Raw genomic sequence first — 72,089 nt, forward strand, 5'->3', positions numbered from 1 at the left:
AAGATGGAAATATCTACACCGCTATCTGTATAAATATGGAAATATCTACACCACCATCTCTATAAACATAAAAATATCTTCACTGCCATCTCCATAAAGATGGAAGTATCTACTCCGCCATGTGTATAAACACGGAAATATCTACACCACCATCTGTGTAAACATGGAAATATCTACAACGCCATCTGCATTTACAAGGAAATATCTACACCGACATCTGTTTAAACATGGAATTATATACACAGACATCTGTTTATACATGGAAATATCTACACCACTATCTGTATGAACATGCTAATAACTACACCGCTATCTCTATAAATGTGGAAATATTTGCACCGCTATCCCTATAAACATGGTAATATCAACACCGCGATCTGTATAAACATGGAAATATCTACACCATGATCGGTATAAACATGGAAACATCTACACCGTGATCTGTATAAACATGGAAATATCTACACCGCCATCTCTATAAACATGGAAATATCTACACCCCTATCTGTATAAACATGGAAATATCCACATCGCTATCCCTATAAACGTGGAAAAATCAACACCGCTATCTCTATGAACATGGAAATATCTACACCGCCATCTCTATAAACATGGAAATATCTACACCACGATCAGTATAAACATGGAAATATCTACACCGCTATCTGTGTAAACATGGAAATATCTCCACTGCTATCTCTATAAACATCGAAATATGTACACTGCCATCTGTATAAACATGGAAATACTTACAACATTATCTGTATAAAGATGGAAATATCTACACCGCCATCTGTATAAACAAGGAAATATCTACACAGCCATGTGTATATACATGGAAATATCTACACGGCTATCTATATGAACATGGAAATAACTACACCGCTTTCAGTATAAACATGGAAATATTTACACCGCCATCTACATATCCATAGAAATATCTGCGCCGCCATCTGTACAAACATGGAAATATCTACATGGTCATCTGTGTATAGATGGAAATATCAACACCGCCATCTGTACAAACATGGAAATATCTGCAACGCTATCTGTATAAACATGGAAATATTTACACCGTGGTCTGTATAAACATGGAAATATCTACATCGCTATCTGTATAAACATGGAAATATCTACACCGCTATCTCTATAAACATGGAAATATCTACCCCGTGATCTGTATAACATGGAAATATTTACACGGCTATCTGTATAAACATGGAAATATCTACACCGTTATCTGTACAAACATGAAAATATCTACAACGCTATCTCTATAAACATGGAAATATCTACACCGCCATCTGTATAAACATGAAAATATCTACACTGCTATCTATATAAACTTGGAAATATCTACAATGCCATTTGTAAAAACATGGAAATACCTATACAGTCATCTGTATAAACATGGAAATATCTACACCACCATCTGTATAAACATGGAAATATCTTCAATGCCATCTGTATACACATGGAAATACCTACACTGCAATCTGTGTACAGATGGAAACATCAACACGGCCATCTGTACATACATGGAAATATCTACACTGCTATCTCTGTAAACATGGAAATATCTGCACTGCCATCTGTAAAAACATGGAAATACCTATACAGTCATCTGTATAAACATGGAAATATCTACAATGCCATCTGTATACACATGGAAACATCTACACAGCGATCTGTATAAACATGTAAATATCTACACTGCTATCTCTATAAACATGGAAATATCTACACCGCCATCTCTATAAACATGAAAATATCTACACTGCCATCTCCATAAACATGGAACTAACTACACCGCCATCTGTATAAACATGGAAATATCTACACCGCCATCATTGTGAATAAGGAAATATCTACAATGCCATCTGTATAAAGATATAAATATCTGCACCACGAGCTGTATAAACATGGAAATATTTACATCGCTATCTGTATAAACGTGGAAATACCAACACCGCTATCGGTAAAAACATGGAAATATCTACAATGCCATCAATATAAACATGGAAATATCTACACCGCTATCTCTATAAACATGGAAATGCGTACACTGCTATATCTATAAACATGGAAATACCTACACCGCTAGCTCTATAAACATGGAAATATCTACACCGCTGTCAGTATAAACATGGAAATATCTACACTGAAATCTGTGTAAACATGTAAATATATACACCGATATCTGTATAAACGTGGAAATATCTACACCGCTATCTGTATAAACATGGAAATATCTACAACACGATCTGTATAAACATGGAAATATCTACAACGTGATCTGTATAAACATGGAAATATCTACACCGCTATCTGTATAAACATGGTAATATCTACACCACCATCTATATAAACATGGAAATATCTACACCGACATCTGTATAAACATGGAAATATCTACAATGCCATCTGTAGAAAGATGGAAATATCTACACCGCAATCTGTGTAAACATGGAAATATCTACACCGATATCTGTGAAAACATGGAAATATCTACACCGCTATCTGTATAAACATGGAAATATCTACACCGTGATCTGTATAAACATGTAAATATCTACACTGCGATCTGTATAAACATGGAAATATCTAGACCGCAATCTCTATAAACCTGGAAATATCTACATTGCCATCTGTATAAACATGGAAATATCTACAGAGCCATGTGTGTATACATGGAAATATCTACACCGCCATCTACATATCCATAGAAATATCTGTGCCGCCATCTGTATAAACATGGAAATATCTACACGGTCATCTGTGTAGAGATGGAAATATCAAAACCGCCATCTGTACAAACATGGAAATATCTGCACCGCTATCTGTATAAACATGGAAATATCTACAGAGAACTCTGTATAAACATGGAAATATCGGCACAGCCATCTGTATAAACATGGAAATATCTACACCGATATCTGTATAAACATGGAAATATCTACACCGCTATCTGTATCAACATGGAAATAACTACACCGCAATCTGTATAAACACGGAAATATCTACAATGCTATCTCTGTAAACATGGAAATATCTACACAGCTATCTATGTAAACTTGGAAAAATCTACAACGCTATCTGTGTAAATTTGGCAATACCTACACCGAAATCTGTGCAAAGATTGAAATACCTACACCGCTATCTCTGTAAACATGGAAATATCTACACCGATATCTGTATAAACATGGAAATATCTACACTGCCATCTGTATAAACATGGAAATATCTACAGCGCCATCTGTAAAAACATGGAAATATCTACACCGCCATCTGTACACACATAGAAATATCTACACAGCCATCTGTATAAACATGGAAATATCTACACTGCTATCTCTATAAACATGGAAATATCTACACCGCTATCTGTATAAACATGGAAATATCTACATCGCTATCTGTATTAACAGGGAATTATCTCCACTGCTATCTGTTGAAACATGGAAATATCTACACCGCTATCTGTATAAACATGGAAATAGCTACACCGCTATCTGTATAAACATGGAAATATCTACACTGCTATCTGTGTAAACATGGAATTATCTACACAGCTATCTGTGTAAACTTGGAAATATCTACACAGCTATCTGTGTAAAAATGGAAATAGCTACACAGCAATCTGTTCAAAGATGGAAATATCTACACTGCTATCTCTGTAAACATGGAAATATCTACACCGCCATCTCTATAAACATGAAAATATCTACACTGCCATCTCCATAAACATGGAACTAACTACACCGCCATCTGTATAAACATGGAAATATCTACACCGCCATCATTGTGAATAAGGAAATATCTACAATGCCATCTGTATAAAGATATAAATATCTGCACCACGAGCTGTATAAACATGGAAATATTTACATCGCTATCTGTATAAACGTGGAAATACCAACACCGCTATCGGTAAAAACATGGAAATATCTACAATGCCATCAATATAAACATGGAAATATCTACACCGCTATCTCTATAAACATGGAAATGCGTACACTGCTATATCTATAAACATGGAAATACCTACACCGCTAGCTCTATAAACATGGAAATATCTACACCGCTGTCAGTATAAACATGGAAATATCTACACTGAAATCTGTGTAAACATGTAAATATATACACCGATATCTGTATAAACGTGGAAATATCTACACCGCTATCTGTATAAACATGGAAATATCTACAACACGATCTGTATAAACATGGAAATATCTACAACGTGATCTGTATAAACATGGAAATATCTACACCGCTATCTGTATAAACATGGTAATATCTACACCACCATCTATATAAACATGGAAATATCTACACCGACATCTGTATAAACATGGAAATATCTACAATGCCATCTGTAGAAAGATGGAAATATCTACACCGCAATCTGTGTAAACATGGAAATATCTACACCGATATCTGTGAAAACATGGAAATATCTACACCGCTATCTGTATAAACATGGAAATATCTACACCGTGATCTGTATAAACATGTAAATATCTACACTGCGATCTGTATAAACATGGAAATATCTAGACCGCAATCTCTATAAACCTGGAAATATCTACATTGCCATCTGTATAAACATGGAAATATCTACAGAGCCATGTGTGTATACATGGAAATATCTACACCGCCATCTACATATCCATAGAAATATCTGTGCCGCCATCTGTATAAACATGGAAATATCTACACGGTCATCTGTGTAGAGATGGAAATATCAAAACCGCCATCTGTACAAACATGGAAATATCTGCACCGCTATCTGTATAAACATGGAAATATCTACAGAGAACTCTGTATAAACATGGAAATATCGGCACAGCCATCTGTATAAACATGGAAATATCTACACCGATATCTGTATAAACATGGAAATATCTACACCGCTATCTGTATCAACATGGAAATAACTACACCGCAATCTGTATAAACACGGAAATATCTACAATGCTATCTCTGTAAACATGGAAATATCTACACAGCTATCTATGTAAACTTGGAAAAATCTACAACGCTATCTGTGTAAATTTGGCAATACCTACACCGAAATCTGTGCAAAGATTGAAATACCTACACCGCTATCTCTGTAAACATGGAAATATCTACACCGATATCTGTATAAACATGGAAATATCTACACTGCCATCTGTATAAACATGGAAATATCTACAGCGCCATCTGTAAAAACATGGAAATATCTACACCGCCATCTGTACACACATAGAAATATCTACACAGCCATCTGTATAAACATGGAAATATCTACACTGCTATCTCTATAAACATGGAAATATCTACACCGCTATCTGTATAAACATGGAAATATCTACATTGCTATCAGTATTAACAGGGAATTATCTCCACTGCTATCTGTAGAAACATGGAAATATCTACACCGCTATCTGTATAAACATGGAAATAGCTACACCGCTATCTGTATAAACATGGAAATATCTACACTGCTATCTGTGTAAACATGGAATTATCTACACAGCTATCTGTGTAAACTTGGAAATATCTACACAGCTATCTGTGTAAAAATGGAAATAGCTACACAGCAATCTGTTCAAAGATGGAAATATCTACACTGCTATCTCTGTAAACATGGAAATATCTACACCGCTATCTGTATAAAAATGGAAATATCTATACCGCAGTCTCTATAAAGATGGAAATATCTCCACCGCTATCTGTATAAACATGAAAATATCTACACCCCTTTCTGTATAAACATGGACATACCTACACCGCAATCTGTGTAAACATGGAAATATCTACAATGCTATGTGCGTAAACATGGAAATATCTACACAGCTATCTGTGTAAACTTGGAAATATCTACACAGCTATCTGTGTAAACATGGAAAAATCTACACGGCAATCTGTGCAAAGATGGAAATAACTACACCACTATCTATGTAAACATGCAAATATCTACACCGCTACCTGTATAACCATGGAAATATCTACACCGCTGTCTGTATAAACAAGGAAATATCTACACCGCCATCAGTGGAAACATGGAAATATCTACACCGCAATCTGTATAAACATGGAAATACCTACACCGCTATCTGTATAAATATGGAAATATCTACACCGCTATCTCTATAAACATGGAAATACCTACACCACTTTCTCTATAAACATGGAAATATCTACACTGCAATCTCTATATACATGGAAATATCTACACCGCCATCTCTATAAACATGAAAATATCTACACCGCCATCTTCAGAAACATGGATGTATCTACACCGCCATCTGTATAATCTTGGAAATATCTACACCACTATCTGTATTAACATGGAAATATCTTCACTTCTATCTGTATAAACATGGAAATATCTACACCGCCATCTGTATAAAGATGGAAATATCTACACTGCAATCTGTATAAATATGGAAATACCTACACCGCTATCTCTATAGACATTGAAATATCTACACTGCTATCTGTATAAACATGGAAATATCTCCACTCCCATCTGTATACAGATGGAAATATCTACACCACGAGCTGCATAAACATGGAAATATCCACACCGCTATCTGTATAAACATGGAAGTTGCAACATCGCCGTCTGTATAAACATGGAAATATCTACACAAACATGTGTATATACACGGAAATATCTACACCGCTATCTATATAAACATGGAAATAACTACACCGCTATCTGTATACACATGGAAATATCTACACCGCCATCTACATATCCATAGAAATATCTGTGCCGCCATTGTATAAACATGGAAATATCTACACGGTCATCTGTGTATAGATGGAAATATCAACACCGCCACCTGTACAAACATGGCAATATCTGCACCGCTATCTGTATAAACATGGAAATATCTACTCCGCTATCTCTATAAACATGGAAATATCTACACTGCCATGTGTACAAACATGGAAATATCTACACAGCCATCTGTAGAAATATGGAAATATCTACACCGCTGTCTCTATAAACATGAAAATACTTACACACCATCTCTATAAACATGGAGATATTTACACCGCTACCTCTATAAACATAGAAATAACTACACCGCCATCTCTATAAACATGGAAATATCTACACCGCCATCTGAATAAACATCGAAATATCTACACAGACACTTGTATAAACATGGAAATATCTAAACTGCCATCTGTATAAACTTGGAAATATCTACACTGACATCTGTAGAAAAATGGAAATGTCTACAATGCGATCTGTATAAACATGGGAATTTCTACACCGTTACCTGTATAAACATGGAAATATCTACACCGCTATCGGTATCAACATGGAAATAACTACACCGCAATCTGTATGAACACGGAAATATCTACAATGCTATCTCTGTAAACATGGAAATATCTACACAGCTATCTGTGTAAACTTGGAAATATATACAACGCTATCTGTGTAAATTTGGCAATACCTACACCGAAATCTGTGCAAAGATTGAAATACCTACACCGCTATCTCTGTAAACATGGAAATATCTACACCGATATCTGTATAAACATGGAAATATCTACACTGCCATCTGTATAAACATGGAAATATCTACAGCACCATCTGTAAAAACATGGAAATATCTACACCGCCATCTGTACACACATGGAAATATCTACACAGCCATCTGTATAAACATGGAAATATCTACACTGCTATCTCTATAAACATGGAAATACCTACACCGCTATGTGTATAAACATGGAAATATCTACATCGCTATCTGTATAAACAGGGAAATATCTCCACGGCTATCTGTATAAACATGGAAATATCTACACCGCTATCTGTATAAACATGGAAATAGCTACACCGCTATCCGTATAAACATGGAAATATCTACACTGCTATCTGTGTAAACATGGAAATATCTACACTGCTATCTGTGTAAAAATGGAAATATCTACACAGCAATCTGTGCAAAGATGGAAATATCTACACTGCTATCTCTGTAAACATGGAAATATCTACACCGCTATCTGTATAAACATGGAAATATCTATACCGCAGTCTCTATAAAGATGGAAATATCTCCACCGCTATCTGTATAAACATGAAAATATCTGCACCCCTTTCTGTATAAACATGGACATATCTACACCGCAATCTGTATAAACATGGAAATATCTACAACGCTATGTGTGTAAACATGGAAATATCTACACAGCAATCTGTAAAAACTTGGAAATATCTACACAGCTATCTGTGTAAACATGGAAATATCTACATGGCAATCTGCGCAAAGATGGAAATAACTACACCACTCTCTATGTAAACTTGCAAATATCTACACCGCAACCTGCATAAACATGGAAATATCTACACCGCTGTCTGTATAAACAAGGAAATATCTACACCGCCATCTGTGGAAACATGGAAATATCTACAACGCTTTGTGTGTAAACATGGAAATATCTACACAGCTATCTGTAAAAACTTGGAAATATCTACACAGCTATCTGTGTAAACATGAAAATATCTACACGGCAATCTGCGCAAAGATGGAAATAACTACACCACTATCTATGTAAACATTCAAATATCTACACCGCTACCTGTATAAACATGGAAATATCTACACCGCTGTCTGTATAAACAAGGAAATATCTACACCGCCATCTGTGGAAACATGGAAATATCTACACCGCAATCTTTATAAACATGGAAATACCTCCACCGCTATCTGTATAAATATGGAAATATCTACACTGCTATCTCTATAAACTTGGAAATAACTACACCACTTTCTCTATAAACATGGAAATATCTACACTGCAATCTCTATATACATGGAAATATCTACACCGCCATCCCTATAAAGATGAAAATATCTACACCGCCATCTTCAGAAACATGGATGTGTCTACACCGCCATCTGTATAAACTTGGACATATCTACACCACTATCTGTATAAATATGGAAATATCTTCGCTTCTATCTGTATAAACATGGAAATATCTACACCGCCATCTGAATAAAGATGGAAATATCTACACCGCAATCTGTATAAATATGGAAATACCTACACCGCTATCTCTATAGACATAGAAATATCTACACTGCTATCTGTATAAACATGGAAATATCTCCACTCCCATCTGTATAAAGATGGAAATATCTACACCGCGAGCTGCATAAACATGGAAATAACTACACCGCTATCTGTATAAACATGGAAGTTGCAACACCGCTATCTGTATAAACATGGAAATATCTACACCGCCATCTGTATAAACATGGAAATATCTACACAAACATGTGTATATACACGGTAATATCTACACCGCTATCTATATAAACATGGAAATAACTACACCGCTATCAGTATAAACATGGAAATATCTACACCGCCATCTACATATCCATAGAAATATCTGTGCCGCCATCTATATAAACATGGAAATATCTACACGGTCATCTGTGTATAGATGGAAATATCAACACCGCCATCTGTACAAACATGGAAATATCTGCACCGCTATCTGTATAAACATGGAAATATCTACACCGCGGTCTGTATAAACATGGAAATATCTACACCGCTATCTGTATAAACATGTAAATATCTACACCGCTATCTCTATAAACATGGAAATATCTACACTATGATCTGTATAAACATGGAAATATTTACACCGCTATCTGTATGAACATGGAAATATCTACACAGTTATCTGTATAAATATGTAAATATCTACACCGCTATCTCTATAAACATGGAAATATCTACACCGCCATCTGAATAAACATGGAAATATCTACACTGCTATCTCTATAAAGATGGAAATATATACAATGCCATCTGTAAAAACATGGAAATACCTATATAGTCATCTGTATAAACATGGAAATATCTACACCACCTTCTGTATAAACATGGAAATATCTACAATGCCGTCTGTATACACATGGAAATACGTACAAGGCAATCTCTGTATAGATGGAAATATCACCACTGCAATCTCTACAAACATCCAAATATCTACAACGCTATCTCTGTAAACATGGAAATACCTACACTGCGGTCTGTATAAACATGTAAATATCTACACCGGTATCTGTATAAACATGGAAATATCTACAGCGCCATCTGTAAAAACATGGAAATATCTACACCGCCATCTGTACACACATAGAAATATCTACACAGTCGTCTATATAAACATGGAAATATCTACACTGCTATCTCTATAAACATGGAAATATCTACACCGCTATCTGTATAAACATGGAAATATGTACATCGCTATCTGTATTAACAGGGAATTATCTCCACTGCTAGCTGTCTAAACATGGAAATATCTACACCGCTATCTGTATAAACATGGAAATAGCTACACCGCTATCTGCATAAACATGGAAATATCTACACTGCTATCTGTGTAAACATGGAATTATCTACACAGCTATCTGTGTAAACTTGGAAATATCTACACAGCTATCTGTGTAAAAATGGAAATAGCTACACAGCAATCTGTTCAAAGATGGAAATATCTACACTGCTATCTCTGTAAACATGGAAATATCTACACCGCTATCTGTATAAAAATGGAAATATCTATACCGCAGTCTCTATAAAGATGGAAATATCTCCACCGCTATCTGTATAAACATGAAAATATCTACACCCCTTTCTGTATAAACATGGACATACCTACACCGCAATCTGTGTAAACATGGAAATATCTACACAGCTATCTGTGTAAACTTGGAAATATCTACACAGCTATCTGTGTAAACATGGAAAAATCTACACGACAATCTGTGCAAAGATGGAAATAACTACACCACTATCTATGTAAACATGCAAATATCTACACCGCTACCTGTATAAACATGGAAATATCTACACCGCTGTCTGTATAAACAAGGAAATATCAACACCGCCATCAGTGGAAACATGGAAATATCTACACCGCAATCTGTATAAACATGGAAATACCTACACCGCTATCTGTATAAATATGGAAATATCTACACCGCTATCTCTATAAACATGGAAATACCTACACCACTTTCTCTATAAACATGGAAATATCTACACTGCAATCTCTATATACATGGAAATATCTACACCACCATCTCTATAAACATGAAAATATCTACACCGCCATCTTCAGAAACATGGATGTATCTACACCGCCATCTGTATAAACTTGGAAATATCTACACCACTATCTGTATAAACATGGAAATATCTTCACTTCTATCTGTAAAAACATGGAAATATCTACACCGCCATCTGTACAAAGATGGAAATATCTACACCACAATCTGTATAAATATGGAAATACCTACACCGCTATCTCTATAGACATTGAAATATCTACACTGCTATCTGTATAAACATGGAAATATCTCCAATCCCATCTGTATACAGATGGAAATATCTACACCGCGAGCTGCATAAACATGGAAATATCTACACCGCTATCTGGATAAACATGGAAGTTGCAACATCGCCGTCTGTATAAACATGGAAATATCTACACAAACATGTGTATATACACGGAAATATCTACACCGCTATCTATATAAACATGGAAATAACTACACCGCTATCTGTATAAACATGGAAATATCTACACCGCCATCTACATATCCATAGAAATATCTGTGCCGCCATTGTATAAACATGGAAATATCTACACCGCGATCTGTATAAACATGGAAATATCTACACCGCTATCTGTACAAACATGGAAATATCTACACCGCGATCTATATAAACATGGAAATATCTACAACGCCATCTGTACAAACATGGAAATATCTACACCGCGATCTGTATAAACATGGAAATATCTACAACGCGATCTGTATAAACATGGAAATATCTACACCGCGATCTGTATAAACATGGAAATATCTACACCGTGATCTGTATAAACATGGACATATCTACACCGCGATCTCTATAAACATGGAAATATCTTCACCGCGATCTGTATAAACATGGAAATATCTACACCGCTATCTGTATAAACATGGTAATATCTACACCACCATCTATATAAACATGGAAATATCTACACCGCCATCTGTATAAACATGGAAATATCTACAATGCCATCTGTAGAAAGATGGAAATATCTACACCGCAATCTGTGTAAACATGGAACTATCTACACCGATATCTGTAAAAACATGGAAATATCTACACCGCTATCTGTATAAACATGGAAATATCTACACCGCGATCTGTATAAACATGGAAATATCTACAGTGCCATCTCTATAAACATTGAAATATCTACACTGCCATCTGTAAAAACATGGAAAGATCTACACAGTCATCTGAATAAACATGGAAATATCTACACCACCATCTGTATAAACATGGAAATACCTTCAATACCATCTGTATACACATGGAAATATCTACACAGACATCTGTATAAATATGGAAATATCTACACCGCCATCTGTATAAACATGGAAATATCTACACTGCCATCTGTAGAAAGATGGAAATATCTACACCGCTATCTCTATAAATATGGAAATATCTACACCGCCATCTCTATAAACATGAAAATACCTACACTGCCATCTCCATAAACATGGAACTAACTACTCCGCCATCTCTATAAACATGAAAATACCCACACTGCCATCTCCATAAACATGGAACTAACTGCACCGCCATCTGTATAAACATGGAAACATCTACACCGCCATCTGTGTGAATAAGGAAATATCTACAATGCCATCTGTATAAAGATATAAATATCTGCACCGCGATCTGTATAAACATGGAAATATCTACATCGCTATCTGAGTAAACGTGGAAATACCAACACCGCTATCGGTATAAACATGGAAATATCTACAACGCCATCTACATCAACATGGAAATAGCTACACCGCAATGTCTATAAACATGGAAATACCTACACCGCTATCTCTTTAAACATGGAAATTTCTACACCGCTATCTGTATAAACATGGAAATATCTACACCGCTATCTGTACAAACATGGAAATATCTTCACCACGATCTGTATAAACATGGAAATATCTACACCGCTATCTGTATAAACATGGTAATATCTACACCACAATCTATATAAACATGGAAATATCTACACCGCCATCTGTATAAACATGGAAATATCTAAAATGCCATCTGTAGAAAGATGGAAATATCTACACCGCAATCTGTGTAAACATCGAAATATCTACACCGATATCTGTAAAAACATGGAAATATCTACACCGCTATCTGAATAAACATGTAAATATCTACACCGCGATCTGTATAAACATGGAAATATCTACAGTGCCATCTCTATAAACTTTGAAATATCTACACTGCCATCTGTAAAAACATGGAAATATCTACACCGTCATCTGAATAAACATGGAAATATCTACACCACCATCTGTATAAACATGGAAATACCTTCAATACCATCAGTATACACATGGAAATATCTACACAGACATCTGTATAAATATGGAAATATCTACACCGCCATCTGTATAAACATGGAAATATCTACACTGCCATCTGTAGAAAGATGGAAATATCTACACCGCTATCTCTATAAATATGGAAATATCTAGACCGCCATCTCTATAAACATGAAAATATCTACACTGCCATCTCCATAAAGATGGAAGTATCTACACCGCCATGTGTATAAACACGGAAATATCTACACCACCATCTGTGTAAACATGGAAATATCTACACCGCTATCTGTATAAACATGGAAATATCTACACCACCATCTGCATGTCCATGGAAATATCTATGCCGCCCTCTGTATAAACATGGAAATATCTACACGCCATCTGTGTATAGATGGAAATATCAACACCGCCATCTGTACAAACATGGAAATATCTACACCGCTATCTCTATAAACATGGAAATATCTGCACTGCCATCCTTAAAAACATGGAAATACCTATACAGTCATCTGTATAAACATGGAAATATCTACAATGCCATCTGTATACACATGGAAATATCTACACAGCCATCTGTATAAACATGTAAATATCTACACTGCTATCTCTATAAACATGGAAATATCTACACCGCCATCTCTATAAACATGAAAATATCTACACTGCCATCTCCATAAACATGGAACTAACTACTCCGCCATCTGTATAAACATGGAAACATGTACACCGCCATCTGTGTGAATAAGGAAATATCTACAATGCCATCTGTATAAAGATATAAATATCTGCACCACGATCTGTATAAACATGGAAATATCTACATCGCTATCTGAGTAAACGTGGAAATAACAACACCGTTATCGGTATAAACATGGAAATATCTACAACGCCATCTACATAAACATGGAAATATCTACAACGCAATGTCTATAAACATGGAAATACCTACACCGCTATCTCTTTAAACGTGGAAATATCTACAACGCTATCTGTATGAACATGGAAATATCTACACCACTATCTGTACAAACATGGAAATATCTACACCGCGATCTGTATAAACATGGAAATATCTTCACCACGATCTGTATAAACATGGAAATATCTACACCGCTATCTGTACAAACAAGGAAATATCTACACCGCAATATGTATAAACATGGAAATATCTACACCGCCATCTCTATAAACATGAAAATATCTACACTGCCATCTCCATAAAGATGGAAGTAACTACTCCACCATGTGTATAAACACGGAAATATCTACACCACCATCTGTATAAACATGGAAATACCTTCAATACCATCGGCATACACATGGAAATACCTACACAGACATCTGTATAAATATGGAAATATCTACAACATCTGTATAAACATGGAAATACCTACAATGCCATCTGTAGAAAGATGGAAATATCTACACTGCTATCTCTATAAATATGGAAATATCTACACCGCCATCTCTATAAACATGAAAATATCTACACTGCCATCTCCATAAAGATGGAAGTAACTACTCCACCATGTGTATAAACACGGAAATATCTACACCACCATCTGTGTAAACATGGAAATATCTACACTGCTATCTGTATAAACATGGAAATACCTACACCACCATCTGCATGTCCATGGAAATATCTATGCCGCCATCTGTATAAACATGGAAATATCTACACGGCCATCTGTGTATAGATGGAAATATCAACACCGCCATCTGTACAAACATGAAAATATCTATACCGCTATCTCTATAAACATGGAAATATCTGCACTGCCATCTGTAAAAACATGGAAATACCTATACAGTCATCTGTATAAACATGGAAATATCTACAATGCCATCTGTATACACATGGAAATATCTACACAGACATCTGTATAAACATGTAAATATCTACACTGCTATCTCTATAAACAAGGAAATATCTACACCGCCATCTCTATAAACATGAAAATATCTTCACTGCCATCTCCATAAACATGGAACTAACTACTCCACCATCTGTATAAACATGGAAACATCTACACCGGCATCTGTGTGAATAAGGAAATATCTGCAATTCCATGTGTATAAAGATATAAATATCTGCACCGCGATCTGTATAAACATGGAAATACCTACATCGTTATCTGAGTAAACGTGGAAATACCAACACCGCTATCGGTATAAACATGGAAATATCTACAACGCCATCTACATAAACATGGAAATATCTACACCGCAATGTCTATAAACATGGAAATACCTACACCGCTATCTCTTTAAACATGGAAATATCTACACCGCTATCTGTATAAACATGGAAATATCTACACCGCTATCTGTACAAACATGGAAGTATCTACACCGCAATCTGTATAAACATGGAAATATCTACAACACGATCTGTATAAACATGGAAATATCTACACCGCGATCTCTATAAACATGGAAATACCTTCACCACGATCTGTAAACATGGAAATATCTACACTGCAATCTGTATAAACATGGTAATATCTACACCACCATCTATATAAACATGGAAATATCTACACCGCCATCTGTATAAACATGGAAATATCTACAATGCCATCTGTACAAAGATGGAAATATCTACACCGCAATCTGTGTAAACATGGAAATATCTACACCGATATCTGTAAAAACATGGAAATATCTACACCGCTATCTGTATAAACATGGAAATATCTACACCGCGATCTGTATAAACATGGAAATATCTACAGTGCCATCTCTATAAACATTGAAATATCTACACTGCCATCTGTAAAAACATGGAAATATCTACACAGTCATCTGAATAAACATGGAAATATCTACACCACCATCTGTATAATCATGGAAATACCTTCAATACCATCTACATACACATGGAAATATCTACACAGACATCTGTATAAATATGGAAATATCTACAACATCTGTATAAACATTGAAATACCTACACTGACATCTGTAGAAAGATGGAAATATCTACACCACTATCTCTATAAATATGGAAATATCTACACCGCCATTTCTATAAACATGAAAATATCTACACTGCCATCTCCGTAAAGATGGAAGTATCTACTCCGCCATGTGTATAAACACGGAAATATCTACACCACCATCTGTGTAAACATGGAAATATCTACACTGCTATCTGTATAAACATGGAAATATCTACACCACCATCTGCATGTCCATGGAAATATCTATGCCGCCATCTGTATAAACATGGAAATATCTACACGGCCATCTGTGTATAGATGGAAATATCAACACCGCCATCTGTACAAACATGGAAATATCTACACCGCTATTTCTATAAACATGGAAATATCTGCACAGCCATCTGTAAAAACATGGAAATACCTATACAGTTATCTGTATAAACATGGAAATATCTACAATGCCATCTGTATACACATGGAAATATCTACACAGCCATCTGTATAAACATGTAAATATCTACACTGCTATCTCTATAAACATGGAAATATCTACACCGCCATCTCTATAAACATGAAAATATCTACACTGCCATCTCCATAAACATGGAACTAACTACTCCGCCATCTGTATAAACATGGAAACATCTACACCGCCATCTGTGTGAATAAGGAAATATCTACAATGCCATCTGTATAAAGATATAAATATCTGCACCGTGATCTGTATAAACATGGAAATATCTACATCGCTATCTGAGTAAACGTGGAAATACCAACACCGCTATCGGTATAAACATGGAAATATCTACAACGCCATCTACATAAACATGGAAATATCTACACCGCAATGTCTATAAACATGGAAATACCTACACCGCTATCTCTTTAAACATGGAAATATCTACACCGCTATCTGTATAAACATGGAAATATCTACACCGCTATCTGTACAAACATGGAAATATCTACACCGCGGTCTGTATAAACATGGAAATATCTACAACGCGATCTGTATAAACATGGAAATATCTACACCGCGATCTCTATAAACATGGAAATACCTTCACCACGATCTGTATAAACATGGAAATATCTACACCGCTATCTGTATAAACATGGTAATATCTACACCACCATCTATATAAACATGGAAATATCTACACCGCTATCTGTATAAACATGGAAATATCTACAATGCCATCTGTAGAAAGATGGAAATATCTACACCGCAATCTGTGTAAACATGGAAATATCTACACCGATATCTGTATAAACATGGAAATATGTACACCGCGATCTGTATAAACATGGAAATATCTACAGTGCCATCTCTATAAACATTGAAATATCTACACTGCCATCTGTAAAAACATGGAAATATCTACACAGTCATCTGAATAAACATGGAAATATCTACACCACCATCTGTATAAACATAGAAATACCTTCAAAACCATCTGTATACACATGGAAATATCTACACAGACATCTGTATAAATATGGAAATATCTACACCGCCATCTGTATAAACATGGAAATATCTACACTGCCATCTGTAGAAAGATGGAAATATCTACACCGCAATCTGTGTAAATATGGAAATATCTACACCGACATCTGTAAAAACATGGAAATATCTACACCGCTATCTGTATAAACATGGAAATATCTACAACGCGATCTGTATAAACATGGAAATATCTACAGTGCCATCTCTATAAACATTGAAATATCTACACTGCCATCTGTAAAAACATGGAAATATCTACACCGTCATCTGAATAAACATGGAAATATCTACACCACCATCTGTATAAACATGGAAATACCTTCAATACCATCTGTATACACATGGAAATATCTACACAGACATCTGTATAAATATGGAAATATCTACACCGCCATCTGTATAAACATGGAAATATCTACACTGCCATCTGTAGAAACATGGAAATATCTACACCGCTATCTCTATAAATATGGAAATATCTACAGTGCCATCTCTATAAACATGAAAATATCTACACTGCCATCTCCATAAAGATGGTAGTATCTACTCCGCCATGTGTATAAACACGGAAATATCTACACCACCATCTGTGTAAACATGGAAATATCCACACCGCTATCTGTATAAACATGGAAATATCTACACCACCATCTGCATGTCCATGGAAATATCTCTGCCGCCATCTGTATAAACATGGAAATATCTACACGGCCATCTGTGTATAGATGGAAATATCAACACCGCCATCTGAACAAACATGTAAATATCTACACCGCTATCTCTATAAACATGGAAATATCTGCACTGCCATCTGTAAAAACATGGAAATACCTATACAGTCATCTGTATAAACATGGAAATATCTACAATGCCATCTGTATACACATGGAAATATCTACAGAGCCATCTGTATAAACACGTAAATATCTACACTGCTATCTCTATAAACATGGAAATATCTACACCGCCATCTCTATAAACATGAAAATATCTACACTGCCATTTCCATAAACATGGAACTAACTACTCCGCCATCTGTATAAACATGGAAACATCTACACCGCCATCTGTGTGAATAAAGAAATATCTACAATGCCATCTGTATAAAGATATAAATATCTGCACCGCGATCTGTATAAACATGGAAATATCTACATCACTATCTGAATAAACGTGGAAATACCAACACCGCTATCGGTATAAACATGGAAATATCTACAAGGCCATCTACATAAACATGGAAATATCTACACCGCAATGTCTATAAACATGGAAATACCTACACCGCTATCTCTTTAAACATGGAAATATCTACACCGCTATCTGTATAAACATGGAAATATCTACACCGCTATCTGTACAAACATGGAAATATCTACACCGTGATCTGTATAAACATGGAAATATCTACAACGCGATCTGTATAAACATGGAAATATCTACACCGCGATCTGTATAAACATGGAAATATCTTCACCACGATCTGTATAAACATGGAAATATGTACACCGCTATCTGTATAAACATGGTAATATCTACACCACCATCTATATAAACATGGAAATATCTACACGGCCATCTGTATAAACATGGAAATATCAACAATGCCATCTGTAGAAAGATGGAAATATCTACACCGCAATCTGTGTAAACATGGAAATATCTAAACCGATATCTGTAAAAACATGGAAATATCTACACCGCTATCTGTATAAACATGGAAATATCTACACCGCGATCTGTATAAACATGGAAATATCTACAGTGCCATCTCTATATACATTGAAATATCTACACTGCCATCTGTAAAAACATGGAAATATCTACACAGTCATCTGAATAAACATGGAAATATCTACACCACCATCTGTATAAACATGGAAATACCTTCAATACCATCTGTATACACATGGAAATATCTACACAGACATCTGTATAAATATGGAAATATCTACACCGCCAGCTGTATAAACATGGAAATATCTACACTGCCATCTGTAGAAAGATGGAAATATCTACACCGCTATCTCTATAAATATGGAAATATCTACACCGCCATCTCTATAAACATGAAAATATCTACACTGCCATCTCCATAAAGATGGAAGTATCTACTCCGCCATGTGTAGAAACACGGAAACATCTACACCACCATCTGTGTAAACATGGAAATATCTACACCGCTATCTGTATAAACATGGAAATATCTACACCACTATCTGCATGTCCATGGAAATATCTATGCCGCCATCTGTATAAACATGGAAATATCTACACGGCCATCTGTGTATAGATGGAAATGTCAACACCGCCGTCTGTACAAACATGGAAATACCTACACCGCTATTTCTATAAACATGGAAATATCTGCCCTGCCATCTGTAAAAACATGGAAATACCTATACAGTCATCTGTATAAACATGGAAATATCTACAATGCCATCTGTATACACATGGAAATATCTACACAGCCATCTGTATAAACATGTAAATATCTACACTGCTATCTCTATAAACATGGAAATATCTACACCGCCATCTCTATAAACATGAAAATGTCTACACTGCCATCTCCATAAACATGGAACGAACTACTCCGCCATCTGTATAAACATGGAAACATCTACACCGCCATCTGTGTGAATAAGGAAATATCTACAATGCCATCTGTATAAAGTTATAAATATCTGCACCGCGATCTGTATAAACATGGAAATAACTACATCGCTATCTGAGTAAACGTGGAAATACCAACACCGCTATCTGTATAAACATGGAAATATCTACAATGCCATCTACATAAACATGGAAATATCTACACCGCAATGTCTATAAACATGGAAATACCTACACCGCTATCTCTTTAAACATGGAAATATCTACACCGCTATCAGTATAAACATGGAAATATCTACACCGCTATCTGTACAAACATGGAAATATCTACACCGCAATCTGTATAAACATGGAAATAACTACAACGCGATCTGTATAAACATGGAAATATCTACACCGTGATCTGTACAAACATGGAAATACCTTCACCGCGATCTGTAAACATGGAAATATCTACACCGCTATCTGTATAAACATGGTAATATCTACACCACCATCTATATAAACATGGAAATATCTACACGGCCATCTGTATAAACATGGAAATATCTACAATGCCATCTGTAGAAAGATGGAAATATCTACACCGCAATCTGTGTAAACATGGAAATATCTACACCGATATCTGTAAAAACATGGACATATCCACACCGCTATCTGTATAAACATGGAAATATCTACACCGCAATCTGTATAAACATGGAAATATCTACAGTGCCATCTCTATATACATTGAAATATCTACACTGCCATCTGTAAAAACATGGAAATATCTACACAGTCATCTGAATAAACATGGAAATATCTACACCACCATCTGTATAAACATGGAAATATCTACACAGTCATCTGAATAAACATGGAAATATCTACACCACCATCTGTATGAACATGGAAATTCCAACAATACCATCTGTATACACATGGAAATATCTACACCGACATCTGAATAAATATGGAAATATCTACACGGCCATCAGTATAAACATGGAAATATCTACACTGCCATCTGTAGAAAGATGGAAATATCTACACCGCTATCTCTATAAACATGGAAATATCTACAGAGATATCTCTATAAACATGGAAATAACTACACCGCCATCTGTATAAACATGGAAATACCTACAAAGCCATCTGTATAAACATGGATATATCTAGACAGCAATCTGTATAAACATGGAAATATCTACACAGCCATGTGTACATACATGGAAATATCTACACCGCTATCTATATAAACATGGAAATAACTACACCTCTATCTGTATAAACATGGAAATATCTACACCGCCATCTACATATCCATGGAAATATCGGCGCCGCCATCTGTATAAACATGGAAATATCTACATGGTCATCTGTGTATGGATGGAAATATCAACACCGCCATCTGTACAAACAGGGAAATACCTGCACCGCTATCGGTATAAACATGGAAATATCTACACCGCTATCTCTATACACATGGAAATATCTACACCGTGATCTGTATAAACATGGAAATATTTACACCGCTATCTGTATAAACATGGAAACTTCTACACCGTTATCTGTATAAATATGGAAATATCTACACCGCTATCTCTATAAACTTGGAAATATCTACACCGCCATCTGTATAAATATGGAAATACCTATACAGTCATCTGTGTAAACATGGAAATATCTACACCACCATCTGTATAAACATGGAAATATCTACAATGCCATCTGTATACACATGGAAATACCTACATGGCAATCAGTGTATAGATGGAAACATCAACACCGCCATCTGTACAAACATGGAAATATCTGCACTGCTATCTCTATAAACATGGAAATATCTACACTGCGGTCTGTATAAACATGGAAATATCTACACCGGTATCTGTATAAACATGGAAATATCTACACCATGATCTGTATAAACATGGAAATATATACACCACTATCTGTATAAACATGGAAATATCTGCACCGCTATCTCTATAAACATGGAAATAAATACAAAGTCATCTGTATAAACATGGAAATACCTACACAGTCATGTGTAGGAACATTTAAATATCTACACTGCCATCTGTATAAATATAGAAATATCTACACAGCCCTCTGTATAAATATGGAAATATCTGCATAGGCATCTGTGTAAACATGGAAATATCTGCACCGCTATCTGTATAAACATGGAAATACCTACACCGCTGTCTCTATAAACATTGAAATATGTACATCGCTATGTGTATGAACATGGAAATATCTCCACTGCCCTCTGTATAAACATGGAAATATCTCCACCGTTATCTGTATAAACATGGAAATATCAACAGCGCCATCTATATAAACATTGAAATATCTACACTGCCATCTGTAAAAACATGGAAATATCTACACAGTCATCTGAATAAACATGGAAATATCTACCCCACCATCTGTATAAACATGAAAATTCCTACAATACCATCTGTATACACATGGAAATATCTACACAGACATCTGTATAAATATGGAAATATCTACACGGCCATCTGTATAAACATGGAAATATCTACACTGCCATCTGTAGAAAGATGGAAATATCTATACCGCTATCCCTATAAATATGGAAATATCTACACCGCCATCTCTATGAACATGAAAATATCTACACCGCCATCTCCATAAAGATGGAAGTATCTACTCCGCCATGTGTATAAACACGGAAATATCTACACCACCAACTGTGTAAACATTGAAATACCTACACCGCTATCTGTATAAACATGGAAATAACTACACCGCCATCTGCATGTCCTTGGAAATATCTACGCCGCCATCTGAATAAACATGGAAATATCTACACGGCCATCTGTGTATAGATGGAAACATCAACACCGCCATCTGTACAAACATGGAAATATCTACACCGCTATCTCTATAAACATGGAAATATCTACAATGCCATCTGTAGAAAGATGGAAATATCTACACCGCAATCTGTGTAAACATGGAAATATCTACACCGATATCTGTAAAAACATGGGAATATCTACACCGCTATCTGTATAAACATGGAAATATCTACACCGCGATCTGTATAAACATGGAAATATCTACACCGCGATCTGTATAAACTTGGAAATATCTACACCGCTATCTGTATAAACATGGAAATATCTACAGAGTTATCTCTATAAACATAGAAATATCTACACCGCCATCTGTATAAACATGGAAATACCTACAAAGTCATCTGTATAAACATGGAAATATCTACACAGCCATCTGTATAAACATGGAAATATCTACACAGCCATCTGTATATACATGGAAATATCTACACCACTATCTGTATAAACATGTAAATAACTACACCGCTATTTGTATAAACAAGGAAACATCTACACAGAGATCTGTATAAACATGGAAATATCTACACCGCCATCTCTATAAACAGGGAAATATCTACACCCCTATCTGTATAAACATGGAAATATCCACACCACTATCTCTATAAACATGGAAAAATCAACACCGCTATCTCTATGAACATGGAAATATCTACACCGCCATCTCTATAAACATGGAAATGTCTACACCACGATCAGTATAAACATGGAAATATCTACACCGCTATCTGCATAAACATGGAAATATCTCCACTGCTATCTCTATAAACATCGAATATCTACACCGCCATCTGTATAAACATGGAAATACTTACAAAGTTATCTGTATAAACATGGAAATATCTACACCGCCATCTGTATAAACATGGAAATATCTACACAGCCATGTGTACATACATGGAAATATCTACACCGCTATCTATATAAACATGGAAATAACTACACCGCTATCTGTATAAACATGGAAATATCTACACCGCCATCTACATATCCATGGAAATATCTTCACCGCCATCTGTATAAACATGGAAATATCTACACGGTCATCTGTGTATGGATGGAAATATCAACACCGCCATCTGTACAAACATGGAAATATCTGCACTGCTATCTGTATAAACATGGAAATACCTACACCGCCGTCTGTACAAACATGGATATATCTGCACCGCTATCGGTATAAACATGGAAATATCTACACCGCTATCTGTATACACATGGAAATATCTACACCGTGATCTGTATAAACATGGAAATATTTACACCGCTATCTGTATAAACATGGAAACTTCTACACCGTTATCTGTATAAATATGGAAATATCTACACCGCTATCTCTATAAACTTGGAAATATCTACTCCGCCATCTGTATAAACATAGAAATACCTATACAGTCATCTGTGTAAACATGGAAATATCTACACCACCATCTGTATAAACATGGAAATATCTACAATGCCATCTGTATACACATGGAAATACCTACACGGCAATCAGTGTATAGATGGAAACATCAACACCGCCATCTGTACAAACATGGAAATATCTACACTGCTATCTCTATAAAGATGGAAATATCTACACTGCGGTCTGTATAAACATGGAAATATCTACACCGGTATCTGTATAAACATGGAAATATCTACACCATGATCTGTATAAACATGGAAATATATACACCACTATCTGTATAAACATGGAAATATCTGCACCGCTATCTCTATAAACATGGAAATAAATACAAAGTCATCTGTATAAACATGGAAATACCTACACAGTCATGTGTAGGAACATTTAAATATCTACACTGCCATCTGTATAAATATAGAAATATCTACACAGCCCTATGTATAAATATGGAAATATCTGCATAGGCATCTGTGTAAACATGGAAATATCTGCACCGCTATCTGTATAAACACGGAAATACCTACACCGCTGTCTCTATAAACGTTGAAATATGTACATCGCTATGTGTATGAACATGGAAATATCTCCACTGCCCTCTGTATAAACATGGAAATATCTCCACCGTTATCTGTATAAACATGGAAATATCAACAGCGCCATCTATATAAACATTGAAATATCTACACTGCCATCTGTAAAAACATGGAAATATCTACACAGTCATCTGAATAAACATGGAAATATCTACACCACCATCTGTATAAACATGAAAATTCCTACAATACCATCTGTATACACATGGAAATATCTACGCAGACATCTGTATAAATATGGAAATATCTACACGGCCATCTGTATAAACATGGAAATATCTACACTGCCATCTGTAGAAAGATGGAAATATCTATACCGCTATCCCTATAAATATGGAAATATCTACACCGCCATCTCTATGAACATGAAAATATCTACACCGCCATCTCCATAAAGATGGAAGTATCTACTCCGCCATGTGTATAAACACGGAAATATCTATACCACCAACTGTGTAAACATTGAAATACCTACACCGCTATCTGTATAAACATGGAAATAACTACACCGCCATCTGCATGTCCTTGGAAATATCTACGCCGCCATCTGAATAAACATGGAAATATCTACACGGCCATCTGTGTATAGATGGAAACATCAACACCGCCAAATGTACAAACATGGAAATATCTACACCGCTATCTCTATAAACATGGAAATATCTACAATGCCATCTGTAGAAAGATGGAAATATCTACACCGCAATCTGTGTAAACATGGAAATATCTACACCGATATCTGTAAAAACATGGGAATATCTACACCGCTATCTGTATAAACATGGAAATATCTACACCGCGATCTGTATAAACATGGAAATATCTACACCGCGATCTGTATAAACTTGGAAATATCTACACCGCTATCTGTATAAACATGGAAATATCTACAGAGTTATCTCTATAAACATGGAAATATCTACACCGCCATCTGTATAAACATGGAAATACCTACAAAGTCATCTGTATAAACATGGAAATATCTACACAGCCATCTGTATAAACATGGAAATATCTACACAGCCATCTGTATATACATGGAAATATCTACACCACTATCTGTATAAACATGTAAATAACTACACCGCTATTTGTATAAACAAGGAAATATCTACACAGAGATCTGTATAAACATGGAAATATCTACACCGCCATCTCTATAAACAGGGAAATATCTACACCCCTATCTGTATAAACATGGAAATATCCACACCACTATCTCTATAAACATGGAAAAATCAACACCGCTATCTCTATGAACATGGAAATATCTACACCGCCATCTCTATAAACATGGAAATGTCTACACCACGATCAGTATAAACATGGAAATATCTACACCGCTATCTGTATAAACATGGAAATATCTCCAATGCTATCTCTATAAACATCGAAATATCTACACCGCCATCTGTATAAACATGGAAATACTTACAAAGTTATCTGTATAAACATGGAAATATCTACACCGCCATCTGTATAAACATGGAAATATCTACACAGCCATGTGTACATACATGGAAATATCTACACCGCTATCTATATAAACATGGAAATAACTACACCGCTATCTGTATAAACATGGAAATATCTACACCGCCATCTACATATCCATGGAAATATCTGCACCGCCATCTGTATAAACATGGAAATATCTACACGGTCATCTGTGTATGGATGGAAATATCAACACCGCCATCTGTACAAACATGGAAATATCTGCACTGCTATCTGTATAAACATGGAAATACCTACACCGCCGTCTGTACAAACATGGATATATCTGCACCGCTATCGGTATAAACATGGAAATATCTACACCGCTATCTCTATACACATGGAAATATCTACACCGTGATCTGTATAAACATGGAAATATTTACACCGCTATCTGTATAAACATGGAAACTTCTACACCGTTATCTGTATAAATATGGAAATATCTACACCGCTATCTCTATAAACTTGGAAATATCTACTCCGCCATCTGTATAAACATAGAAATACCTATACAGTCATCTGTGTAAACATGGAAATATCTACACCACCATCTGTATAAACATGGAAATATCTACAATGCCATCTGTATACACATGGAAATACCTACACGGCAATCAGTGTATAGATGGAAACATCAACACCGCCATCTGTACAAACATGGAAATATCTACACTGCTATCTCTATAAACATGGAAATATCTACACTGCGGTCTGTATAAACATGGAAATATCTACACCGGTATCTGTATAAACATGGAAATATCTACACCATGATCTGTATAAACATGGAAATATATACACCGCTATCTGTATAAACATGGAAATATCTGCACCGCTATCTCTATAAATATGGAAATAACTACAAAGACATCTGTATAAACATGGAAATAACTACACAGTCATGTGTAGGAACATTGAAATATCTACACTGCCATCTGTATAAATATAGAAATATCTATACAGCCCTCTGTATAAATATGGAAATATCTGCATAGGCATCTGTGTAAACATGGAAATATCTGCACTGCTATCTGTGTAAACATGGAAATACCTACACCGCTGTCTCTATAAACATGGAAATATGTACACCGCTATGTGTATAAACATGGAAATATCTCCACTGCCCTCTGTATAAACATGGAAATATCTCCACCGTTATCTGTATAAACATGGAAATATCAACAGCGCCATCTATATAAACATTGAAATATCTACACTGCCATCTGTAAAAACAAGGAAATATCTACACAGTCATCTGAATAAACATGGAAATATCTACACCACCATCTGTATAAACATGGAAATAGCTACAATACCATCTGTATACACATGGAAATATCTACACAGACATCTGTATAAATATGGAAATATCTACACGGCCATCTGTAGAAAGATGGCAATATCTACACCGCTATCTCTATAAATATGGAAATATCTACACCGCCATCTCTATGAACATGAAAATATCTACACTGCCATCTCCATAAAGATGGAAGTATCTAATCCGCCATGTGTATAAACACGGAAATATCTACACCACCATCTGTGTAAACATGGAAATACCTACAACGCTATCTGTATAAACATGGAAATAACTACACCGCCATCTGCATGTCCTTGAAAATATCTACGCCGCCATCTGTATAAACATGGAAATATCTACACAGCCATCTGTATACACATGGAAATATCTACACCACTATCTGTATAAACATGGAAATAACTACACTGCTATTTGTATAAACAAGGAAATATCTACACCGTGATCTGTATAAACATGGAAATATCTACACCGCCATCTCTATAAACAGGGAAATATCTACACCCCTATCTGTATAAACATGGAAATATCCACACCGCTATCTCTATAAACATGGAAAAATCAACACCGCTATCTCTATGAACATGGAAATATCTACACCGCCATCTCTATAAACATGGAATTGTCTACACGACGATCAGTATAAACATGGAAATATCTACACCGCTATCTGTATAAACATGGAAATATCTCCACTGCCATCTCTATAAACATCAAAATATCTAAACCGTCATCTGTATAAACATGGAAATACTTACAAAGTTATGTGTATAAACATGGAAATATCTACACCGCCATCTGTATAAACATGGAAATATCTACACAGCCATGTGTACATACATGGAAATATCTACACCGCTATCTATATAAACATGGAAATAACTACACCTCTATCTGTATAAACATGGAAATATCTACACCGCCATCTACATATCCATGGACATATCGGCGCCGCCATCTGTATAAACATGGAAATATCTACATGGTCATCTGTGTATGGATGGAAATATCAACAGCGCCATCTGTACAAACAGGGAAATACCTGCACCGCTATCGGTATAAACATGGAAATATCTACACCGCTATCTCTATACACATGGAAATATCTACACCGTGATCTGTATAAACATGGAAATATTTACACCGCTATCTGTATAAACATGGAAACTTCTACACCGTTATCTGTATAAATATGGAAATATCTACACCGCTATCTCTATAAACTTGGAAATATCTACACCGCCATCTGTATAAATATGGAAATACCTATACAGTCATCTGTGTAAACATGGAAATATCTACACCACCATCTGTATAAACATGGAAATATCTACAATGCCATCTGTATACACATGGAAATACCTACATGGCAATCAGTGTATAGATGGAAACATCAACACCGCCATCTGTACAAACATGGAAATATCTGCACTGCTATCTCTATAAACATGGAAATATCTACACTGCGGTCTGTATAAACATGGAAATATCTACACCGGTATCTGTATAAACATGGAAATATCTACACCATGATCTGTATAAACATGGAAATATATACACCACTATCTGTATAAACATGGAAATATCTGCACCGCTATCTCTATAAACATGGAAATAAATACAAAGTCATCTGTATAAACATGGAAATACCTACACAGTCATGTGTAGGAACATTTAAATATCTACACTGCCATCTGTATAAATATAGAAATATCTACACAGCCCTCTGTATAAATATGGAAATATCTGCATAGGCATCTGTGTAAACATGGAAATATCTGCACCGCTATCTGTATAAACATGGAAATACCTACACCGCTGTCTCTATAAACATTGAAATATGTACATCGCTATGTGTATGAACATGGAAATATCTCCACTGCCCTCTGTATAAACATGGAAATATCTCCACCGTTATCTGTATAAACATGGAAATATTAACAGCGCCATCTATATAAACATTGAAATATCTACACTGCCATCTGTAAAAACATGGAAATATCTACACAGTCATCTGAATAAACATGGAAATATCTACACCACCATCTGTATAAACATGAAAATTCCTACAATACCATCTGTATACACATGGAAATATCTACACAGACATCTGTATAAATATGGAAATATCTACACGGCCATCTGTATAAACATGGAAATATCTACACTGCCATCTGTAGAAAGATGGAAATATCTATACCGCTATCCCTATAAATATGGAAATATCTGCACCGCCATCTCTATGAACATGAAAATATCTACACCGCCATCTCCATAAAGATGAAAGTATCTACTCCGCCATGTGTATAAACACGGAAATATCTACACCACCAACTGTGTAAACATTGAAATACCTACACCGCTATCTGTATAAACATGGAAATAACTACACCGCCATCTGCATGTCCTTGGAAATATCTACGCCGCCATCTGAATAAACATGGAAATATCTACACGGCCATCTGTGTATAGATGGAAACATAAACACCGCCATCTGTACAAACATGGAAATATCTACACCGCTATCTCTATAAACATGGAAATATCTACAATGCCATCTGTAGAAAGATGGAAATATCTACACCGCAATCTGTGTAAACATGGAAATATCTACACCGATATCTGTAAAAACATGGGAATATCTACACCGCTATCTGTATAAACATGGAAATATCTACACCGCGATCTGTATAAACATGGAAATATCTACACCGCGATCTGTATAAACTTGGAAATATCTACACCGCTATCTGTATAAACATGGAAATATCTAAAGAGTTATCTGTATAAACATGGAAATATCTACACCGCCATCTGTATAAACATGGAAATACCTACAAAGTCATCTGCATAAACATGGAAATATCTACAAAGTCATCTGTATAAACATGGAAATATCTACACAGCCATCTGTATAAACATGGAAATATCTACACAGCCATCTGTATATACATGGAAATATCTACACCACTATCTGTATAAACATGTAAATAACTACACCGCTATTTGTATAAACAAGGAAACATCTACACAGAGATCTGTATAAACATGGAAATATCTACACCGCCATCTCTATAAACAGGGAAATATCTACACCCCTATCTGTATAAACATGGAAATATCCACACCACTATCTCTATAAACATGGAAAAATCAACACCGCTATCTCTATGAACATGGAAATATCTACACCGCCATCTCTATAAACATGGAAATGTCTACACCACGATCAGTATAAACATGGAAATATCTACACCGCTATCTGTATAAACATGGAAATATCTCCACTGCTATCTCTATAAACATCGAATATCTACACCGCCATCTGTATAAACATGGAAATACTTACAAAGTTATCTGTATAAACATGGAAATATCTACACCGCCATCTGTATAAACATGGAAATATCTACACAGCCATGTGTACATACATGGAAATATCTACACCGCTATCTATATAAACATGGAAATAACTACACCGCTATCTGTATAAACATGGAAATATCTACACCGCCATCTACATATCCATGGAAATATCTTCACCGCCATCTGTATAAACATGGAAATATCTACACGGTCATCTGTGTATGGATGGAAATATCAACACCGCCATCTGTACAAACATGGAAATATCTGCACTGCTATCTGTATAAACATGGAAATACCTACACCGCCGTCTGTACAAACATGGATATATCTGCACCGCTATCGGTATAAACATGGAAATATCTACACCGCTATCTGTATACACATGGAAATATCTACACCGTGATCTGTATAAACATGGAAATATTTACACCGCTATCTGTATAAACATGGAAACTTCTACACCGTTATCTGTATAAATATGGAAATATCTACACCGCTATCTCTATAAACTTGGAAATATCTACTCCGCCATCTGTATAAACATAGAAATACCTATACAGTCATCTGTGTAAACATGGAAATATCTACACCACCATCTGTATAAACATGGAAATATCTACAATGCCATCTGTATACACATGGAAATACCTACACGGCAATCAGTGTATAGATGGAAACATCAACACCGCCATCTGTACAAACATGGAAATATCTACACTGCTATCTCTATAAAGATGGAAATATCTACACTGCGGTCTGTATAAACATGGAAATATCTACACCGGTATCTGTATAAACATGGAAATATCTACACCATGATCTGTATAAACATGAAAATATATACACCACTATCTGTATAAACATGGAAATATCTGCACCGCTATCTCTATAAACATGGAAATAAATACAAAGTCATCTGTATAAACATGGAAATACCTACACAGTCATGTGTAGGAACATTTAAATATCTACACTGCCATCTGTATAAATATAGAAATATCTACACAGCCCTATGTATAAATATGGAAATATCTGCATAGGCATCTGTGTAAACATGGAAATATCTGCACCGCTATCTGTATAAACACGGAAATACCTACACCGCTGTCTCTATAAACGTTGAAATATGTACATCGCTATGTGTATGAACATGGAAATATCTCCACTGCCCTCTGTATAAACATGGAAATATCTCCACCGTTATCTGTATAAACATGGAAATATCAACAGCGCCATCTATATAAACATTGAAATATCTACACTGCCATCTGTAAAAACATGGAAATATCTACACAGTCATCTGAATAAACATGGAAATATCTACACCACCATCTGTATAAACATGAAAATTCCTACAATACCATCTGTATACACATGGAAATATCTACGCAGACATCTGTATAAATATGGAAATATCTACACGGCCATCTGTATAAACATGGAAATATCTACACTGCCATCTGTAGAAAGATGGAAATATCTATACCGCTATCCCTATAAATATGGAAATATCTACACCGCCATCTCTATGAACATGAAAATATCTACACCGCCATCTCCATAAAGATGGAAGTATCTACTCCGCCATGTGTATAAACACGGAAATATCTATACCACCAACTGTGTAAACATTGAAATACCTACACCGCTATCTGTATAAACATGGAAATAACTACACCGCCATCTGCATGTCCTTGGAAATATCTACGCCGCCATCTGAATAAACATGGAAATATCTACACGGCCATCTGTGTATAGATGGAAACATCAACACCGCCAAATGTACAAACATGGAAATATCTACACCGCTATCTCTATAAACATGGAAATATCTACAATGCCATCTGTAGAAAGATGGAAATATCTACACCGCAATCTGTGTAAACATGGAAATATCTACACCGATATCTGTAAAAACATGGGAATATCTACACCGCTATCTGTATAAACATGGAAATATCTACACCGCGATCTGTATAAACATGGAAATATCTACACCGCGATCTGTATAAACTTGGAAATATCTACACCGCTATCTGTATAAACATGGAAATATCTACAGAGTTATCTCTATAAACATGGAAATATCTACACCGCCATCTGTATAAACATGGAAATACCTACAAAGTCATCTGTATAAACATGGAAATATCTACACAGCCATCTGTATAAACTTGGAAATATCTACACAGCCATCTGTATATACATGGAAATATCTACACCACTATCTGTATAAACATGTAAATAACTACACCGCTATTTGTATAAACAAGGAAATATCTACACAGAGATCTGTATAAACATGGAAATATCTACACCGCCATCTCTATAAACAGGGAAATATCTACACCCCTATCTGTATAAACATGGAAATATCCACACCACTATCTCTATAAACATGGAAAAATCAACACCGCTATCTCTATGAACATGGAAATATCTACACCGCCATCTCTATAAACATGGAAATGTCTACACCACGATCAGTATAAACATGGAAATATCTACACCGCTATCTGTATAAACATGGAAATATCTCCAATGCTATCTCTACAAACATCGAAATATCTACACCGCCATCTGTATAAACATGGAAATACTTACAAAGTTATCTGTATAAACATGGAAATATCTACACCGCCATCTGTATAAACATGGAAATATCTACACAGCCATGTGTACATACATGGAAATATCTACACCGCTATCTATATAAACATGGAAATAACTACACCGCTATCTGTATAAACATGGAAATATCTACACCGCCATCTACATATCCATGGAAATATCTGCACCGCCATCTGTATAAACATGGAAATATCTACACGGTCATCTGTGTATGGATGGAAATATCAACACCGCCATCTGTACAAACATGGAAATATCTGCACTGCTATCTGTATAAACATGGAAATACCTACACCGCCGTCTGTACAAACATGGATATATCTGCACCGCTATCGGTATAAACATGGAAATATCTACACCGCTATCTCTATACACATGGAAATATCTACACCGTGATCTGTATAAACATGGAAATATTTACACCGCTATCTGTATAAACATGGAAACTTCTACACCGTTATCTGTATAAATATGGAAATATCTACACCGCTATCTCTATAAACTTGGAAATATCTACTCCGCCATCTGTATAAACATAGAAATACCTATACAGTCATCTGTGTAAACATGGAAATATCTACACCACCATCTGTATAAACATGGAAATATCTACAATGCCATCTGTATACACATGGAAATACCTACACGGCAATCAGTGTATAGATGGAAACATCAACACCGCCATCTGTACAAACATGGAAATATCTACACTGCTATCTCTATAAACATGGAAATATCTACACTGCGGTCTGTATAAACATGGAAATATCTACACCGGTATCTGTATAAACATGGAAATATCTACACCATGATCTGTATAAACATGGAAATATATACACCGCTATCTGTATAAACATGGAAATATCTGCACCGCTATCTCTATAAATATGGAAATAACTACAAAGACATCTGTATAAACATGGAAATAACTACACAGTCATGTGTAGGAACATTGAAATATCTACACTGCCATCTGTATAAATATAGAAATATCTATACAGCCCTCTGTATAAATATGGAAATATCTGCATAGGCATCTGTGTAAACATGGAAATATCTGCACTGCTATCTGTGTAAACATGGAAATACCTACACCGCTGTCTCTATAAACATGGAAATATGTACACCGCTATGTGTATAAACATGGAAATATCTCCACTGCCCTCTGTATAAACATGGAAATATCTCCACCGTTATCTGTATAAACATGGAAATATCAACAGCGCCATCTATATAAACATTGAAATATCTACACTGCCATCTGTAAAAACAAGGAAATATCTACACAGTCATCTGAATAAACATGGAAATATCTACACCACCATCTGTATAAACATGGAAATAGCTACAATACCATCTGTATACACATGGAAATATCTACACAGACATCTGTATAAATATGGAAATATCTACACGGCCATCTGTAGAAAGATGGCAATATCTACACCGCTATCTCTATAAATATGGAAATATCTACACCGCCATCTCTATGAACATGAAAATATCTACACTGCCATCTCCATAAAGATGGAAGTATCTAATCCGCCATGTGTATAAACACGGAAATATCTACACCACCATCTGTGTAAACATGGAAATACCTACAACGCTATCTGTATAAACATGGAAATAACTACACCGCCATCTGCATGTCCTTGGAAATATCTACGCCGCCATCTGTATAAACATGGAAATATCTACACAGCCATCTGTATACACATGGAAATATCTACACCACTATCTGTATAAACATGGAAATAACTACACTGCTATTTGTATAAACAAGGAAATATCTACACCGTGATCTGTATAAACATGGAAATATCTACACCGCCATCTCTATAAACAGGGAAATATCTACACCCCTATCTGTATAAACATGGAAATATCCACACCGCTATCTCTATAAACATGGAAAAATCAACACCGCTATCTCTATGAACATGGAAATATCTACACCGCCATCTCTATAAACATGGAATTGTCTACACGACGATCAGTATAAACATGGAAATATCTACACCGCTATCTGTATAAACATGGAAATATCTCCACTGCCATCTCTATAAACATCAAAATATCTAAACCGTCATCTGTATAAACATGGAAATACTTACAAAGTTATGTGTATAAACATGGAAATATCTACACCGCCATCTGTATAAACATGGAAATATCTACACAGCCATGTGTACATACATGGAAATATCTACACCGCTATCTATATAAACATGGAAATAACTACACCTCTATCTGTATAAACATGGAAATATCTACACCGCCATCTACATATCCATGGACATATCGGCGCCGCCATCTGTATAAACATGGAAATATCTACATGGTCATCTGTGTATGGATGGAAATATCAACAGCGCCATCTGTACAAACAGGGAAATACCTGCACCGCTATCGGTATAAACATGGAAATATCTACACCGCTATCTCTATACACATGGAAATATCTACACCGTGATCTGTATAAACATGGAAATATTTACACCGCTATCTGTATAAACATGGAAACTTCTACACCGTTATCTGTATAAATATGGAAATATCTACACCGCTATCTCTATAAACTTGGAAATATCTACACCGCCATCTGTATAAATATCGAAATACCTATACAGTCATCTGTGTAAACATGGAAATATCTACACCACCATCTGTATAAACATGGAAATATCTACAATGCCATCTGTATACACATGGAAATACCTACATGGCAATCAGTGTATAGATGGAAACATCAACACCGCCATCTGTACAAACATGGAAATATCTGCACTGCTATCTCTATAAACATGGAAATATCTACACTGCGGTCTGTATAAACATGGAAATATCTACACCGGTATCTGTATAAACATGGAAATATCTACACCATGATCTGTATAAACATGGAAATATATACACCACTATCTGTATAAACATGGAAATATCTGCACCGCTATCTCTATAAACATGGAAATAAATACAAAGTCATCTGTATAAACATGGAAATACCTACACAGTCATGTGTAGGAACATTTAAATATCTACACTGCCATCTGTATAAATATAGAAATATCTACACAGCCCTCTGTATAAATATGGAAATATCTGCATAGGCATCTGTGTAAACATGGAAATATCTGCACCGCTATCTGTATAAACATGGAAATACCTACACCGCTGTCTCTATAAACATTGAAATATGTACATCGCTATGTGTATGAACATGGAAATATCTCCACTGCCCTCTGTATAAACATGGAAATATCTCCACCGTTATCTGTATAAACATGGAAATATCAACAGCGCCATCTATATAAACATTGAAATATCTACACTGCCATCTGTAAAAACATGGAAATATCTACACAGTCATCTGAATAAACATGGAAATATCTACACCACCATCTGTATAAACATGAAAATTCCTACAATACCATCTGTATACACATGGAAATATCTACACAGACATCTGTATAAATATGGAAATATCTACACGGCCATCTGTATAAACATGGAAATATCTACACTGCCATCTGTAGAAAGATGGAAATATCTATACCGCTATCCCTATAAATATGGAAATATCTACACCGCCATCTCTATGAACATGAAAATATCTACACCGCCATCTCCATAAAGATGAAAGTATCTACTCCGCCATGTGTATAAACACGGAAATATCTACACCACCAACTGTGTAAACATTGAAATACCTACACCGCTATCTGTATAAACATGGAAATAACTACACCGCCATCTGCATGTCCTTGGAAATATCTACGCCGCCATCTGAATAAACATGGAAATATCTACACGGCCATCTGTGTATAGATGGAAACATAAACACCGCCATCTGTACAAACATGGAAATATCTACACCGCTATCTCTATAAACATGGAAATATCTACAATGCCATCTGTAGAAAGATGGAAATATCTACACCGCAATCTGTGTAAACATGGAAATATCTACACCGATATCTGTAAAAACATGGGAATATCTACACCGCTATCTGTATAAACATGGAAATATCTACACCGCGATCTGTATAAACATGGAAATATCTACACCGCGATCTGTATAAACTTGGAAATATCTACACCGCTATCTGTATAAACATGGAAATATCTAAAGAGTTATCTGTATAAACATGGAAATATCTACACCGCCATCTGTATAAACATGGAAATACCTACAAAGTCATCTGCATAAACATGGAAATATCTACACAGCCATCTGTATAAACATGGAAATATCTACACAGCCATCTGTATATACATGGAAATATCTACACCATTATCTGTATAAACATGTAAATAACTACACCGCTATTTGTATAAACAAGGAAATATCTACACAGAGATCTGTATAAACATGGAAATATCTACACCGCCATCTCTATAAACAGGGAAATATCTACACCCCTATCTGTATAAACATGGAAATATCCACACCACTATCTCTATAAACATGGAAAAATCAACACCGCTATCTCTATGAACATGGAAATATCTACACCGCCATCTCTATAAACATGGAAATGTCTACACCACGATCAGTATAAACATGGAAATATCTACACCGCTATCTGTATAAACATGGAAATATCTCCACTGCTATCTCTATAAACATCGAAATATCTACACCGCCATCTGTATAAACATGGAAATACTTACAAAGTTATCTGTATAAACATGGAAATATCTACACCGCCATCTGTATAAACATGGAAATATCTACACAGCCATGTGTACATACATGGAAATATCTACACCGCTATCTATATAAACATGGAAATAACTACACCGCTATCTGTATAAACATGGAAATATCTACACCACCATCTACATATCCATGGAAATATCTGCACCGCCATCTGTATAAACATGGAAATATCTACACGGTCATCTGTGTATGGATGGAAATATCAACACCGCCATCTGTACAAACATGGAAATATCTGCACTGCTATCTGTATAAACATGGAAATACCTACACCGCCGTCTGTACAAACATGGATATATCTGCACCGCTATCGGTATAAACATGGAAATATCTACACCGCTATCTCTATACACATGGAAATATCTACACCGTGATCTGTATAAACATGGAAATATTTACACCGCTATCTGTATAAACATGGAAACTTCTACACCGTTATCTGTATAAATATGGAAATATCTACACCGCTATCTCTATAAACTTGGAAATATCTACACCGCCATCTGTATAAACATAGAAATACCTATACAGTCATCTGTGTAAACATGGAAATATCTACACCACCATCTGTATAAACATGGAAATATCTACAATGCCATCTGTATACACATGGAAATACCTACACGGCAATCAGTGTATAGATGGAAACATCAACACCGCCATCTGTACACACATGGAAATATCAACATTGCTAGGTCAATAAACATGGAAATATCTACACCGCGGTCTCTATAAACATGGAAATATCTACACCGGTATCTGTATAAACATGGAAATATCTACACCACGATCTGTATAAACATGGAAATATATACACCGCTATCTGTATAATCATGGAAATATCTGCACCGCTATCTCTATAAACATGGAAATAACTACAAAGACATCTGTATAAACATGGAAATACCTACACAGTCATGTGTAGGAACATTTAAATATCTACACTGCCATCTGTATAAATATAGAAATATCTACACAGTCCTCTGTATAAATATGGAAATATCTGCATAGGCATCTGTGTAAACATGGAAATATCTGCACCGCTATCTGTATAAACATGGAAATACCTACAACGCTGTCTCTATAAACATGGAAATATGTACACCGCTATGTGTATAAACATGGAAATATCACCACTGCCCTCTGTATAAACATGGAAATATCTCCACCGTTATCTGTATAAACATGGAAATATCAACAGCGCCATCTATATAAACATTGAAATATCTGCACTGCCATCTGTAAAAACATGGAAATATCTACACAGTCATCTGAATAAACATGGAAGTATCTACACCACCATCTGTATAAACATGGAAATAGCTACAATACCATCTGTATACACATGGAAATATCTACACAGACATCTGTATAAATATGGAAATATCTACACGGCCATCTGTAGAAAGATGGAAATATCTACACCGCTATCTCTATAAATATGGAAATATCTACACCGCCATCTCTATGAACATGAAAATATGTACACTGCCATCTCCATAAAGATGGAAGTATCTACTCCGCCATGTGTATAAACACGGAAATATCTACACCACCATCTGTGTAAACATGGAAATACCTACACCGCTATCTGTATAAACATGGAAATAACTACACCGCCATCTGCATGTCCTTGGAAATATCTACGCCGCCATCTGAATAAACATGGAAATATCTACACGGCCATCTGTGTATAGATGGAAATATCAACACCGCCATCTTTACAAACATGGAAATATCTACACCGCTATCTCTATAGACATGGAAATATCTGTACCGCCATCTGTAAAAACATGGAAATACCTTTACAGTCATCTGTATAATCATGGAAATATCTACAATGCCATCTGTAGAAAGATGGAAATATCTACACCGCAATCTGTGTAAACATGGAAATATCTACACCGATATCTGTAAAAACATGGAAATATCTACACCGCTATCTGTATAAACATGGAAATATCTACACCGCGATCTGTATAAACATGGAAATGTCTACACCGCGATCTGTATAAACATGGAAATATCTACACAGTTATCTCACTAAACATGGAAATATCTACACCGCCATCTGTATAAACATGGAAATACCTACAAAGTCATCTGTATAAACATGGAAATATCTACACAGCCATCTGTATAAACATGGAAATATCTACACAGCCATCTGTATATACATGGAAATATCTACACCACTATCTGTATAAACATGGAAATAACTACACCGCTATTTGTATAAACAAGGAAATATCTACACCGTGATCTGTATAAACATGGAAATATCTACACCACCATCTCTATAAACAGGGAAATATCTACAACCCTATCTGTATAAACATGGAAATATCCACACCGCTAACTCTATAAACATGGAAAAATCAACACCACTATCTCTATGAACATGGAAATATCTACACCGCCATCTCTATAAACATGGAAATGTCTACACCACGATCAGTATAAACATGGAAATATCTACACCGCCATCTGTATAAACATGGAAATACTTACAAAGTTATCTGTATAAACATGGAAATATCTACACCGCCATCTGTATAAACATGGAAATATCTACACAGCCATGTGTACATACATGGAAATACCTACACCGCTATCTATATAAACATGGAAATAACTACAGCGCTATCTGTATAAACATGGAAATATCTACACCGCCATCTACATATCCATGGAAATATCTGCGCCGCCATCTGTATAAACATGGAAATATCTACACGGTCATCTGTGTATAGATGGAAATATCAACACCGCCATCTGTACAAACATGGAAATATGTGCACCGCTATCTGTATAAACATGGAAATACCTACATCGCTGTCTCTATAAACATGGAAATATGTACACCGCTATGTGTATAAACATGGAAACATCTCCACTGCCCTCTGTATAAACATGGAAATATCTCCACCGTTATCTGTATAAACATGGAAATATCAACAGCGCCATCTACATAAACATTGAAATATCTACACTGCCATCTGTAAAAACATGGAAATATCTACACAGTCATCTGAATAAACATGGAAATATCTACACCACCATCTGTATGAACATGGAAATAGCTACAATACCATCTGTATACACATGGAAATATCTACACAGACATCTGTATAAATATGGAAATATCTACACCGCCATCTGTATAAACATGGAAATATCTACACTGCCATCTATAGAAAGATGAAAATATCTACACCACTATCTCTATAAATATGGAAATATCTACACCGCCATCTCTATGAACATGAAAATATCTACACTGCCATCTCCATAAAGATGGAAGTATCTACTCCGCCATGTGTATAAACACGGAAATATCTACACCACCATCTGAGTAAACATGGAAATACCTACACCGCTATCTGTATAAACATGGAAATAACTACACCGCCATCTGCATGTCCTTGGAAATATCTACGCCGCCATCTGAATAAACATGGAAATATCTACACGGCCATCTGTGTATAGATGGAAATATCAACACCGCCATCTGTACAAATATGGAAATATCTACACAGGTATCTCTATAGACATGGAAATATCTGCACCGCCATCTGTAAAAACATGTAAATACCTATACAGTCATCTGTATAAACATGGAAATATCTCCAATGCCATCTGTAGAAAGATGGAAATATCTACACCGCAATCTGTGTAAACATGGAAATATCTACACCGATATCTGTAAAAACATGGAAATATCTACACCGCTATCTGTATAAACATGGAAATATCTACACCGCGATCTGTATAAACATGGAAATGTCTACACCGCGATCTGTATAAACATGGAAATATCTACACAGTTATCTCTCTAAACATGGAAATATCTACACCGCCATCTGTATAAACATGGAAATACCTACAAAGTCATCTGTATAAACATGGAAATATCTACACAGCCATCTGTATAAACATGGAAATATCTACACAGCCATCTGTATATACATGGAAATATCTACACCACTATCTGTATAAACATGGAAATAACTTCACCGCTATTTGTATAAACAAGGAAATATCTACACCGTGATCTGTATAAACATGGAAATATCTACACCGCCATCTCTATAAACAGGGAAATATCTACACCCGTATCTGTATAAACATGGAAATATCCACACTGCTATCTCTATAAACATGGAAATATCTGCACCGCCATCTGTATAAACATGGAAATACCTATACAATCATCTGTGTAAACATGGAAATATCTACACCACCATCTGTATAAACATGGAAATATCTACAATGCCATCTGTAAACACATGGAAATACCTACACGGCAATCTGTGTATAGAAGGAAACATCAACACCGCCATCTGTAGAAACATGGAAATATCTACACTGCTATCTCTGTAAACATGGAAATATCTACACTGCGGTTTTCATAAACATGGAAATATCTACACCGGTATCTGTATAAACATGGAAATATCTACACCACGATCTGTATAAACATGGAAATATATACACCGCAATCTGTATAAACATGGAAATATCTGCACCGCTATCTCTATAAACATGGAAATATCTACAAAGACATCTGTATAAACATGGAAATACCTTCACAGCCCTCTGTATAAATATGGAAATATCTGCATAGGCATTTGTGTAAACATGGAAATATCTGCACCGCTATCTGTATAAACAAAGAAATACCTACACCGCTGTCTCTCTAAACATGGAAATATGTACACCGCTATGTGTATAACATGGAAATATCTCCACTGGTGTCTGTATAAACATGGAAATATCTCCACCGTTATCTGTATAAACATGGAAATATCTACAGCACCATCTCTATAAACATTGTAATATCTACACTGCCATCTGTAAAAACATGGAAATATCTACACAGTCATCTGAATAAACATGGAAATATCTACACCACCATCTGTATAAACATGGAAATATCTTCAGCACCATCTCTATAAACATTGAAATATCTACACTGCCATCTGTAAAAACATGGAAATATCTACACAGTCATCTGAATAAACATGGAAATATCTACACCACCATCTGTATAAACATGGAAATCCCAAAAATACCATCTGTATACACATGGAAATATCTACACAGACATCTGCATAAATATGGAAATATCTACACGGCCATCTGTATAAACATGGAAATATCTAATCTGCCATCTGTAGAAAGATGGAAATATCTACACCGCTATCTCTATAAATATGGAAATATCTACACCGCCATCTCTATAAACATGGAAATATCTACACCGCTATCTGTATAAACATGGAAATATCTTCACCGCTAACTGTATAAACATGGAAATTTCTACACCGCGATCTGTATAAACATGGAAATATCTACACCGCGATCTGTATAAACATGAAAATATCTTCACCACGATCTGTATAAACATGGAAATATCTACACCGCTATCTGTATAAACATGGTAATATCAACACCACCATCTACATAAAAATCGAAATATCTACACGGCCATCTGTATAAACATGGAAATATCTACAATGCCATCTGTGGAAAGATGGAAATATCTACACTACAATCTGTGTAAACGTGGAAATATCTACACCGATATCTGTAGAAACATGGAAATATCTACAACGCCATCTATATAAACATGGAAATATCTACACCGCTATGTCTATAAACATGGAAATACCTACACCGCTATCTCTATAAACATCGAAATATCTACACCGCCATCTGTATAAACATAGAAATACTTACAAAGTAATCTGTATAAACATGGAATTATCTACAACGCCATCCATATAAACATGGAAATATCTACACAGCCATGTGTATTTACATGGAAATATCTACACCGCTATCTACATAAACATGGAAATAACTACACCGCTATATGTATAAACATGGAAATATCTACACCGCCATCTGCATATCCATGGAAATATCTGCGCCGCCATCTGTATAAACATGGAAATATCTACACGGTCATCTGTGTATAGATGGAAATATCAACACCGCCATCTGTACAAACATGGAAATATCTGCACCGCTATCTGTATAAACATGGAAATATCTACACCGCGGTCTGTATAAACATGGAATATCTACACCGCTATCTGTATAAACATGGAAATATCTACACCGCTATATCTATAAACATGGAAATATCTACACCGTGATCTGTATAAACATGGAAATATTAACACCGCTATCTGTATAAACATGGAAATTTCTACACCGTTATATGTATAAATATGGAAATATCTACACCCCTATCTCTATAAACATGGAAATATCTACACCGCCATCTGTATAAACATGGAAATACGTATACAGTCATATGTGTAAACATGGACATATCTACACCACCATCTGTATAAACATGTAAATATCTACAATGCCTTCTGTATACACATGGAAATATCTACAAGGCAATCTGTGTATAGATGGAAACATCAACACCGACATCTGTACAAACATGGAAATATCTACACTGCTATCTCTATAAACATGGAAATATCTACACTGCGGTCTGTATAAACATGGAAATATCTACACCGGTATCTGTATAAACATGGAAATATCTACACCACGATCTGTATAAACATGGAAATATCTACACCGGTATCTGTATAAACATGGAAATATCTACACCACGATCTGTATAACCATGGAAATATATACACCGCAATCTGTATAAACATGGAAATATAAGCACCGCTATCTCTATAAACATGGAAATATCTACAAAGACATCTGTATAAACATGGAAATACCTACACAGTCATGTGTAGGAACATTTAAATATCTACACTGCCATCTGTATAAACATAGAAATATCTACACAGCCCTCCGTATAAATATGGAAATATCTGCATAGGCATCTGTATAAACATGGAAATATCTGCACCGCTATCTGTATAAACATGGAAATACCTACACCGCTGTCTCTATAAACATGGAAATATGTACACCGCTATGTGTATAAACATGGAAATATCTCCACTGCTCTCTGTATAAACATGGAAATATCTCCACCGTTATCTGTATAAACACGGAAATATCTGCAATGCCATCTCTATACACTTGGAAATATGTACACCGCTATGTGTATTAACGTGGAAATATCTCCATTGCTATCTGTATAAACATGGACATATCTCCACCGCAATCTCTATAAACATGAAAATATCTACACCGTTATCTCTATAAACATGGAGATACCTGCACCACTATCTCTATAAACATGGAAATATCTACACTGCCATTTCCATAAACATGGAACTATGTACACCGCCTTCTGTATAAACATGGAATTATCTACACTGCCATCTGTATAAAGATGTAAATATCTACACCGCGAGCTGTGTAAACATGGAAATATCTACACCGCTATATATATAAACTTGGAAATAACAACACCGCTATCTGTATAAACTTGGAAATGTCTACAACGCTATCTGTGTAAACATGGAAATATCTACTCCGCTATCTCTATAAACATGGAAATACCTACACCGCTATCTCTGTAAACAAGGAAATATCTACACTGCAATCTCTATGAACATGGAAATGTATACACCGCCATCTCTATAAACATGGAAAAATCTACACCGCCATCTACATAAAAAGGAAGTATCTACACCGCCATCACTATAAACGTGGAAATATCTACACCGTTATCTGTATAAACATGGAAATATCTACAACACTATCTGTGTAAACATGGAAATATCTACTCAGCTGTCTGTGTAAACATGCAAATATGTACACCGTTATCTGTGTGAAGGTGGAAATATCTACACGGCAATCTGTGCAAATATGGAAATATATACAACTCTGTCTCTCTAAACATGGAAATAGCTACACCGCTATCTGTATAAACATGGAAACATCTACACCGCTATCTGTATAAACATGGAAATATCTACACCGCTATCTGTATAAATATGGAAATATCTACACCGCTATCTCTATAAACAAGGAAAAGTCTACACCGCTATCTGTTTAAACATGGAAATATCTACATGGCTATTTCTATAAATATGGAAATATCTACACTGCCATCTGTATAAACATGGAAATATCTACACAGCCATCTCTATAAACATGGAAATATCTACATCGCTATCTGTATAAACATGGATATATCTAAACCGATATCTGTATAAACATGGAAATATCTACACCGCTATGTACATAAACATGCACATATCTACAGCGCTATCTGTATAAACATGGAAATATCTCCACCGCTATCTGTATAAACATGGAAATATCTACACCGCAATCTCTACAAACATGGAAATATCTACACTGCTATCTCTATAAACATGGATATATCTACACCGCCATCTCTATAAACATGAAAATATCTACACTGCCATCCCCATAAATATGGAAATAACTACTCCGCCATCTGTATAAACATGAAAACATCTACACCGCCATCAGTGTGAAAAAGGAAATATCTACAATGCAATCTGTATAAAGATATAAATATCTGCACCGCGAGCTGTATAAACATGGAAATATCTACATCCTATCTGTATAAACGTGGAAATACCAACACCGCTAACGGTATAAACATGGAAATATCTACAACGCCATTTGTATAAACATGGAAAAATCTGCACCGCTATGTCTATAAACATGGAAATACCTACACCGCTATGTCTATAAACAAGGAAATATGTACACCGCTATGTGTATAAACATGGAAATATCTACAACACTATGTGTATAAACATGGAAATATCTAAACCACGATCTGTATAAACATGGAAATATCTACACCGCGATCTGTATAAACATGGAAATATCTTCACCACGATCTGTATAAACATGGAAATATCCACACGGCTATCTGTATAAACATGGCAATATCTACACCACCATCTATATAAACATGGAAATATCTACACCGCCATCTGTATAAACATGGAAATATCTACAATGCCATCTGTAGAAAGATGGAAATATCTACACCGCAATCTGTGTATACATGGAAATATCTACACCGATATCTGTAAAAACATGGAAATATCTACACCGCTATCTGTATAAACATTGAAATATCTACACCACGATCTGTATAAACATGGAAATATCTACACCGCGATCTGTATAAACATGGAAATATCTACACCGCTATCTGTATAAACATGGAAATATCTACACAGCTATCTCTATAAACATGGAAATATCTACACTGCCATGTGTATAAACATGGAAGTACCTACAAAGTAATCTGTATAAACATGGAAATATTTAAAAAGCCATCTGTATAAACATGGAAATATCTACACAGCCATCTGTATGTACATGCAAATATCTACACCGCTATCTGTATAAACATGGAAATAATTACACCGCTATTTGTATAAACAAGGAAATATCTACACCGTGATCTGTATAAACATGGAAATATTTACACCGCTATCTGTATAAACATGGAAATTTCTACACCGTTATCTGTATAAATATGGAAATATCTACACTGCTATCTCTATAAACATGGAAATATCTACACCGCCATCTGTATAAACATGGAAATACATATATAGTCATCTGTGTAAACATGGAAATATCTACACCACCATCTGTATAAACAAGGAAATATCTATAATGCCATCTGTATACACATGGAAATACCTACACGGCCATCTGTGCATAGATGGAAACATCAACACCGCCATCTGTACAAACTTGGAAATATCTACACTGCTATCTCTATAAACATGGAAATATCTACACTGCGGTCTGTATAAACATGGAAATATCTACACCGGTATCTGTATAAACATGGAAATATCTACACGACGATCTGTATAAACATGGAAATATATACACCACTATCTGTATAAACATGTAATTATCTGCACCGCTATCTCTATAGACATGGAAATATCTACAAAGCCATCTGTATAAACATGGAAATACCTACACAGTCATGTGTAGGAACATGGAAATATCTACACTGCCATCTGTATAAACATAGAAATATCTTCACAGCCCTCTGTATAAATATGGAGATATCTGAATGGGCATCTGTATAAACATGGAAATATCTACACCGCTATCTGTATAAACATGGAAATATCTACACAGCTATCTCTATAAACATGGAAATATCTACACTGGCATGTGTATAAACATGGAAATACCTACAAAGTAATCTGTATAAACATGGAAATATCTACAAAGCCATCTGTATAAACATGGAAATACCTACAAAGTAATCTGTATAAACATGGAAATATCTACAATGCCATCTGTAGAAAGATGGAAATATCTACACCGCAATCTGTGTAAACATGGAAATATCTACACCGATATCTGTAAAAACATGGAAATATCTACACCGCTATCTGTATAAACATGGAGATATCTACACCACGATCGGTATAAACATGGAAATATCTACACCGCGATCTGTATAAACATGGAAATATCTACACCGCTATCTGTATAAACTTGGAAATATCTACACCACCATCTGTATAAACAAGGAAATATCTACAATGCCATCTGTATACACATGGAAATACCTACACGGCCATCTGTGTATAGATGGAAACATCAACACCACCATCTGTACAAACTTGGAAATATCTACACTGCTATCTCTATAAACATGGAAATATCTACACTGCGGTCTGTATAAACATGGAAATATCTACACCGGTATCTGTATAAACATGGAAATATCTACACCACGATCTGTATAAACATGGAAATATATACACCGCTATCTGTATAAACATGTAAATATCTGCACCGCTATCTCTATAGACATGGAAATATCTACAAAGCCATCTGTATAAACATGGAAATACCTACACAGTCATGTGTAGGAACATGGAAATATCTACACTGCCATCTGTATAAACATAGAAATATCTACACAGCCCTCTGTATAAATATGGAGATATCTGCATGGGCATCTGTATAAACATGGAAATTTCTGCACCGCTATCTGTATAAACATGGAAATACCTACACCGCTGTGTCTATAAACATGGAAATATGTACACCGCTATGTGTATAAACATGGAAATATCTCCACTGCTGTCTGCATAAACATGGAAATATCACCACCGTTATGTGTATAAACATGGACATATCGACAGCGCCATCTCTATAAACATTGAAATATCTACACTGCCATCTGTAAAAACATGGAAATATCTACACAGTCATCTGAATAAACATGGAAATATCTACACCACCATCTGTATAAACATGGAAATACCTACAATACCATCTGTATACACATGGAAATATCTACACAGACATCTGTATAAATATGGAAATATCTACACCGCCATCGCTATAAACATTGAAATATCTACACTGCCATCTGTAAAAACATGGAAATATCTACAGTCTTCCGAATAAACATGGAAATATCTACACCACCATCTGTATAAACATGGAAATACCTACAATACCATCTGTATACACATGTAAATATCTACACAGACATCTGTATAAAAATGGAAATATCTACACCGCCATCTGTATAAACATGGAAATATCTACACCGCGATCAGTATAAACATGGAAATATCTACACCGCTATCTGTATAAACATGGAAATATCTCCACTGCTATCTGTATAAACATCGAAATATCTACACCGCCATCTGCATAAACATGGAAATATTTACAAAGTTATCTGTAAAAACATGGAAATATCTACACCGCCATCTGTATAAACACGGAAATATCTACACAGCCATGTGTATATACATGGAAATTTCTACACCGCTATCTATATAAACATGGAAATAACTACACCGCCATCTGTACAAACATGGAAATATCTACACTGCTATCTGTATAAACATAGAAATACCTATACTGCAGTCTGTATAAACATGGAAATATCTACACCGGTATCTGTATAAACATGGAAATATCTACACCACGATCTGTATAAACATGGAAATATTTACACCGCTATCTGTATAAACCTGGAAATATCTACACTGCTATCTCTATAAATATGGAAATATCTACACCGCCATCTGTATAAACATGGAAATAACTACACAGTCATGTGTAGGAACATGGAAATATCTACACCACCGTTTCTATAAAATGGAAATGTCTTCAACGTTATCTGTATAAACATGGAAATATCTACACAGTGATTTGTATAAACATGGAAATATGTACAGCACTCTCTGAATAAAGATGGAAATATCTACACCGCTATCTGTAAAAACATGGAAATATCTACACCACTATCTGTATAAATATGGAAATATTTACACCGCTATCTCAATAAACATGGAAATATCTACACCGCTATCTCTATAAACATGGAAATATCTACACCGCCATCTGTATTAACTTGGAAATATCTACACAGTCATCTGTATAAACCTGGAAATATCTACACTGTCATCTATATAAACATGGAAATATCTACAGAGAACTCTGTATAAACATGGAAATATCGACACAGCAATCTGTATAAACATGGAAATATCTACACCGCTATCTGTATAAACATGGAAATATCTACACTGCGGTCTGTATAAACATGGAAATATCTACACCGGTATCTGTATAAACATGGAAATATCTACACCACGATCTGTATAAACATGGAAATATATACACCGCTATCTGTATAAACATGTAAATATCTGCACCGCTATCTCTATAGACATGGAAATATCTACAAAGCCATCTGTATAAACATGGAAATACCTACACAGTCATATGTAGGAACATGGAAATATCTACACTGCCATCTGTATAAACATAGAAATATCTACACAGCCCTCTGTATAAATATGGAGATATCTGCATGGGCATCTGTATAAACATGGAAATATCTGCACCGCTATCTGTATAAACATGGAAATACCTACACCGCTGTCTCTATAAACATGGAAATATGTACACCGCTATGTGTATAAACATGGAAATATCTCCACTGCTGTCTGCATAAACATGGAAATATCTCCACCGTTATCTGTATAAACATGGACATATCTACAGCGCCATCTCTACAAACATTGAAATATCTACACTGCCATCTGTAAAAACATGGAAATATCTACACAGTCATCTGAATAAACATGGAAATATCTACACCACCATCTGTATAAACATGGAAATACCTACAATACCATCTGTATACACATGGAAATATCTACACAGACATCTGTATAAATATGGAAATATCTACACCGCCATCTCTATAAACATTGAAATATCTACACTGCCATCTGTAAAAACATGGAAATCTCTACACAGTCATCCGAATAAACATGGAAATATCTACACCACCATCTGTATAAACATGGAAATACCTACAATACCATCTGTATACACATGTAAATATCTACACAGACATCTGTATAAAAATGGAAATATCTACACCGCCATCTGTATAAACATGGAAATATCTACACCGCGATCAGTATAAACATGGAAATATCTACACCGCTATCTGTATAAACATGGAAATATCTCCACTGCTATCTGTATAAACATCGAAATATCTACACTGCCATCTGTATAAACATGGAAATATTTACAAAGTTATCTGTAAAAACATGGAAATATCTACACCGCCATCTGTATAAACATGGAAATATCTACACAGCCATGTGTATATACATGGAAATATCTACACCGCTATCTATATAAACATGGAAATAAGTACACCGCCATCTGTACAAACATGGAAATATCTACACCGCTATCTGTATAAACATAGAAATACCTATACTGCAGTCTGTATAAACATGGAAATATCTACACCGGTATCTGTATAAACATGGAAATATCTACACCACGATCAGTATAAACATGGAAATATTTACACCGCTATCTGTATAAACCTGGAAATATTTACACTGCTATCTCTGTAAATATGGAAATATCTACACCGCCATCTGTATAAACATGGAAATAACTACACAGTCATGTGTAGGAACATGGAAATATCTACACCACCGTTTGTATAAAGATGGAAATGCCTACAACGTTATCTGTATAAACATGGAAATATCTACACAGTGATTTGTATAAACATGGAAATATGTACAGAACTCTCTGAATAAAGATGGAAATATCTACACCGCTATCTGTAAAAACATGGAAATATCTACACCACTATCTGTATAAATATGGAAATATTTACACCACTATCTCAATAAACATGGAAATATCTACACCGCTATCTCTATAAACATGGAAATATCTACACCGCCATCTGTATTAACTTGGAAATATCTACACAGTCATCTGTATAAACCTGGAAATATCTACACTGTCATCTATATAAACATGGAAATATGTACAGAGAACTCTGTATAAACATGGAAATATCGACACAGCCATCTGTATAAACATGGAAATATCTACACCGCTATCTGTATAAACATGGAAATATCTACACTGCGGTCTGTATAAACATGGAAATATCTACACCGGTATCTGTATAAACATGGAAATATCTACACCACGATCTGTATAAACATGGAAATATATACACCGCTATCTGTATAAACATGGAAATATCTGCACCGCTATCTCTATAGACATGGAAATATCTACAAAGCAATCTGTATAAACATGGAAATACCTACACAGTCATGTGTAGGAACATGGAAATATCTACACTGCCATCTGTATAAACATAGAAATATCTACACAGCCCTCTGTATAAATATGGAGATATCTGCATGGGCATCTGTATAAACATGGAAATATCTGCACCGCTATCTGTATAAACATGGAAATACCAACACCGCTGTCTCTATAAACATGGAAATATGTACACCGCTATGTGTATAAACATGGAAATATCTCCACTGCTGTCTGCATAAACATGGAAATATCTCCACCGTTATCTGTATAAACATGGACATATCTACAGCGCCATCTCTATAAACATTGAAATATCTACACTGCCATCTGTAAAAACATGGAAATATCTACACAGTCATCTGAATAAACATGGAAATATCTACACCACCATCTGTATAAACATGGAAATACCTACAATCCCATCTGTATACACATGGAAATATCTACACAGACATCTGTATAAATATGGAAATATCTACACCGCCATCTCTATAAACATTGAAATGTCTACACTGCCATCTGTAAAAACATGGAAATATCTACACAGTCATCCGAATAAACATGGAAATATCTACACCACCATCTGTATAAACATGGAAATACCTACAATACCATCTGTATACACATGTAAATATCTACACAGACATCTGTATAAAAATGGACATATCTACACCGCCATCTGTATAAACATGGAAATATCTACACCGCGATCAGTATAAACATGGAAATATCTACACTGCTATCTGTATAAACATGGAAATATCTCCACTGCTATCTGTATAAACATCGAAATATCTACACCGCCATCTGCATAAACATGGAAATATTTACAAAGTTATCTGCAAACACATGGAAATATCTACACCGCCATCTGTATAAACACGGAAATATCTACACAGCCATGTGTATATACATGGAAATATCTACACCGCTATCTATATAAACATGGAAATAACTACACCGCCATCTGTACAAACATGGAAATATCTACACCGCTATCTGTATAAAAATAGAAATACCTATACTGCAGTCTGTATAAACATGGAAATATCTACACCGGTATCTGTATAAACATGGAGATATCTACACCACGATCTGTATAAACATGGAAATGTTTACACCGCTATCTGTATAAACCTGGAAATATCTACACTGCTATCTCTATAAATATGGAAATATCTACACCGCCATCTGTATAAACATGGAAATAACTACACAGTCATGTGTAGGAACATGGAAATATCTACACCACCGTTTGTATAAAGATGGAAATGTCTACAACGTTATCTGTATAAACATGGAAATATCTACACAGTGATTTGTATAAACATGGAAATATGTACAGCACTCTCTGAATAAAGATGGAAATATCTACACCGCTATCTGTAAAAACATGGAAATATCTACACCACTATCTGTATAAATATGGAAAAATTTACACCGCTATCTCAATAAACATGGAAATATCTACACCGCTATCTCTATAAACATGGAAATATCTACACCCACCATCTGTATTAACTTGGAAATATCTACACAGTCATCTGTATAAACCTGGAAATATCTACATTGTCATCTATATAAACATGGAAATATGTACAGAGAACTTTGTATAAACATGGAAATATCGACACAGCCATCTGTATAAACATGGAAATATCTACACCGCTATCTGTATAAACATGGAAATATCTACACTGCGGTCTGTATAAACATGGAAATATCTACACCGGTATCTGAATAAACAAGGAAATATCTACACCACGATCTGTATAAACATGGAAATATATACACCGCTATCTGTATAAACATGGAAATATCTGCACCGCTATCTCTATAGACATGGAAATATCTACAAAGCCATCTGTATAAACATGGAAATACCTACACAGTCATGTGTAGGAACATGGAAATATCTACACTGCCATCTGTATAAACATAGAAATATCTACACAGCCCTCTGTATAAATATGGAGATATCTGCATGGGCATCTGTATAAACATGGAAATATCTGCACCGCTATCTGTATAAACATGGAAATACCTACACCGCTGTCTCTATAAACATGGAAATATGTACACCGCTATGTGTATAAACATGGAAATATCTCCACTGCTGTCTGCATAAACATGGAAATATCTCCACCGTTATCTGTATAAACATGGACATATCTACAGCGCCATCTCTATAAACATTGAAATATCTACACTGCCATCTGTAAAAACATGGAAATATCTACACAGTCATCTGAATAAACATGGAAATATCTACACCACCATCTGTATAAACATGGAAATACCTACAATAACATCTGTATACACATGGAAATATCTACACAGACATCTGTATAAACATGGAAATATCTCCACTGCTATCTGTATAAACATCGAAATATCTACACCGCCATCTGCATAAACATGGAAATATTTACAAAGTTATCTATAAACACATGGAAATACCTACACCGCCATCTGTATAAACACGGAAATATCTACACAGCCATGTGTACATACATGGAAATATCTACACCGCTATCTATATAAACATGGAAATAACTACACCGCCATCTGTACAAACATGGAAATATCTACACCGCTATCTGTATAAACATAGAAATACCTATACTGCAGTCTGTATAAACATGGAAATATCTACACCGGTATCTGTATAAACATGGAAATATCTACACCACGATCTTTATAAACATGGAAATATTTACACCGCTATCTGTATAAACCTGGAAATATCTACACTGCTATCTCTATAAATATGGAAATATCTACTCCGCCATCTGTATAATCATGGAAATAACTACACAGTCATGTGTAGGAACATGGAAATATCTACACCACCGTTTGTATAAAGATGGAAATGTCTACAACGTTATCTGTATAAACATGGAAATATCTACACAGTGATTTGTATAAACATGGAAATATGTACAGCACTCTCTGAATAAAGATGGAAATATCTACACCGCTATCTGTAAAAACATGGAAATATCTACACCACTATCTGTATAAATATGGAAATATTTACACCGCTATCTCAATAAACATGGAAATATCTACACCGCTATCTCTATAAACATGGAAATATCTACACCGCCATCTGTATTAACTTGGAAATATCTACACAGTCATCTGTATAAACCTGGAAATATCTACACTGTCATCTATATAAACATGGAAATATGTACAGAGAACTCTGTATAAACATGGAAATATCGACACAGCCATCTGTATAAACATGGAAATATCTACACCGCTATCTGTATAAACATGGAAATATCTACACTGCGGTCTGTATAAACATGGAAATATCTACACCGGTATCTGAATAAACAAGGAAATATCTACACCACGATCTGTATAAACATGGAAATATATACACCGCTATCTGTATAAACATGGAAATATCTGCACCGCTATCTCTATAGACATGGAAATATCTTCAAAGCCATCTGTATAAACATGGAAATACCTACACAGTCATGTGTAGGAACATGGAAATATCTACACTGCCATCTGTATAAACATAGAAATATCTACACAGCCCTCTGTATAAATATGGAGATATCTGCATGGGCATCTGTATAAACATGGAAATATCTGCACCGCTATCTGTATAAACATGGAAATACCTACACCGCTGTCTCTATAAACATGGAAATATGTACACCGCTATTTGTATAAACATGGAAATATCTCCACTGCTGTCTGCATAAACATGGAAATATCTCCACCGTTATCTGTATAAACATGGAAATATCTACAGCGCCATCTCTATAAACATTGAAATATCTACACTGCCATCTGTAAAAACATGGAAATATCTACACAGTCATCTGAATAAACATGGAAATATCTACACCACCATCTGTATAAACATGGAAATACCTACAATACCATCTGTATACACATGGAAATATCTACACAGACATCTGTATAAATATGGAAATATCTACACCGCCATCTGTATAAACATGGAAATATCTACACGGCGATCAGTATAAACATGGAAATATCTACACCGCTATCTGTATAAACATGGAAATATCTGCACTGCCATCTGTATAAACATTGTAATATCTACACCGCCATCTGTATAAACATGGAAATATTTACAAAGTTATCTGTAAAAACATGGAAATATCTACACCGCCATCTGTATAAACATGGAAATATCTACACAGCCATGTGTATATACATGGAAATATCTACACCGCTATCTATATAAACATGGAAATAACTACACCGCCATCTGTACAAACATGGAAATATCTACACCGCTATCTGTATAAACATAGAAATACCTATACTGCAGTCTGTATAAACATGGAAATATCTACACCGGTATCTGTATAAACATGGAAATATCTACACCACGATCTGTATAAACATGGAAATATTTACACCGCTATCTGTATAAACCTGGAAATATCTACACTGCTATCTCTATAAATATGGAAATATCTACACCACCATCTGTATAAACATGGAAATAACTACACAGTCATGTGTAGGAACATGGAAATATCTACACCACCGTTTGTATAAAGATGGAAATGTCTACAACGTTATCTGTATAAACATGGAAATATCTACACAGTGATTTGTATAAACATGGAAATATGTACAGCACTCTCTGAATAAAGATGGAAATATCTACACCGCTATCTGTAAAAACATGGAAATATCTACACCACTATCTGTATAAATATGGAAATATTTACACCGCTATCTCAATAAACATGGAAATATCTACACCGCTATCTCTGTAAACATGGAAATATCTACACCGTCATCTGTATTAATTTGGAAATATCCTCACAGTCATCTGAATAAACCTGGAAATATCTACACTGTCATCTATACAAACATGGAAATATGTACAGAGAACTCTGTATAAACATGGAAATATCGACACAGCCATCTGTATAAACATTTAAATATCTACACCGCTATCTGTATAAACATGGAAATATCTACACCACGATCTGTATAAACATGGAAATATATACACCGCTATCTGTATAAACATGGAAATATCTGCACCGCTATCTCTATAGACATGGAAATATCTACAAAGCCATCTGTATAAACATGGAAATACCTACACAGTCATGTGTAGGAACATGGAAATATCTACACTGCCATCTGTATAAACATAGAAATATCTACACAGCCCTCTGTATAAATATGGAGATATCTGCATGGGCATCTGTATAAACATGGAAATATCTGCACCGCTATCTGTATAAACATGGAAATACCTACACCGCTGTCTCTATAAACATGGAAATATGTACACCGCTATGTGTATAAACATGGAAATATCTCCACTGCTGTCTGCATAAACATGGAAATATCTCCACCGTTATCTGTATAAACATGGACATATCTACAGCGCCATTTCTATAAACATTGAAATATCTACACTGCCATCTGTAAAAACATGGAAATATCTACACAGTCATCTGAATAAACATGGAAATATCTACACCACCATCTCTATAAACATGGAAATACCTACAATACCATCTGTATACACATGGAAATATCTACACAGACATCTGTATAAATATGGAAATATCTACACCGCCATCTCTATAAACACTGAAATATCTACACTGCCATCTGTAAAAACATGGAAATATCTACACAGTCATCCGAATAAACATGGAAATATCTACACCACCATCTGTATAAACATGGAAATACCTACAATACCATCTGTATACACATGTAAATATCTACACAGACATCTGTATAAATATGGAAATATCTACACCGCCATCTGTATAAACATGGAAATATCTACACCGTGATCAGTATAAACATGGAAATATCTACACCGCTATCTGTATAAACATGGAAATATCTCCACTGCTATCTGTATAAACATCGAAATATCTACACCGCCATCTGTATAAACATGGAAATATTTACAAAGTTATCTGTAAAAACATGGAAATATCTACACCGCCATCTGTATAAACATGGAAATATCTACACAGCCATGTGTATATACATGGAAATATCTACACCGCTATCTATATAAACATGGAAATAACTACACCGCCATCTGTACAAACATGGAAATATCTACACCGCTATCTGTATAAACATAGAAATACCTATATTGCAGTCTGTATAAACATGGAAATATCTACACTGGTATCTGCATAAACATGGAAATATCTACACCACGATCTGTATAAACATGGAAATATTTACACCACTATCTGTATAAACCTGGAAATATCTACACTGCTATCTCTATAAATATGGAAATATCTACACCGCCATCTGTATAAACATGGAAATAACTACACAGTCATGTGTAGGAACATGGAAATATCTACACCACCGTTTGTATAAAGATGGAAATGTCTACAACGTTATCTGTATAAACATGGAAATAACTACACAGTGATTTGTATAAACATGGAAATATGTACAGCACTCTCTGAATAAAGATGGAAATATCTCCACCGCTATCTGTAAAAACATGGAAATATCTACACCACTATCTGTATAAATATTGAAATATTTACACCGCTATCTCAATAAACATGGAAATATCTACACCGCTATCTCTATAAACATGGAAATATCTACACCGCCATCTGTATTAACTTGGAAATATCTACACAGTCATCTGTATAAACCTGGAAATATCTACACTGTCATCTATATAAACATGGAAATATCTACAGAGAACTCTGTATAAACATGGAAATATCGACACAGCCATCTGTATAAACATGGAAATATCTACACCGCTATCTGTATAAACATGGAAATATCTACAGTGCGGTCTGTATAAACATGGAAATATCTACACCGGTATCTGTATAAACATGGAAATATCTACACCACGATCTGTATAAACATGGAAATATATACACCGCTATCTGTATAAACATGGAAATATCTGCACCGCTATCTCTATAGACATGGAAATATCTACAAAGCCATCTGTATAAACATGGAAATACCTACACAGTCATGTGTAGGAACATGGAAATATCTACACTGCCATCTGTATAAACATAGAAATATCTACACAGCCCTCTGTATAAATATGGAGATATCTGCATGGGCATCTGTATAAACATGGAAATATCTGCACCGCTATCTGTATAAACATGGAAATACCTACACCGCTGTCTCTATAAACATGGAAAAATGTACACCGCTATGTGTATAAACATGGAAATATCTCCACTGCTGTCTGCATAAACATGGAAATATCTCCACCGTTATCTGTATAAACATGGACATATCTACAGCGCCATTTCTATAAACATTGAAATATCTACACTGCCATCTGTAAAAACATGGAAATATCTACACAGTCATCTGAATAAACATGGAAATATCTACACCACCATCTCTATAAACATGGAAATACCTACAATACCTTCTGTATACACATGGAAATATCTACACAGACATCTGTATAAATATGGAAATATCTACACCGCCATCTCTATAAACATTGAAATATCTACACTGCCATCTGTAAAAACATGGAAATATCTACACAGTCATCCGAATAAACATGGAAATATCTACACCACCATCTGTATAAACATGGAAATACCTACAATACCATCTGTATACACATGTAAATATGTACACAGACATCTGTATAAATATGAAAATATCTACACCGCCATCTATATAAACATGGAAATATCTACACCGCGATCAGTATAAACATGGAAATATCTACACCGCTATCTGTATAAACATGGAAATATCTCCACTGCTATCTGTATAAACATCGAAATATCTACACCGCCATCTGTATAAACATGGAAATATTTACAAAGTTATCTGTAAAAACATGGAAATATATACGCCGCCATCTGTATAAACATGGAAATATCTACACAGCCATGTGTATATACATGGAAATATCTACACCGCTATCTATATAAACATGGAAATAACTACACCGCCATCTGTACAAACATGGAAATATCTACACCGCTATCTGTATAAACATAGAAATACCTATATTGCAGTCTGTATAAACATGGAAATATCTACGCTGGTATCTGAATAAACATGGAAATATCTACACCACGATCTGTATAAACTTGGAAATATTTACACCGCTATCTGTATAAACCTGGAAATATCTACACTGCTATCTCTATAAATATGGAAATATCTACACCGCCATCTGTATAAACATGGAAATAACTACACAGTCATGTGTAGGAACATGGAAATATCTATACCACCGTTTGTATAAAGATGGAAATGTCTACAACGTTATCTGTATAAACATGGAAATAGCTACACAGTGATTTGTATAAACATGGAAATATGTACAGCACTCTCTGAATAAAGATGGAAATATCTCCACCGCTATCTGTAAAAACATGGAAATATCTACACCACTATCTGTATAAATATGGAAATATTTACACCGCTATCACAATAAACATGGAAATATCTACACCGCTATCTCTATAAACGTGGAAATATCTACACCGCCATCTGTATTAACTTGGAAATATCTACACAGTCATCTGTATAAACCTGGAAATATCTACACTGTCATCTATATAAACATGGAAATATCTACAGAGAACTCTGTATAAACATGGAAATAACGACACAGCCATCTGTATAAACATGGAAATATCTACACCGCTATCTGTATAAACATGGAAATATCTACACTGCGGTCTGTATAAACATGGAAATATCTACACAGCTATCTCTATAAACATGGAAATAGCTACACCGCCATCTGTATAAACAAGGAAATACCTACAAAGTCATCTGTATAAAAATGGAAATATCTACACAGCCATCAGTATAAACATGGAAATATCTACACAGCCATCTGTATATACATGGAAATATCTAAACCGCTATCTGAATAAACATGGAAATAACTTCACCGCTATTTGTATAAACTAGGAAACCTGTACACCGCCATCTGTTTAAACATGGAAATATATACACAGACATCTGTTTATACATGGAAATATCTACACTGCTATCAGTATAAACATGCTGATAACTACACCGCTATCTGTATAAATGTGGAAATATTTGCACCGCTATCCCTATAAACATGGTAATATCAACACCGCGATCTGTATAAACAAGGAAATATCGACACCATGATCTGTATAAACATGGAAATATCTTCACCGCGATCTGTATAAACATGGAAATATCTACACCGTGATCTGTATAAACATGGAAATATCTACACCGCCATCTCTATAAACATGGAAATATCTACAACCCTATCTGTATAAACATGGAAATACCTACACCGCTATCTCTATAACATGTAAAAATCTATACCGCCATCTGTATAAACATGGAAATATCTACACCGCTATCTGTATAAAAACGGAAATATCTACAACCCTATCTGTGTAAACATAGAAATATCTACACTGCTATATCTATAAAGATGGAAATATTTACACCACTGTCTGTATAATCGTGGAAATATCTACACCGCTATCTGTATAAACGTGGAAATATCTACACCGCTATTGGTATAAACGTGGAAATATCTACAGCGCTATCCGTATAAACATGGAAATATTTGCAACGCTATCTGTGTAAACGTGGAAGTATCTACACAGCTATCAGTGTAAACTTGGAAATATCTACACCGCTATCTGTGTAAAGATGGAAATATCTACACTGCAATCCGTGCAAAGATAGAAATATCTACACCGCTATCTGTACAAACATGGAAATACTTACACCGTTATCTGTATAAATATGGAAATGTCTACACCGATATCTCTATAAACATGGAAATGTCTACACCACTATCTGTATAAACATGGAAATATCTACATGGCTATGTCTATAAACATGGAAAAATCTACACCGCCATCTGCATAAACTTTAAATACCTACAAAGTCTTCTCTATAAACATGAAAGTATCTACACCACCATCTGTATAAACATGGAAATATCTACACTGTCATCTGAATAAACATGGAAATATCTACAAAGCCATCTCTAAATACATGGAAATATCTACACCGCTATCTGTATGAACATGGAAATATCTACACCGCTCTCTGTATAAACATGGAAAAGTCTACACCGCAATGTCTATAAACATGGAAATATCTACACCGCCATCTCTATAAACATGAAAATATCTACACCGCCATCTCCATAATCATGGAACTAACTACACCGCCATCTGCATAAACGTGGAAATATCTACACCGCTTTCTGTATAAACATGGAATCATCTACACTGCCATCAGTATAAAGATGGAAATATCTATACCACGAGCTGTATAAACATGGAAATACCTAAACTGCTATCTGAATAAACATGGAAATGCCAACTCCGCTATCTGTATAAACGTGGCAATATCTACACCGCTGTCTGTATAAACATAGAAATATCTACACCACTATCTCTATAAACATGGAAATACCTACAGCGCCATCTCTATAAACATGGAAATATCTACACCGCTATCTGTATAAACATGGAAATATCTACACCGCTATCTGTATAAATATGGAAATATATACACCGCTATCTTTATAAACATGGAAATGTCTACACTGCCATCTGTATAAACATGGAAATATCTAAACCGATATCTCTATAAACATGAAAATATCTACACCAACATCTTTATAAACATGGAAATATCTCCACCGAATTCTGCATAAACATGGAAATAACTACACTGCCATCTGTATAAACATGGAAATACGTACACAGCCATCTCTATGAACAAGGAAATATCTACACCGCTAAGTGTATAAAAATGGAAATACCTACACCTCTATCTGTATAAACATGGAAACATCTACAACACTATCTCTATAAACATGGAAATATAAACACGGCTATCCGTATAAATATGAAAATATCTACACCGCTACCTGTATAAACATGGAAATATCTACACCACTATCACTATAAACATGGAAATACCTACACCGCTATCTCTATAACATGTAAAAATCTACACCGACATCTGTATAAACATGGAAATATCTACACCGCTATCTGTATAAAAACGGAAATATCTACAACCCTATCTGTGTAAACATAGAAATATCTACACTGCTATCTCTATAAAGATGGAAATATTTACACCACTGTCTGTATAATTGTGGAAATATCTACACCGCTATCTGTATAAACGTGGAAATATCTACACCGCTATTGGTATAAACGTGGAAATATCTACAGCGCTATCCATATAAACATGGAAATATTTGCAACGCTATCTGTGTAAACGTGGAAGTATCTACACAGCTATCAGTGTAAACTTGGAAATATCTACACCGCTATCTGTGTAAAGATGGAAATATCTACACCGCAATCCGTGCAAAGATAGAAATATCTACACCGCTATCTGTACAAACATGGAAATACTTACACCGTTATCTGTATAAATATGGAAATGTCTACACCGATATCTCTATAAACATTGAAATGTCTACACCACTATCTGTATAAACATGGAAATATCTACATGGCTATCTCTATAAACATGGAAATATCTACACCGCCATCTGCATAAACTTTAAATACCTACAAAGTCTTCTCTATAAACATGAAAGTATCTACACCACCATCTGTATAAACATGGAAATATCTACACTGTCATCTGAATAAACATGGAAATATCTACAAAGCCATCTCTAAATACATGGAAATATCTACACCGCTATCTGTATGAACATGGAAATATCTACACCGCTCTCTGTATAAACATGGAAAAGTCTACACCGCCATGTGTATAAACATTGAAATATCTACACCGTCATCTGTATAAACATGGAAATATAACATCGCTATCTGTATAAACATGGAAATATCTACACCGTCATCTGTATAAACATGGAAATATAACACCGCTATCTGTGTAAACATGGCAATATCTACACCGCTATCTCTATAAACTTGGAAATATCTGCACCGCTATCTTTATAAACATGGAAATATCTACACCACTGACTCTATAAACATGGAAATATCTACACCACCATCTGTATATTCATGGAAATATCCACACTGCCATCTGTGTGAACATGGAAATATCTACACCGCTATCTGTAAAAACGTGGAAATGTGTACACAGTCATCTGTATAAACATGTAAATATATACACCTCCATCAGTATAAACATTAAAATATCTACACCGCTGTCTCTATATACAAGGAAATACCTACACCGCTATCTGTGTAAACATGGAAATATCTCCACCGCTATCTGTATAAACATGGAAATATCTACACAGCTATCTGTTAAATATGGAAATATCTACACCGCCATCTGTATAAATATGGAAATATCTACAAGGCTATCTGCATAAACATGGAAATATCTACACCGCTATCTGTAAAAACATGGAAATATCTACACCACTATCTGTATAAATATGGAAATATTTACACCGCTATCACAATAAACATGGAAATATCTACACCGCTATCTCTATAAACGTGGAAATATCTACACCGCCATCTGTATTAACTTGGAAATATCTACACAGTCATCTGTATAAACCTGGAAATATCTACACTGTCATCTATATAAACATGGAAATATCTACAGAGAACTCTGTATAAACATGGAAATAACGACACAGCCATCTGTATAAACATGGAAATATCTACACCGCTATCTGTATAAACATGGAAATATCTACACTGCGGTCTGTATAAACATGGAAATATCTACACAGCTATCTCTATAAACATGGAAATAGCTACACCGCCATCTGTATAAACAAGGAAATACCTACAAAGTCATCTGTATAAACATGGAAATATCTACACAGCCATCAGTATAAACATGGAAATATCTACACAGCCATCTGTATATACATGGAAATATCTAAACCGCTATCTGAATAAACATGGAAATAACTTCACCGCTATTTGTATAAACTAGGAAACCTGTACACCGCCATCTGTTTAAACATGGAAATATATACACAGACATCTGTTTATACATGGAAATATCTACACTGCTATCAGTATAAACATGCTGATAACTACACCGCTATCTGTATAAATGTGGAAATATTTGCACCGCTATCCCTATAAACATGGTAATATCAACACCGCGATCTGTATAAACAAGGAAATATCGACACCATGATCTGTATAAACATGGAAATATCTTCACCGCGATCTGTATAAACATGGAAATATCTACACCGTGATCTGTATAAACATGGAAATATCTACACCGCCATCTCTATAAACATGGAAATATCTACAACCCTATCTGTATAAACATGGAAATACCTACACCGCTATCTCTATAACATGTAAAAATCTATACCGCCATCTGTATAAACATGGAAATATCTACACCGCTATCTGTATAAAAACGGAAATATCTACAACCCTATCTGTGTAAACATAGAAATATCTACACTGCTATATCTATAAAGATGGAAATATTTACACCACTGTCTGTATAATCGTGGAAATATCTACACCGCTATCTGTATAAACGTGGAAATATCTACACCGCTATTGGTATAAACGTGGAAATATCTACAGCGCTATCCGTATAAACATGGAAATATTTGCAACGCTATCTGTGTAAACGTGGAAGTATCTACACAGCTATCAGTGTAAACTTGGAAATATCTACACCGCTATCTGTGTAAAGATGGAAATATCTACACTGCAATCCGTGCAAAGATAGAAATATCTACACCGCTATCTGTACAAACATGGAAATACTTACACCGTTATCTGTATAAATATGGAAATGTCTACACCGATATCTCTATAAACATGGAAATGTCTACACCACTATCTGTATAAACATGGAAATATCTACATGGCTATGTCTATAAACATGGAAAAATCTACACCGCCATCTGCATAAACTTTAAATACCTACAAAGTCTTCTCTATAAACATGAAAGTATCTACACCACCATCTGTATAAACATGGAAATATCTACACTGTCATCTGAATAAACATGGAAATATCTACAAAGCCATCTCTAAATACATGGAAATATCTACACCGCTATCTGTATGAACATGGAAATATCTACACCGCTCTCTGTATAAACATGGAAAAGTCTACACCGCAATGTCTATAAACATGGAAATATCTACACCGCCATCTCTATAAACATGAAAATATCTACACCGCCATCTCCATAATCATGGAACTAACTACACCGCCATCTGCATAAACGTGGAAATATCTACACCGCTTTCTGTATAAACATGGAATCATCTACACTGCCATCAGTATAAAGATGGAAATATCTATACCACGAGCTGTATAAACATGGAAATACCTAAACTGCTATCTGAATAAACATGGAAATGCCAACTCCGCTATCTGTATAAACGTGGCAATATCTACACCGCTGTCTGTATAAACATAGAAATATCTACACCACTATCTCTATAAACATGGAAATACCTACAGCGCCATCTCTATAAACATGGAAATATCTACACCGCTATCTGTATAAACATGGAAATATCTACACCGCTATCTGTATAAATATGGAAATATATACACCGCTATCTTTATAAACATGGAAATGTCTACACTGCCATCTGTATAAACATGGAAATATCTAAACCGATATCTCTATAAACATGAAAATATCTACACCAACATCTTTATAAACATGGAAATATCTCCACCGAATTCTGCATAAACATGGAAATAACTACACTGCCATCTGTATAAACATGGAAATACGTACACAGCCATCTCTATGAACAAGGAAATATCTACACCGCTAAGTGTATAAAAATGGAAATACCTACACCTCTATCTGTATAAACATGGAAACATCTACAACACTATCTCTATAAACATGGAAATATAAACACGGCTATCCGTATAAATATGAAAATATCTACACCGCTACCTGTATAAACATGGAAATATCTACACCACTATCACTATAAACATGGAAATACCTACACCGCTATCTCTATAACATGTAAAAATCTACACCGACATCTGTATAAACATGGAAATATCTACACCGCTATCTGTATAAAAACGGAAATATCTACAACCCTATCTGTGTAAACATAGAAATATCTACACTGCTATCTCTATAAAGATGGAAATATTTACACCACTGTCTGTATAATTGTGGAAATATCTACACCGCTATCTGTATAAACGTGGAAATATCTACACCGCTATTGGTATAAACGTGGAAATATCTACAGCGCTATCCATATAAACATGGAAATATTTGCAACGCTATCTGTGTAAACGTGGAAGTATCTACACAGCTATCAGTGTAAACTTGGAAATATCTACACCGCTATCTGTGTAAAGATGGAAATATCTACACCGCAATCCGTGCAAAGATAGAAATATCTACACCGCTATCTGTACAAACATGGAAATACTTACACCGTTATCTGTATAAATATGGAAATGTCTACACCGATATCTCTATAAACATTGAAATGTCTACACCACTATCTGTATAAACATGGAAATATCTACATGGCTATCTCTATAAACATGGAAATATCTACACCGCCATCTGCATAAACTTTAAATACCTACAAAGTCTTCTCTATAAACATGAAAGTATCTACACCACCATCTGTATAAACATGGAAATATCTACACTGTCATCTGAATAAACATGGAAATATCTACAAAGCCATCTCTAAATACATGGAAATATCTACACCGCTATCTGTATGAACATGGAAATATCTACACCGCTCTCTGTATAAACATGGAAAAGTCTACACCGCCATGTGTATAAACATTGAAATATCTACACCGTCATCTGTATAAACATGGAAATATAACATCGCTATCTGTATAAACATGGAAATATCTACACCGTCATCTGTATAAACATGGAAATATAACACCGCTATCTGTGTAAACATGGCAATATCTACACCGCTATCTCTATAAACTTGGAAATATCTGCACCGCTATCTTTATAAACATGGAAATATCTACACCACTGACTCTATAAACATGGAAATATCTACACCACCATCTGTATATTCATGGAAATATCCACACTGCCATCTGTGTGAACATGGAAATATCTACACCGCTATCTGTAAAAACGTGGAAATGTGTACACAGTCATCTGTATAAACATGTAAATATATACACCTCCATCAGTATAAACATTAAAATATCTACACCGCTGTCTCTATATACAAGGAAATACCTACACCGCTATCTGTGTAAACATGGAAATATCTCCACCGCTATCTGTATAAACATGGAAATATCTACACAGCTATCTGTTAAATATGGAAATATCTACACCGCCATCTGTATAAATATGGAAATATCTACAAGGCTATCTGCATAAACATGGAAATATCTACACCGCCATCTGTATAAACATGGAAATATCTGCACCGCTATCACTATAAACATGGAAATATCCACACCGCCATCTGTAAAAACATGGAAATATCTACACAGTCATCTGTATAAACATGGACATATCTACACCACCATCTGTATAAACTTGGAACTATATACACTGCCATCTGAATACAAATGGAAATACCAACAATGCCATCTGTATATACATGGAAATATCTACACAGCCATCTGTATCAACATGGAAATAACTGCACCACTATCTCTATAAACATGGAAATACCTACACCGTTATCTCTATAAACATGGAAGTATCTTCAACACTATCTCTATAAACATGGAAATATGTACAGCGCCATCTATATAAATATGAAAATATCTAAACTGCCATCTCCATAAACATGGAACTATCTACACCGCCATCTGCATAAACATGGAAATATATACAACGCCATCTGTATAAAGATGTAAATAACTACACCGTGAGCTGTATAAACATGGTAATATCTACACCCCTATCTTTATAAACATGGAGATATCTACACCGCTATCTCTAAAAACATGGAAATATATACACCGCCATCTCTATAAACATGGAAATACCTACACCGCCATATACATAAACAAGGAAATATCTACACCGTCATCTGTATAAACATAGAAATGCCTACACATCCATCTTTAGTAAGATGGAAATATCTTCACCGCGATCTGTGTAAACATGGAAATATCTACAACGCTATCTCTATAAACATGGAAATATCTACACCGCTATCTATATAAACATGGAAGTATCTACACCGCGATCTGTATAAACATGGGAATATCTACACCGCTACCTGTATAAACATGGAAATAATTTCACCGCTATCTGTAGAAACATGGAATTATCTACACCGCTATCTGTATAAATATGGAAATATCTTTACCGCTATCTCTATTAACATGGAAATGCCTACACCGCTATCTGTATAAACATGGAAATATCTACATGGCTATCTCAAAAACATGGAAATATCTATACCGCCATCTGTATAAACATGGAAATAACTAGACAGTCATCACTATATAAATCGAAATACCTACACCACCATCTGTAGAAACATGGAAATATATACTTTGCCATCTTTGTAAACATGGAAATATCTACACAGCCATCTCTATAAACATGGAAATAGCTACACCGCTATCTGTATAATCGTGGAAATATCTACACAATCATGGGTACAAACATGGAAACATCTACACCACCATCTATATAAACATGGACATATCTACACTGCCATGAGTATACACATGGAAATATCTACACAGCCATCTGTATAAACATGGAAATATCTACACCACTATCTCTATAAACATGGAAATACCTACACCGCTATCTGCATAAACATGGAAATATCTACACCGCTATCTATAAAACATGGAAATATCTCCACTGCCATCTGTATAAACATGGAAATATCTACACTGCTATCTGTATAAACATGGAAATATCTACAGCACCATCTGTATAAACACGGAAATACCTAACACGCCATCTGTATAAACAAGGAAATACCTACAATGCCATCTGAAGAAAGATGGAAATAACTACCACCCGATCTGTGTAAACATGGAAATATCTACAACGCTACCTGTATAAACATGGAAATATCTACACCGCTATCTCTAAAAACATGGAAATATATACACCGCCATCTCTATAAACATGGAAATACCTACACTGCCATATACATAAACAAGGAAATATCTACACCGCCATCTGTATAAACATAGAAATGCCTACACATCCATCTTTAGAAAGATGGAAATTTCTACACCGCGATCTGTGTAAACATGGAAATATCTACAACGCTACCACTATAAACATGGAAATATCTACACTGCTATCTATATAAACATGGAAATATCTACACCGCGATCTGTATAAACATGGGAATATCTACACCGCTATCTGTATAAACATGGAAATAATTTCACCGCTATCTGTATAAACATGGAATTATCTACACCGCTATCTGTATAAATATGGAAATATCTTTACCGCTATCTCTATTAACATGGAAATGCCTACACCGCTATCTGTATAAACACGGAAATATCTACATGGCTATCTCAAAAACATGGAAATATCTACACCGCCATCTGTATAA

Source organism: Pan troglodytes, chromosome 9, assembly GCF_028858775.2.
Source record: "Pan troglodytes isolate AG18354 chromosome 9, NHGRI_mPanTro3-v2.0_pri, whole genome shotgun sequence".
Taxonomy (NCBI): domain Eukaryota; kingdom Metazoa; phylum Chordata; class Mammalia; order Primates; family Hominidae; genus Pan; species Pan troglodytes.